At 45.9% G+C, this 72,089-nt stretch overlaps 1 long non-coding RNA gene across 1 annotated transcript; it reads left to right on the top strand.

The window, feature by feature from the left end:
- The first annotated feature begins 39,461 nt into the window (after nucleotides 1-39,461).
- LOC127319564 (uncharacterized) lies at nucleotides 39,462-71,610 on the top strand. The gene is made up of 3 exons (XR_011744871.1): nucleotides 39,462-39,535; nucleotides 69,525-69,636; nucleotides 71,364-71,610. It is a non-coding gene; the product is annotated as an uncharacterized lncRNA (long non-coding RNA).
- The last annotated feature ends 479 nt before the right edge of the window (nucleotides 71,611-72,089 follow it).

Genomic DNA, 72,089 nt, shown 5'->3' with positions numbered 1-72,089 from the left:
AACTCAACCATGTTTTTGTAAGGCAAGAATTCCACTATCCTCTTGACGGGGATGTTTAGTCCATTCAAGAATCTTGCCATAGTTTGCTCTTCTCGCTCATCCACATTTGCACTCATCATGGTCATGTGCATCTCCTTGTAATATTCCTCAACGGACTTGTAGCTTTGCTTGAGTTGAGTGAGCTTGTTGAAGAGGTCACGCTTGTGGTGAGTTGGTACAAAGCGGGTGTGCATGACTTCTTTCATCTCTTCCCATGTGTCAATGGGTGCTAAGTCTTCCTTCTCACGCTTCTTGTTTACCTCTTCCCACCAAACATTTGCATATCCTTCAAACTCAAGTGATGCCATGGCAACTTTCTTTGCTTCGGAGAAGTTGTGGATGCGGAATATCTTATCAACCTTGAGGACCCAAGACAAGTATGCGTCGGGATCTTCCTCTCCTTGGAACTTGGGCATGGTGAATTTGAGCTTCCCAAAGATTTCTTCTTCATTGCGGTCATTGCGTCGAGGAGGTGGTCTTGCTTCACCATGATCTTGACGTTGTTGAGGTTGAGGTTGTGGACCTTGAGCATCTTCATTGTTGTTTCTTTGTTGTTGAGGAGGAGGTGGTCTTCCATGACCTTCATCTTGATCATCATTGTTGTGGCGTTGATGAGGCCTCACACTTTCTTCACTTGATGCTTGTTGATGATTTGAGTCTTCTTCCATCTCAACATCTCGTGCTTGATGAGGTGGTCTTCTACCATGAGGGCGATCATCATGATGACGACGGTTGTCTTGACCTTGACGCCGTGGTGCCCTATCACGAGGAGGTTGATCAACATTGATGATGCGGCGGTCTTGGTTCACTTCTTGTTCGGCATTATGGTGGTGCCTTTGAGCATTGGCCACTTGAGATGGGCGAGGTTGCCCTTGATGATGACGTGCCTCTTGCTCTTGGCGAAGCCTTTCTTGCTCACGTGCATGAAGGAGATCTTGATCATGACGAAGACGTTGTTGTTCCTCTTGGAATTGAGCATGGAGATGTTCTTGGTGAAGACGTTCTTCTTCAAGGCGTAGACGTTCTTGGACAAGTCGAAGTCGTGCTTGCTCCGCTTCTTGAGCTTGGTGTTGAAGCACTTGAGCATCCACATTATGGTGGCGTGGGTCTTGATTGGAATCATGATGCGACGATGTAGGAGCTCGTGACCTTGAGCTATGAGAGCGCGAAGACCTTGAATGGTGTCTTCTATCTTCTTGACGGTTGAGTGTGTGGAGGATGTTGTCCAACGCCGTCTTCATTTCTCTTGTTTCTTGACCTTGCATGGCGAGTGTTGCCTTCAACTCATTGCCTTGAGTTTCAATCTTCTCATTGAGTTCTTGAACTTGATTGTTGAGGTCAATCCTTTGCACTTGAGCTCTTTCTTCATAGCGGACGTTGGTATCCTTGAGCATGGCTTCAAATTGATTGAGCTTGGCGTGGACGGCTTGAGTAGCTATCCAATGTTGGTGCCTCGTCATCGGTAGTTGGTTCCCTTCTCCACTAGACATGGTTACAACTAAAACAAGAACTATGTGGTGGGTGGTTAGGAAAGACTACCAAAAGTGTCAAAACTTGCAAAACAAAATCGAAAAGGTGTTTCAAGTCGAGGAATAACCGATATGTATGCACACACACAAAACAAAACTCTATATGGTGTTAGGTATGGATGTGGAAAGCCAAATGGAAGAACCAAACGAAAAGTCTATTGTCAAAAGTGGGTAAGATCCAAAAGTCACAAGTCAAAGGCGGTGATCACAAAAGGCATACACAAGGTGGAACACACGCGTGGGACAAAATGGGGTTAGCGCGACGGAAAATGAGCACGAACAAAATTGGTCCTAACGAAGACTACTAGCTCGGTGTCACGCTAACGCAAGAGAGACCGTGGCTTGGTTGCAAAATTGAGAAGCAACAAGATTTGCGCAAGACGCCTCTCTTCTCTTTTCTCTCTTTTGCTTATAAGCTTTGGACTCTTTTGTGTATAGGTGTCACTCACACTCTTTTTCTTTTTCTTTTTCTCCTTTTTTTTGTATGCTTAGAAGCTTTCTTTTCTCACTATCTATGTAAGTATGTCACACTTCTTTTGCCTATCTTTTCACACGAGCTTGCTTCGTAGCTTTGCTCAACACACGCACACCCTCACGGTCGGGACGCTTGCGCAATGCTTCACAACACTAGAAAGCCACTCTCGATAGGAAAGGTACGCAAAGGAAGCTAAGGCTACAAGTTAGGGGGCAAGTTATACCACTTGATGACGGTGGCCGACGATGTTGAACTTGCTATGGTGGAAGGTGTCAAATGAACCGCTTGGATCCTCGGGGTGCCGTCGTCGTAGTTGATGTTGCGGAAGCTTAGTGGTAGCTGAAATGGCACACACAACGAAGTCCAAACACAAGGGGTTAGTGCCAAAACGAAAACGAAGAATCTTTGTCAAAATTTCGCCAGGCGGAACTTCCGGTCCTGAGGGGCGGAACTTCCGGTCCCGGGCGGAACTTCCGGTCCTGAGGGGCGGAACTTCCGGTCCCGGGCGGAACTTCCGGTCCAGCGGGGCGGAACTTCCGGTCGCAATCAGATCTGCGGGCTGTTCTTCGATTTGGGCGGAAATCCGGGCCGAAAATCTTCGAATTCGTGGAAAATTTGGCACTAAGAGCGGTGGGAAGGTGGGGGAATTGCAGATCAACACCAAAGACAAGTTTCTATTGGACCAAAACCACCAAAAACTCAACAAATCGCGAGATCCAACCAAGGCCAATTTGGGGCTATTTTTTTGGGAAAATTTTTTGGAAATTTTTTTGGGCGAAATTGGTGGGATTGGTGGGTGTGGGGGTCAAATCTGTGGCAACCAAGGAGCTCTTGATACCATATGATAAGGGCTAAGCCCAGGGATGTGCCCGATCTTCACGGATTTGAAGGGATACGTGGGGGTAGGTGGATGAACGCGATGAACACGTGGGGGAAACGCGGGGATACACACACACACAGATACAATTCGAGTTTTCCCTCGTTGGCTCGAAACACCAACTCGATAGAGATTGCAGGAAAAGACCTTCCGGTAGAAGTCCCGCAAAGAGATCGACTAATCGAAGCTCGGGAGATTTAGAAGGGTGAAAAGACCGGAAGGTTTGATGGAAGTGCAAGCAAAAGACCAAATAGGTAGAAGTGCAAGCAAAAGATCAAACAAACGGTAGAAGTCACCAAAGAGATCTTCACGAGTCGATAGGAGCCCGGGTGGCGATACAAGATCATAGATCTAGGTAGGGTTCCCACAAGGGTGAGCTAAGCTCAGGTTTTCTTTCAAATCAAGTCTAATCTCAGATCTAAGCCAACTAGGCTATTTATAGGTGGGGGCGAAGAGTTAAGTTACATGCTGGAAAGTGCTGTTGTGCTGAAGTTCGTGGTGGCGGAAGTTCCGGCCATCTTGGGCGGAAGTTCCGGTCAGGGGCGGAAGTTCCGGTCCTGGGGGCCGGAAGTTCCGGCCAAGTTCCGGCCAAGTTCCGAAAGTCGTCCATTTCCTTGCAGTAACATCCAGGGGCCTTTTCGTGGACTTACGGAGCTTGGGCGGAACTTGGGCGGAAGTTCCGACCGGGCGGAAGTTTCGGTCCCTCGGGGCGGAAGTTCCGGTCCGATGCTTTTTCCTGCGCGCTGGAGGGCATCTTGGGGGCATCTTGGAGGAATCTGGCCGGAAGTTCCGGTCCTGGGGGGCGGAAGTTCCGGCCTGTGCGCTGTAGCTCCGTCTTCATCGTTTCCAGCTCTCTCTCCAACGTCTTGGTCTCCATGGCTTGTGTCTTGGTCGATGTACCTGATTGAACATAGGGTATTTGCTTGAAGTAGCAAGCCATCCAAGGGGGTGTCAAAGTCATAGGTGGAGAGGAGCGAATTCACCTCTTGGCGTAGTGCTTGGGCTCGAGCTCGTGTCATTGGACCACGAGGAGGGCTTGTCGGTCTTGATGTAGTGTCGACCTTGGGTGGGGCTGCATCATCCACGATACGGAAAACCTTCCAGAGACGCCGCCGCCGCGAATCCCATCTTGGGGGATTCAGGAGATCGCCTCCGGCACCCTGCCGGAGAGGGGATTCATCTCCCGGAGGACTCTTCATCGCCATGATCGCCTCCGGAGTGATGAGTGAGTAGTTCACCCCTGGACCATGGGTCCATAGCAGTAGCTAGATGGTCGTCTTCTCCTTGTTGTGCTTCATTGTTGGATCTTGTGAGCTGCCTAACATGATCAAGATCATCTATATGTAATTCTATATGTTGTGTTTGTCGGGATCCGATGGATAGAGAATACTATGATTATGGTGATTATCAATCTATTGTTTATGTGTTGTTTATGATCTTGCATGCTCTCCGTTACTAGTAGAGGCTCTGGCCAAGTTTTTACTCTTAACTCCAAGAGGGAGTATTTATGCTCGATAGTGGGTTCATGCCTTCATTGACACCTGGGACAGTGACAGAAAGTTCTAAGGTTGTGATGTGCTGTTGCCACTAGGGATAAAACATTGATTCTATGTCTAAGGATGTAGTTGTCGATTACATTACGCACCATACTTAATGCAATTGTCTGTTGCTTAGCAACTTAATACTGAATGGGGTTCGGATGATAACCTGAAGGTGGACTTTTTAGGCATAGATGCAGTTGGATGGCGGTCTATGTACTTTGTCGTAATGCCCAATTAAATCTCACTATATTTATCATATCATGTATATGCATTGTTATGCCTTTCTCTATTTGTCAATTGCCCGACTGTAATTTGTTCACCCAACATGCTTTTATCTTATGGGAGAGACACCTCTAGTGAACTGTGGACCCCGGTCCTATTCTTTACATAGCATACAATCTACTGCAATTGTGTTTTACTATTTTCTTTGCAAACATCTTCCACTCGATACGCTTAATCCTTTGTTACAGCAAGCCGGTGAGATTGACAACCTCACTGTTTCGTTGGGACAAAGTACTTGGGTTGTGTTGTGCAGGTTCCACGTTGGCGCCGGAATCCCTGTTGTTGCGCCGCATCACATTTCGCCACCATCAACCTTCAACGTGCTTCTTGGCTCCTACTGGTTCGATTAAACCTTGGTTTCTTTCTGAGGGAAAACTTGCTACTGTGCGCATCATACCTTCCTCTTGGGGTTCCCAACGAACGTGTGAGTTACACGCCATCAAGCTCTTTTTCTGGCGCTGTTGCCGGGGAGATCAAGACACGCTGCAAGGGGAGTCTCCACTTCTCAATCTCTTTACTTTGTTTTTGTCTTGCTTTATTTTATTTACTACTTTGTTTGCTGCACCTAAACAAAATACAAAAAAAAATTAGTTGCTAGTTTTACTTTATTTACTGTCTTGCTCTCCATATCAAAAACACAAAAAAATTAGTTACTTGCATTTACTTTATCTAGTTTGTTTTATTTACTGTTGCTAAAATGAATACTCCTGAAAATACTAAGTTGTGTGATTTCACAAATGCAAATAATAATGATTTCCTATGCACACCTATTGCTCCACCTGCTACTACAGCAGAATTCTTTGAAATTAAACCTGCTTTACTAAATCTTGTCATGAGAGACCAATTTTCTGGTGTTAGTTCTGTTGATGCTGCTGTCCATCTTAATAATTTTGTTGAACTTTGTGAAATGCAAAAGTATAAGGATGTAGATGGTGATATTATTAAATTGAAAGTGTTTCCTTTCTCATTAAGAGGAAGAGCTAAAGATTGGTTGCTATCTTTGCCTAAGAATAGTATTGATTCATGGACTAAATGCAAGGATGCTTTTATTGGTAGATATTATCCTCCCGCTAAAATTATATCTTTGAGAAGTAGCATAATGAATTTTAAGCAATTAGATACTGAACATGTTGCTCAAGCATGGGAGAGAATGAAAACTTTGGTAAAGAATTGCCCAACCCATGGACTGACTACTTGGATGATCATCCAAACCTTCTATGCAGGACTAAATTTTTCTTCGCGGAATTTATTGGATTCAGCTGCTGGAGGTACCTTTATGTCCATCACTTTGGGGGCGGCTACAAAACTTCTTGATGATATGATGATAAATTACTCTGAATGGCACACGGAAAGAGCTCCACAAGGTAAGAAGGTAAACTCTGTTGAAGAAACCTCTTCCTTGAGTGATAAGATTGATGTGATTATGTCTATGCTTGTGAATGGTAGATCTAATGTTGATCCAAATAATGTTCCTTTAGCTTTATTGGTTGCTCAAGAAGAAAATGTTGATGTGAATTTCATTAAAAATAATAATTTCAACAACAATGCTTATAGGAACAACTCTGGTAATAACTATAGGCCATATCCTTCTGCTAATGATAATGGTTATGGTAATTCTTATGGGAATTCTTACAACAATAATAGGAGTGTACCCTCTGGTCTTGAAGCCATGCTTAAAGAATTTATTAGTACACAAACTGCTTTTAACAAATCTGTTGAGGAAAAGCTTGATAAAATTAATATTATTGCTTCTAGAGTTGATAGACTACTTCTCGATGTTAATCTTTTAAAATTGAAAGTTATGCCTAATAATGATATTGATAATAAGATTACTACTACAGCAAATGCCATCCAAGTTAGAATTAATGAGAATATAAGATTAATGGCTGAATTGCGTGCTAGGTGGGATAGAGAAGAAAATGAAAAACTAGCTAAAGAGAATAATGTAGCTAAAGTTTGGACTATTACCACCACTAGTAATGCTAATTCTTCACATGTTGCTGCACCTCCTACTATCAATGGTAAAATAATTGGTGTTGGCAATGTTTCTACTCCTAGTGCAAAGCGTACAAAACTGCCTGAAATTGCTAAAACTGCTGAAACTGCTTGTGATAAAACTGCTGAAATTTTTTCCAACCTTGGAAACAATGATCCCATTGCTGTAGCTCATAATGATTTAGATTTTGATGATTGCCACATCTCTGAAGTTATAAAGTTCTTACAAAAACTTGCTAAAAGTCCTAATGCTAGTGCTATAAATTTAGCCTTTACAAAACATATTACAAATGCTCTCATAAAAGCTAGAGAAGAGAAACTAAAACTTGAAACTTCTATACCTAGAAAGTTAGAAGATGGTTGGGAGCCCATCATTAAAATGAAATTCAATGACTTTGAATGTAATGCTTTATGTGATCTTGGTGCAAGTATTTCTGTTATGCCTAAAAAGATTTATGATATGCTTGACTTGCCACCATTGAAGAATTGTTATTTGGATGTTAATCTTGCCGATAATGTTAAAAAGAAACCTTTGGGGAGGATTGATAATGTGCGCATTACGGTTAACAATAACCTTGTCCCCGTTGATTTTGTTGTCTTGGATATCGAATGCAATACATCTTGTCCTATTGTATTGGGAAGACCTTTTCTTCGAACCGTTGGTGCTGTTATTGATATGAGGGAAGGTAATATTAAATGTCAATTTCCTCTCAAGAAAGGTATGGAACACTTCCCTAGAAAGAGAATGAAGTTGCCTTTTGATTCTATTATTAGAACAAGTTATGATGTTGATGCTTCTACTCTCGATAATACTTGATTTGCACTTTCTGCGCCTAGCTGAAAGGCGTTAAAGAAAAGCGCTTATGGGAGACAACCCATGTTTTTACTACAGCAATTTTTTGTTTTGTTGAGTCTTGGAAGTTGTTTACTACTGTAGCAACCTCTCCTTATCATGTTTTTGTGCCAAGTAAAGTTTCTATGTTAAAGTTGATGTTATATTTGGGATCGCTGTGCAGAAACAGCATTGCTGTCTGTCACGAATCTGGGCACAGTTCTCTGTAGAAAATTCGAAAAAATCTGCCAATTTACGAGCGTGATCCTCAGATATGTACGCAACTTTCATTAGTTTTGAGTTTTTCCATTTGAGCAAGTCTGGTGCCAGCTTTAAATTCGTCTTTACGGACTGTTCTGTTTTTGACAGATTCTGCCTTTTATTTCGCATTGCCTCTTTTGCTATGTTGGATTTATTTCTTTGATCCATTAATGTCTAGTAGCTTTATGCAATGTCCAGAAGTGAAAATAATGTTTGTGTCACCTCTGAATGTGTGAATTATTAATTGTGCACTAACCCTCTAATGAGTTTGCTTGAAGTTTGGTGTGAAGGAAGTTTTCAAGAGTCAAGAGAGGAGTATGATATACTATGATCAAGAGGAGTGAAAGCTCTAAGCTTGGGGATGCCCCCGTGGTTCACCCCTGCATATTTTAAGAAGACTCAAGCGTCTAATCTTGGGGATGCCCAAGGCATCCCCTTCTTCATCGACAACATCATCAGGTTCCTCCCCTGAAACTATATTTTTATTCAATCACATCTTGTGTTCTTTACTTGGAGCGTCGGTTTGTTTTTGTTTTTGTTTGAATAAAATGGATCCTAGCATTCACTTTGTGGGAGAGAGAAACGCTCCGCTGTTGCATATGGACACATGTGTCCTTAGGCTTTACTCATAATGTTCAAGGCGAAGTTTCTTCTTCGTTAAATTGTTATATGGTTGGAATTGGAAAATGCTACATGTAGTAATTCTAAAATGTCTTGGATAATGTGATACTTTGCAATTTTTGTGCTCATGTTTAAGCTCTTGCATCATATGCTTTGCACCCATTAATGAAGAAATACATAGAGCTTGCTAAAATTTGATTTGCATATTTGGTCTCTCTAAGGTCTAGATAATATCTAGTATTGAGTTTTGAACAACAAGGAAGACGGTGTAGAGTCTTATAATGTTTACAATATGTCTTTTATGTGAGTTTTGCTGCACCGGTTCATCTTTGAGTTTGCTTCAAATAACCTTGCTAGCCTAAACCTTGTATCGAGAGGGAATACTTCTCATGCATCCAAAATCCTTGAGCCAACTACTATGCCATTTGTGTCCACCATACCTACCTACTACATGGTATTTCTCCGCCATTCCAAAGTAAATTGCTTGAGTGCTACCTTTAAACTTCCATCATTTACCTTTGCAATATATAGCTCATGGGACAAAATAGCCTTAAAAACTATCGTAGTAATGAATATGTACTTATGCACTTTATATTTTATTAAGTTGCTTGTTGTGCGATAACCATGCTTCTGGGGAACGCCATCAACTATTGTTGAATATCATGTGAGTTGCTATGCATGTCCGTCTTGTCTGAAGGATCTATCATTTTAGTGGTTGGAGCATGCAAAATTGTTAGAGAAGAACATTGGGCCGCTAACTAAAGCCATGAATCATGGTTGAAGTTTCAGTTTTGGACATATATCCTCAATCTCATATGAGAATAATAATCATTGCTACATGCTTATGCATTTAAGAGGAGTCCATTATCTGTTGTCCATGTTGTCCCGGTATGGATGTCTAAGTTGAGAATAATCAAAAGCGAGAAATCCAAAATGCGAGCTTTCTCCTTAGACCTTTGTACAGGCGGCATGGAGGTACCCCTTTGTGACACTTGGTTGAAACATGGCATGCAAAGACCCGGTAGTCCAAGCTAAGTAGGACGAGGTGCGGGCACTATTAGTACACTATGCATGAGGCTTGCAACTTGTAAGATATAATTTACATAACTCATATGCTTTATTACTACCGTTGACAAAATTGTTTCATGTTTTCAAAATAAAAGCTCTAGCACAAATACAGCAATCGATGCTTTCCTCTTTGAAGGACCATTCTTTTACTTTTATTGTTGAGTCAGTTTACCTATCTCCCTCCACCTTAAGAAGCAAACACTTGTGTGAACTGTGCATTGATTCCTACATACTTGCATATTGCACTTGTTATATTACTTTATGTTGACAATATCCATGAGATATACATGTTATAAGTTGAAAGCAACCGCTGAAACTTAATCTTCCTTTGTGTTGCTTCAACACCTTTACTTTGATTTATTGCTTTATGAGTTAACTCTTATGCAAGACTTATTGATGCTTGTCTTGAAGTACTATTCATGAAAAGTCTTTGCTTTATGATTCAGTTGTTTACTCATGTCATTACCTTTGCTTTGATCGCTGCATTCATTACATATGTTTACAAATAGTATGATCAAGATTATGATGGCATGTCACTTCAGAAATTATCTTTGTTATCGTTTTACCTGCTCGGGACGAGCAGAACTAAGCTTGGGGATGCTGATACGTCTCCAACGTATCGATAATTTCTTATGTTCCATGCTACTTTATTGATGATACCTACATGTTTTATGCACATTATATGTCATATTTACGCATTTTCTGGAACTAACCTATTAACAAGATGCCGAAGAGCCGATTCTTTGTTTTCTGCTGTTTTTGGTTTCAGAAATCCTAGTAAGGAAATATTCTCGGAATTGGACGAAATCTTCGCCCAGGGTCCTATTTTTGCACGAAGCTTCCAGAAGACCGAAGAGATAACGAAGTGGGGCCACGAGGCGGCCAGACCACAGGGCGGCGCGGCCCAGGCCCTGGCCGCGCCACCCTGTCCCCTGGGCCCCTCGTGTGGCCCCCCGTGTTGCCCTTTCGCCTACTTAAAGCCTCCGTCGCGAAAACCCCAGTACCGAGAGCCACGATACGGAAAACCTTCCAGAGACGCCGCCGCTGCGAATCCCATCTCGGGGGATTCAGGAGATCGCCTCCGGCACCCTGCCGGAGAGGGGATTCATCTCCCGGAGGACTCTTCATCGCCATGATCGCCTCCGGAGTGATGAGTGAGTAGTTCACTCCTGGACCATGGGTCCATAGCAGTAGCTAGATGGTCGTCTTCTCCTTGTTGTGCTTCATTGTTGGATCTTGTGAGTTGCCTAACATGATCAAGATCATCTATATGTAATTCTATATGTTGTGTTTGTCGGGATCCGATGGATAGAGAATACTATGATTATGGTGATTATCAATCTATTGTTTATGTGTTGTTTATGATCTTGCATGCTCTCCGTTACTAGTAGAGGCTCTGGCCAAGTTTTTACTCTTAACTCCAAGAGGGAGTATTTATGCTCGATAGTGGGTTCATGCCTTCATTGACACAGGGACAAGGATGAGAAAGTTCTAAGGTTGTGATGTGCTGTTGCCACTAGGGATAAAACATTGATTCTATGTCTAAGGATGTAGTTGTCGATTACATTACACACCATACTTAATGCAATTGTCTGTTGCTTAGCAACTTAATACTGAATGGGGTTCGGATGATAACCTGAAGGTGGACTTTTTAGGCATAGATGCAGTTGGATGGCGGTCTATGTACTTTGTCGTAATGCCCAATTAAATCTCACTATATTTATCATATCATGTATATGCATTGTTATGCCTTTCTCTATTTGTCAATTGCCCGACTGTAATTTGTTCACCCAACATGCTTTTATCTTATGGGAGAGACACCTCTAGTGAACTGTGGACCCCGGTCCTATTCTTTACATAGCATACAATCTACTGCAATTGTGTTTTACTATTTTCTTTGCAAACATCTTCCACTCGATACGCTTAATCCTTTGTTACAGCAAGCCGGTGAGATTGACAACCTCACTGTTTCGTTGGGACAAAGTACTTGGGTTGTGTTGTGCAGGTTCCACGTTGGCGCCGGAATCCCTGTTGTTGCGCCGCATCACATTTCGCCACCATCAACCTTCAACGTGCTTCTTGGCTCCTACTGGTTCGATTAAACCTTGGTTTCTTTCTGAGGGAAAACTTGCTACTGTGCGCATCATACCTTCCTCTTGGGGTTCCCAACGAACGTGTGAGTTACACGCCATCATGATGCCATCGTGGAGGTCCTCGATCTTCATATGTAGCTCCATTGGCCAAGTAGGGGTATGTGGGAGCATCGGCGGTATGCATGGTGGGGTCGATGTCGTCCTCGTGGTGGTGCTCCACCATGTCGTCCATGCTTGTTGAGCCAGTGTCGATGTAGAGCTCGTCGATGTCGTCCATGTTGGCGATGCTCTCGGAGCCATAGTCGGTGTAGAGCTCCTCGATGTCGGTCATGTTGGCGATGCTCGCGGAGCCATAGTCGGTGTAGAGCTCCACATGTTCCTCCACATCCGCGGTGCTTGAAGAGGTATCCTCCTCGAAGTGCTCCGTGTACTCCTCCGTATCTTCTTCGTCGCTATACATGTTAGCAAGACGGTATATATATGGTGTATGTTAGTGGAAGAACACTACCTCGCAATCTTACCGTGGTATGACAAGATTGGGGTGATCCAACAAACCGAGAGTTAGAACAATTGTATCGGGCACTCACACAAAGACACAGGCAAAAGCTAGCAAATATGGTGTTAGGTGAGTATGGTGGAAAACCAAAAGATGAAATCCGAAATCAAGTTTGTTGTTAAGGGTGGGTGAAATCCAAAAACTCAAATGTCAAAGCGATGATAACTATAAACACGGAAAAGATGTGGAACTCACACACGGGATAAGCGGGGTTAGTGCGACCAAGGAATGAGCGGAGAAGTGTATGAAGCCCGAAAGCAAGGGTGGCTCGGTGTCACACTAACACAAGGAGAGGCAAAGCTTTGGTTGCAAACGATGAGACAACAAGGTTCACACGCGGCCTCTCTTCTCTTTTCTCTCTTTTGCTTAAAAGCTTTTCTCTTTTGTGTTTGGTGGCACTTACACTCTTTGTGTATTTGTATGTATGATGGCACTCGCACACTTTTGCTCTATGGTGCACTTGCACTCTTTTTGTGTTTTGGCGGCTTTTTTCTCTCACTATGTTAGCGTTAGCTCGCTTTTGCTATCTTGCCACACGAGTTTTGCTTAGAAGCTTGACTCCACACTACACACACACCTCACAATCGGGGCCACGTACAATGTCTCGCAACACTCGATAAGCAATGCTCGATAGGATAGATCGCAAAAGAAGAGGGGTTACAAGGTAATGCAAGTTATACCTAAGATGTTAGGCGGTGATGAACGCAAAACTTGCGATGATGGCGGTGGTGTCAAGAGTACGTTTGCAAGTCCGGGGTGCCGAGGATGTCGTCGCTTGCTTCGGAGCTGCGGGTTAGTTTCACAAACAAGGCACTCAAACCGGAACAAGCAAACACAAGTTAGCGGAAGAAATGGGTCAAAATAGCTTGGCGGCGGTGGCGGTGGTATGCCGGTGGTGGGTGGTGTCGATGCTCTTGCGGATGCGGTGGTGGCGGTGGGGCCGCGGTGGTGTTTACCCGTGGGATGGAGGGTGGCGGTGCTGTGGCGGTGGTCGGCGGTGGTGGTGGCTGTGTGGCGGTGCCCGGTCTGGCCGGGCCACGGGCCGGCTGCCCCGGTCTGGTGGCCGGTCGGCCGGATGCTGGGCCGGCCGGTCCGGTCCGTGGTCCGGTCAACCGGGTGCTCAACCGGACAGCTCGTTTTCTCTCTCCTGTTCTTGAGCAAAACCAAGCCAAATCGACCAAATCGAAGGAAAACGATGGAATTGGGGGCTAGAAAGTGGGGGAAATAGTAGATCAAGCACCTCAACACCAAATCCATGGACCAAAACCACTCAAAACGCAACCAAATCGCAGATCCATCCAAAGGCAAGTTAGGGCTATTTTTTTGGGGATTTTTGGGGAAAATTTTTAGAGATGAAATTGGATGGGTGGGGGGTCAAATTCGCGGAAACCAAAGGCTGCTGATACCATATGATGAGGTCTAAGACCCCGTGTGTGGCTCGATCTCGCGAATGACCCAAGAATCAAAGGGGGAAAGAGAGGGAGAGGCGGAAGAACACGAAGAACGCGAAGAACACAACGCACACCAACCCGATACAATCGATACTTACCCTCGTGGCTCGATGGACCACGCCAATAGAATCACCACGGGAGAGACTCGAGGTAGAATCCCGGAGTGAGAGATCGGTGTTGGGGACGGAGACCGGTGAGGGAGAGAGAGTGGAGCACACTAGAATCTCACTCACATAGATCCAATCATCCAACATGGGGTGCCTTGATACAAAGGGGATGAAACCCTAGGGAGACAAAGCTCAAAGTCATGTTTAAGCCTAAATCTTGTCTAACCAGCTATGGGGGCGAGCTGGGGTCTTATATAGGCATACAAGGCGACATGGGTCGAAAAGGTACAAGTTGGTGGGTCAAACCCGACGAATCCGGTCACAGGGCCGGTTGGACCGGGTCTGGGACCGGGCCATCCGGTTCCAAACCGGATTCTGGGCCGGACGTAACCGGGCGGGGCTTCGGGAGCCCCGGGATTGCTTCCGGATGGCACCGGTCGACGTTCCGGTCGAAAACCGGCCGGCTGGTCAGGAGCCCGGTTGACCGGGCCTGTGACCGGGCGGTACGGTCAGGAGCCCGGTCGACCGGGTCTGTGACCGGCCAGCCTTCCTCCTCCCGCCTCTTCTTCCTCTTCCTTTCTTCTTCCTTCATTCTTCTTCTTCTCTCTTCCTTGCACCATGGGAGTTCCTTCTCTCCGGTTCCTCGATGACTCTTGTACCTAATGACATGTAACACACCGACATGAGGTAGCATTCCATCCAAGGTATTGACGAGGTCGAGTGTCGAGAGGAAGGAGTTCACCTTGACATATATGGCGGGGGTTGGTGTTGTTGGTCCACTTGGGGGACTCCTTGACCATGGTGTAGCGTCGATGATAGGCGGGGTTGCTCTTGACGGTCTTGAGGCGGAGGGGTCCCAAAGCCACCCCGCATCAACATGTTTACAAGCTAAGTCCACATCCAACTCTTATGGTCTTTATACACCGTTGCCTATTCCTTATGCTCCTTGGTCCGATATAAGCATGGACTTTGTGCTAGGATTACCTCGAACTAAATATGGTCATGATTCAATCTTTGTGGTAGTTGATAGATTCTCAAAAATGGCTCATTTTATACCATGCTCCCAAACGGATGATGCTTCACATATTGCCTCCTTGTTTTTTAGGGAAATTGTGAGACTCCACGGCGTACCAAGAAGCATTGTCTCCGACCGAGATGTCAAGTTCATGAGTTATCTTTGGAAGACACTCATGGCCAAGTTCAACGTCAAGCTTTTGTTCTCATCATCCTCGCACCCCCAAACCGATGGGCAAACCGAAGTGGTGAACCGAAGCCTCTCCACACTACTACGAGTCCTTGTCAAGAAGAATTTGAAAGCATGGGAAGATTGCATCCCACATGCGGAGTTTGCCTACAACCGCGCCAAGCACTCTACAACAATGAGAAGCCCCTTCATGGTCGTCTACGGCTTTGAACCACCTACGGCGAGACCTCCTCCCTCTTCCGCTACATGAGCAAGTGAACATGGACATCGACAAGCGAGCACAATACATGAAGAAACTCCATGAAGACACAAGGGCAACGATCGAGCAACAAGTTCTCCGTCAAGCCACAAGACTAAACTTGAAGAAAAAGGCACGAATCTTCAATGAAGGCGACCTAGTGTGGATACACCTTCGCAAGGACCGCTTCCCTCAAGAAAGAAACTCCAAGCTCAAGCCCCGAGGTGATGGTCCCTTCAAGGTCCTCAAGCGCATCAACGACAACGCCTACGTCGTCGACATACCAACATCCAAGTACTTGGTGAGCAACACATTCAATGTGTCTGACCTCTCACCATATCATGGAGATGAGGAGAACATCGAGTCGAGGATGACTCTTTCCCAAGGGGGGGGAGATGATGTAGCCCCGCTCACCGACGACGCTACACCAAGACCAACAAGTCCCCCAAGTGGACCGATGACACGGGCTCGAGTCAAAGCGCTACATGATAAGGTGAACTCATTCCTCACTACCCTTGATCTCGATACCCCATTGGATGGGCTGCTACCTCAGGCCGATATGCTTTGTGTTATCAGGTATGAACCTCGAGAGAAGGACAGCACAGCAGACCCGAAGATGGACAAGGAAGAAGGAGAAGAAGAGTCCCAGCTGAAGGACGCCCCTCAGGGCCCCGGCACTGCCGGCCTCAAGCCCCCGGCACTGCCGGCCTGCTCACCCCGGCACTACCGGCCTCCAGACCCCGGCACTGCCGTGCCCTCCAGCTGAAGACTCGACGAGAACCAAGACCGACACTGCCGGCCTCGAACCAGCGGCACTGCCGGCCCCACCGGCACTGCCGGCCCATCCTCACCGGCACTGCCGGCTCCACCCCTGTTGACTTCATCTCAACCGTCGATTTTGTATCCATGGACCAGGATAATTTATGTAATTCCGACTTTACCCCTGTACGAATCTAGGCCTATAAATACCTCACCCCTTCCTCCAGATTAGGGTTAGAGATGAACTAAGAAGAAACTTGAGCTTTGCTCTTACCCATGTGGGAAACCCTAGATCTATGATCTTGTATCCACCCGGGCTCCTTATCGACGCGTGATGATCTCTTTGGTGACTTCTACCGTTTGTTGATCTTTTGCTTGTACTTCTACCTTTTGGTCTTTTGCTTGCACTTCTATCAACCTTCCGGTCTTTTCACCCTTCTAGATCTCGCGTGTTTCGATTTGTCGATCTCTTTGCGGGACTTCTACCGGAAGGTCTTTTCTCGCAACCTCTATCGAGTAGGTGTATCGGGCCTACGAGGAGAAACCGGTTTGTGTGCGTGTGTGAGTTGTATCCCCACGAATTCTTCCCCGTGTTCGTCGTGTTCATCGTGTTCATCCACCTCCCCCACGAAATCCACCCAAATCCGTGAAGATCGGGCACATCCCCGGGCTTAGCCCTCATCATCACGCTTGTGGTGGGTGGGCACAAAGCGTTTGTGCATGACTTCTTGCATCTCTTCCCATGTGTCAATGGGTTCTAAGTCTTCCTTGTCACGCTTCTTGTTCACTTCTTCCCACCAAACATTTGCATATCCTTCAAACTCAAGTGATGCCATGGCAACTTTCTTTGCTTCGGAGAAGTTGTGGATGCGGAAGATCTTGTCAACCTTGAGGACCCAAGACAAGTATGCATCGGGGTCTTCCTCTCCTTGGAACTTGGGCATGGTGAATTTTAGCTTCCCAAAGATTTCTTCCTCATTGCGGTCATTGCGTCTAGGAGGTGGTCTTTCTTCACCATGAGATTGACGTTGTTGAGGTTGAGGTTGTGGGCCTTGAGCCTCTCCATTGTTGTTGCTATGTTGTTGATGAGGAGGTGGTCTTCCATGACCGTGATCTTGAACATCATTGTTGTGGCGGTGTCGAGGCATCACGCTTTCTTCACTTGATGCTTGGTGATGACTTGACTCTTCATGTCGCGCCCTTGGAGGTGGTCTTCTACCATGCGGTCGATCATCATGATGCCGTCGATTATCTTGACCTTGAGGGCGTTGAGGTTGAGCAACATTGATGATTCGGCGTTCTTGGTGCGCTTGCCTTTGTTCCTCCTCATTAAAGCGTTGTCTTCTAGCTTGAGCTTCTTGTACTTGTCGGTGTCGCTCTTGCTCTTCAAGTGCTTGTTGTTCATTGCGGAGACGCTCTTGTTCCCTTGCTTGAACTAGCTCTTGATCATGACGAAGGCGTTCTTGCTCTTGTTGGAATTGAGCATGGAGATTCTCTTGTTGTAGGCGCTCTTCTTCAAGGCGTTGACGTTCTTGGACAAGTCGAAGTCGAGCTTGCTCCGCTTCTAGAGCTTGTTGGTGAAGCACTTGGACATCCACATTATGGTGGCGTGGGTCTTCATTAGAATCATGGCGAGACGGTGTAGGAGCTCTTGACCTTGAGCTATGAGAGCGTGAAGACCTTGAGTGGTGTCTTCTTTCTTCTTGGCGGTTGAGTGTGTGGAGGATATTGTCCAACGCCGTCTTCATTTCTCTTGTCTCTTGACCTTGTATGGCGAGTGTTGCCTTCAACTCATTGCCTTGAGTTTCAATCTTCTCATTGAGTTCTTGAACTTGATTGTTGAGGTCAATCATATGCACTTGAACTCTTTCTTCATAGCGGACGTTGGTATCCTTGAGCATGGCTTCAAATTGATTGAGCTTGGCGTGGACGGCTTGAGTAGCTATCCAATGTTGGTGCCGCGTCATCGGTAGTTGATTCCCTTCTCCACTAGACATGGTTACAACTAAAACAAGAACTATGTGGTGGGTGGTTAGGAAAGACTACCAAGAATGTCAAAACTTGCAAACCAAAATCGAAAAGGTGTATCAAGGTGAGGAACAACCGGTTACACACACAAAAACAAAACTCTATATGGTGTTAGGTATGGATGTGGAAAGCCAAATGGAAGAACCAAACGAAAAGTCTATTGTCAAAAGTGGGTAAGATCCAAAAGTCACAAGTCAAAAGCGGTGATCACAAAAGGCATACACAAGGTGGAACACACACGTGGGACAAAATGGGGTTAGCGCGACGGAAAATGAGCACGAACAAAAATGGTCCTAACGAAGACTACTAGCTCGGTGTCACGCTAACGCAAGAGAGACCGTGGCTTGGTTGCAAAATTGAGAAGCAACAAGATTTGCGCAAGACGCCTCTCTTCTCTTTTCTCTCTTTTGCTTATAAGCTTTGGACTCTTTTGTGTATAGGTGTCACTCACACTCTTTTTCTTTTTGTATTTTTCTTTCTTTTTCTCACTATGCAAGGATACTACTATCTATGTAAGTATGTCACACTTCTTTTGCTTATCTTTTCACACGAGCTTGCTTCGTAGCTTTGCTCAACACACGCACACCCTCACGGTCGGGACGCTTGCGCAATGCTTCGCAACACTAGAAAGCCACTCTCGATAGGAAAGGTACGCAAAGGAAGCTAGGGCTACAAGTTAGGGGGCAAGTTATACCACTTGATGACGGTGGCCGACGACCTTGAACTTGCTATGGTGGAGGTGTCAATTGAACCGCTTGGATCTTCGGGGTGTCGTCGTCGTTGTTGATGTTGCGGAAGCTTGTGGTAGCTGAAATGGCACTCAAAACCGAAGACCAAACACAAATGGGAAGTGCCAAAACGAAAACGAAGAAAGTGTGAAAAATTTCGGGGCCAGCGGCAGTGCCGGCGTTTGGGCGGCGGCAGTGCCGGCCTGACCGGCAGTGCCGGCGATTTTGGAGCGGCAGTGCCGGCCTCAGCTGCTGTTCGTCGATTTGGCGGAAAACTGACCCGAAAATCTTCGATTTCGTGGGAAAATTGGCACAAACTGGTGGGAAAATTTGGGGGAATAGTAGATCAACACCAAAGACAAGTTTCTATTGGAACAAAACCACAAATAACTCAACAAATCGAGAGATCGATCCAAGGCCAATTTGGGGCTATTTTTTGGGAAAAAATTTTGGAAAATTTTTGGGCGAAAATGGTGATGTGGGGGTCAAATCCGTGGCAACCAAAGAGCTGCTGATACCATATGATGAGGGCTAAGCCCGGGGATGTGCCCGATCTTCACGGATTTGGGTGGATTTCGTGGGGGAGGTGGATGAACACGATGAACACGACGAACACGGGGAAGAATTCGTGGGGATACAACTCACACACGCACACAAACCGGTTTCTCCTCGTAGGCCCGATACACCTACTCGATAGAGGTTGCGAGAAAAGACCTTCCGGTAGAAGTCCCGCAAAGAGATCGACAAATCGAAACACGCGAGATCTAGAAGGGTGAAAAGACCGGAAGGTTGATAGAAGTGCAAGCAAAAGACCAAAAGATAGAAGTGCAAGCAAAAGATCAACAAACGGTAGAAGTCACCAAAGAGATCATCACGCGTCGATAAGGAGCCCGGGTGGATACAAGATCATAGATCTAGGGTTTCCCACATGGGTAAGAGCAAAGCTCAAGTTTCTTCTTAGTTCATCTCTAACCCTAATCTGGAGGAAGGGGTGTTCTATTGGAACAAAACCACAAATAACTCAACAAATCGAGAGATCGATCCAAGGCCAATTTGGGGCTATTTTTTGGGAAAAATTTTTGGAAATTTTTTTGGCGAAAATGGTGATGTGGGGGTCAAATCCGTGGCAACCAAAGAGCTGCTGATACCATATGAAGCTATTTATAGACCCAGATTCGTACAGGGGTAAAGTCGGAATTACATAAATTATCCTGGTCCATGGATACGAAATCGACGGTTGAGATGAAGTCAACAGGGGTGGGGCCGGCAGTGCCGGTGGGGCCGGCAGTGCCGCTGGTTCGAGGCCGGCAGTGCCGGTCTTGGTTCTCGTCGAGTCTTCAGCTGGAGGGCACGACAGTGCCGGGGTCTAGAGGCCGGTAGTGCCGGGGTGAGCAGGCCGGCAGTGCCGGGGGCTTGAGGCCGGCAGTGCCGGGGCCCTAAGGGGCGTCCTTCAGCTGGGACTCTTCTTCTCCTTCTTCCTTGTCCATCTTCGGGTCTCTTTGTCTTGTCCTTCTCTCGAGGTTCATACCTGATAACACAAAGCATATCGGCCTGAGGTAGCAGCCCATCCAATGGGGTATCGAGATCAAGGGTAGTGAGGAGTGAGTTCACCTTATCATCTAGCGCTTTGACTCGAGCCCGTGTCATCGGTCCACTTGGGGGACTTGTTGGTCTTGGTGTAGCGTCGTCGGTGAGCGGGGCTACATCAAAGTGGAACTGGTTCTAGTATGTCTACAGCGCGCAACCGTGATATGCTTTGTCATACATGTGGTGGCAAGGGTCACTTCAAGAAGGATTGTCCTAACCGCAAAGTTATGATCATTAATGAGGACAATGAATATGAAACTGGAGACGATGCTGATCCGGATGCTCCGGAAGATGATGATTATGACAATGATAGTTTTGATGCTTATCCTTCAGAAGCTCAAACTATAGTTGTTTCACAGCGAGTTCTCAATGTGCAGCCTAGTGCATCTACGCAGCGCTGCAATTTGTTCCAAACAAAGGCACTTGTTGGTCCTGATAAAGCTTGCAAGGTTATTATTGATGGCGGAAGTTGTCGCAATTTAGCAAGCAAAGAGTTATGTGCCAAGCTGAAACTGAAGTATCTACCGCACCCGCATCCATATTATATTCAGTGGTTGAGCAATAATGGTGAGATGAAGGTGAGCCACATGGTGCGAGTTGATTTTGAGATTGGACCGTATAAGGATTCCATTGACTTTGATGTGGTTCCTATGACGGTGTGCCATCTCTTGTTGGGCTGGCCATGGCTCTATGATCGTTCTGTGCAACACAATGGCCGCGCCAATACATATCACTTGGAGTTCAAGGGCAAGAAAATTAACTTACAGCCTATGTCACCACAGCAGATTGTCAATGAGTCTCGTCAGAAGATTGAAGTCAATTTGGAGGATGCATCCATAGATAGGCGAGAGAATTGTAATACCGTGAGTGATATAACGAAAAGTGAGCGAGTGCATTCCTTAGTATCATTAGCCACCAAAGAAGACATGAGAGAATTTAGTGAGGATCCTACAGCCATGCCTCTTGTGCTTTTGTACAGGGGTATGGTTTTGGTTTCTAACGACATGATCCCTCTTCCTCTTGGTGTTTCTAATGTTTTGCAGGAATTTGGCGACGTGTTTCCGGAGGAGGTACCCGCAGGACTACCACCATTGCGAGGTATTGAGCATCAAATTGACTTGATTCCCGGAGCTTCGCTGCCCAATAGGGCGCCATATCGCACTAATCCCGAAGAGACGAAGGAGATACAGAAGCAAGTACAAGCGCTACTCGACAAAGGTTATATCCGCATAAGCCTTAGTCCTTGTGCTGTTCCTGTTATTCTAGTTCCTAAGAAAGATGGTACTTGGCGTATGTGCGTAGATTGTAGAGCTATAAACAACATTACTATTCGATATCGTCATCCTATTCCCCGTTTAGAGGATATGCTAGATGAATTGAGTGGTGCTGCTGTGTTCTCTAAAATTGATTTGCGTAGTGGTTATCATCAAATTAGGATGAAAGAAGGGGATGAGTGGAAAACAGCCTTTAAAACAAAATTTGGTTTATATGAGTGGTTAGTAATGCCTTTTGGTTTGACTAATGCACCTAGCACTTTCATGAGACTGATGAACCATGTTTTGCGTGAATTTATTGGCAAATTTGTGGTTGTGTACTTGATGCGGGGTGGCCTTCGGACACCTCCTCACCAAGACCAACAAGTCCCCCAAGTGGACCAATGACAAGGGCTCGAGCTAAAGCGATACATGACAAGGTGAACTCGCTCCTCACTACCCTCGACCTCGGTACCCAATTGGATGGAATGCTACCTCATGCCGAAATGCTATGTGTCATTAGGTACAAGGCACATCAAGACCCCGGAGAGGAGGACAAGCCAAGGTCAAGGGAAGGAGAGAAGCAGCTGGACATAGAGATGATCATGAAGCCGAAGCCGACGTTGCCCGAAGAGCTCCAAGGAAGAGATGGACGCTGGCCGGTCCAGGACCCGGTCAGACCGGACCCACGACCGGACGCCCCGGCCACAGGCCCGGTCAACCGGGCGCAAACCGGGCCAGCTCCCTCGTACCGGACGACGACCGAGCCCAAGACCAGATTCTTCGCAGATTCCCGGTTGGCGACCGGTCGACCGGACCCATGACCGGGCAGCCCGGTCACAGGCCCGGTCAGACCGGACCCCTGGCCGGACAGCCCGGTCACAGGCCCGGTCTGACCGGACGCAAACCGGATCCGACGGGAATACCCCACCAAACTGCCTTAACTTATCCATTCGCATACCTGTTCGCCCTTGCTGGCTGGGTGTACCTATATAAGTAGCTGGAACCCCTCCTTTATTTCTTAGACTTGTTTAGAACTCAAACCTACCTTTGAGCTTAGTCTCCCTTGGGTATCATCCCTCTGTAATCAAGGCACTCTTGTTGTTGATTTGTGAATTGCTAAGTGAGATTCTAGTGCAAAGCACTCTCTCTCCCTTATCAATCCCCTTCTCTCCAACACCAATCTCTCTCCGGGAATTCTGCCGCGTGCCTCTTCCTTGGAGATTCTATTGGCGTGATCTACCGAGTCACGGGGGTAAGTATCGGGTGTATCGGGTTGGTGTGCGTGCGTGAGTACCGGTGTTCTTCGTGTTCCTCGTGTTCCTCATGTTCTCCCTCCTTTTCCCCTTGGTCCTTGGGTCGAATCGCGAGATCGGGCCACATCCGGGATCTCAGATCTCATCATATGGTATCAGCAGCTTTTGGTTTCCGCGAATTTGACCCCCCACCCATCCGATTTCGTTTCTAGAAAATTTTCCAAAAAATAGCCCCAAATTGCCTTTGGACGGATCTGTGATTTGGTTGTGTTTTGAGTGGTTTTGCTCCGTGGATCTGATGTTGTTGTGCTTGATCTACTATTTCCCCAACTTTGAGCCTCCGATTCCATCGTTTCCCTTCGTTTTGGTCGATTTGGTTTTGGTTTGGGGAAGAAGAGGAGAGAGAAAGCTTCAAATCGAGAAACCCGGTTTCGAACCCGGTCAACCGGGCCACAGACCGGACGAGCCAGCATAGAACCCGGTCCGACCGGGCGGCAACCGGACAGGCCGGTCCAGGATCCGGTCCAACCGGGCCCCACACCGGGCGCATCTTCGCGCCCTCCTTCGACCTCGACATCCGGCGATCTCCACCACCACCACCACCACCACCACCACCATTGCAGGTATAACTTGCAGTACCCCTTGTAGCCCTCTTCTTTTTGCGATCTATCCCGCGAGCGAAGCTTTTCGAGTGTTGCGAAACATCGCACGAGGTCCCGACTGTGAGGGTGTGCGTTGTGTGAGTAAAGCTCATAAGTGGAGCTCGTGAGTGGCCAGCAAAAGAGTAAGAGCATAGTGTGCTAGTGAAAAAAAAAGCAAAGTGCAAAGTGCCACCGATACAAAAAGAGTGAAAAGCTTTTAAGCAAGCAAGAGAGATAGAGAAGAGAGACCTCGTGCGAATCTTGGTGTTTCTCCTCTATGCAACCTAGCTTCGATCTCTTCTTGCGTTAGTGTGACATTGAGCACCCTTTCTTAGGGGTTTTTCATTTTTCCGCTCGTTCCTTGGTTGCACTAACCCCGCTCATCTCGTGTGTGAGTTCCACATTTTTCCGTGTTTGTAGTGATCTCCACTTTGACACTTGATTTTTGGACCTTACCCACTCTTAACAACATACTCGATTTTGGATTTCGTCTTTTGGCTTTCCACCATCCACACCTAACACCATATTTGCTAGCTTTTGCGTGTGCCTTTGTGTGTGTCCCGATACACTTGATCTTACTTTGGTTTTGGTTGATTGCCTCAATACTATCTTACCAAGGTAAGAGTGCGAGGTAGTCTCCTTCCACTAACATCCACAACATAGTTCTTGTCTTGTGATCATGGATAGGCACGGAGACCAAGCAAAGGAGGATGAGGTCCTACACCCCTCCGAAAGGTTGGCCACCCAACACAACCTATGGGTGCAACGCCAAGAGTTCAAGGACCAACTCAACTTGTTCGAGACACGCATCGACGAACAATATGAAGAAGTGGCTCACAACTTCGGCCAAGTGAACCAAGATATGAATCTTCTTCGTGAAGCTACGGACAACTTGCATGACCAAGTGACGGCCAATGATGCAAACATGGAGCGGCGCATGGATAGCCTCGAGCGCGCCATCAACAACTTGGGACGCCGACATCGACATCGCTCTACTTCCTCATCGTCATCGACCTCGTCACACGGTGACTACTCCCATGATCGCCATTCCTCCTCAAGCTCCGACTCAAGGCATGGAGATCATCATCGACCTCGGCGCCCGCATGCTCGTCAAGATGACTCTCGCTCAAACTCAAGGCGCGGAGAGTTCCATCGCCATGCTCATCCTCATGAACGTCCGCAACAAGAACAAGCTCTTCACCAAGATCGTCAACAAGCGGCTCGCCATGCCCACCATGGGCATGACGACCAGCCCTAAGACAACGTCCTCCACAACATGGACCCGGCACCTCATCGTCAAGCCCATGTGGATGCTCAAGACCAAGGTCATCAAGATCCACCAACGCGTGATCTCCGGAATCATCCTCGCCATGACCAAAGGGGCCGAGGACAACCACGACATGATCAAGATGAGAGGGCCATCATTGGGCAACGCCAACAACCTCGTCAAGATCCGGAACAACATCCTCAACATGAGCCAAGTGAAGCTAGTGTTCAACTCCACCGTCAACCCAATGCTATGGTTGGCCGTGGAAGACCTCCTCTACCACCCCAAGCCGCAAGAGATGAAGATTTCCGTCCTCGCCGAAGGAACATGAAAGATGAAGAGAATATGTATGGAAAGCTCAAGTTCAACATGCCCAAGTTCAAGGGTGAAGACGATGCCGAGGCCTACCTCTCATGGGCACTCAAGGTTGACAAGATCTTCCGCATCCACAACTACTCCGGTGCCAAGAAAGTAGCCATTTCCTCCCTTGAGTTTGAAGAGTATGCCAACACGTGGTGGGAACAAGTTGTTACTCAAAGGGAAGAAAAGGGTGAACCTCCAATTGACACATGGGAAGATATGAAGGAGGAGATGCAAGCTCGCTTTGTCCCTACACACTACAAGACCGATCTCTTCAACAAGCTACAAAAGTTGAAGCAAGGCACCAAGACCGTTGAGGAATTCTTCAAGGAGATGGAGCTAACTATGATGCGAGCAAACATCCAAGAGTCCGAGAACCAAACCATTGCTAGGTTCTTCAATGGCCTCAACTACCCCATCAAGAGGATTGTGGAGTTCCAACAATACTCCAACATGGTTGAGTTGGTTCACCAAGCTTCCAAGGCCGAGCGTCAAGTCAATGAGGACATCAAGTACTCGAAGTCCAAGCAATACTTCGCCTCCAAACTTGCTACAACAACTCCCACAACAAGCGTCAAGCCAACCACATCCTCTACACCTTCCAAGCAACCTACTATCCAAAGTCGCATGAAGCAAACGGTGTCCTCCACCGCCTCCTCCAAAGCCTCTACGGGATCCTCCAATGTCACTTGTTTCAAGTGTGGCACTCAAGGCCACAAGTCATTCGAGTGTAAGAACACCAAGGTTATGATCACTATGGAGAATGGTGACATAGAGACGCTAAGTGAGGGCGAATATGAAGCCCTAGTACAAGCCGCCGTTGCTAATGAGGAAGAGTATGATGAAGAAAGTGGAGAAGACCCTCTCTTATGCACACACGACCCAAGCCCTTCACTTGTGGTTACTCGAGTGCTCACAACTCAACCACAAGCTATGGAAGACCAAAGATGCAACATCTTCCAAACTCGTGCCGGCATTGGTGGCAAGTCAATCAAGGTCATCATCGATGGTGGGAGTTGCCACAACTTGGCAAGCACCGAGTTATGTGAGAAGCTCAACCTCCCACTTCGCAAACATCCTCATCCATACCATGTCCAATGGTTGAGTGACAAGGGTAATGTCAAGATTCAACAAACCGTCACCGTCAACTTCAAGATAGGACCCTATGAAGACACCGTCGAGTGTGACGTGGTGCCTATGACCGTGTGCCACATGTTGCTTGGCCGCCCATGGCAATTTGACAAGAAGGCCATACATGATGGTTACTCCAATGCATACACCTTCAAGGTCAAGGACAAGAAGTTCGAGCTTCGCCAAATGACTCCTAGCCAAATCATCGCCGACAATGCGGAGGCTTTAGCGAGGGCACAACACCACACCCACCATAGTGAGTTGAGAGGAGAGGGAGCTACCCACCAAAAAGAGAGTGAGCGCCACCACCCACATATGAGTGAGAGAACGAGTGTCCTCTTAGCCACAAAAAGCGAGTGGAGAGAAGTGAAAGACAACCCATCCACCACCATACACTACGTGCTCATTTGCAAGGGCCTCTCGTCGGAGACTAACGACTTAACCAACATTCCTTCGTCTTTGTTGTCTCTTTTGAAGGAGTTCCAAGACGTCTTCCCCGACGAGCTACCTCATGGACTACCACCGCTTCGGGGCATCGAGCATCGCATCGACATCATACCCGGCGCTCCCCTACCAAACTGCGCCGCTTACCGCACCAACCCCGAAGATACCAAGGAGATACAACGCCAAATACAAGACCTCCTCGCTAAAGGGTACGTCCGAGAAAGCCTTAGCCCTTGTGCCCTTCCCGTCATTCTTGTGCCTAAACCGGATGAGACGCAACGGATGTGTATGGATTGTCGACCTATCAATGCCATTACCGTCCGTTACCGCCATCCCATTCCGCGTTTAGACGACATGCTTGACGAATTGAGTGGTGCCACCATTTTCTCTAAGACTGATTTGCGTAGTGGCTACCACCAAATTCGCATGGCAATTGGTGATGAATGGAAGACGGCATTCAAGACCAAGCTTGGTCTATATGAATGGCTCGTCATGCCATTTGGTCTTTCAAATGCTCCTTCGACTTTCATGCGTCTTATGAATCACATTTTGCGACCTCTCATTGGCAAGAGCGTGGTTGTTTACTTTGATGACATTCTCATCTATAGCAAAAATCTCGAGGACCATGTTCAACATGTGAGAGAAGTCTTATGCATATTGCGCCACGAGAAGCTCTTTGCCAACCTCCCAAAATGCCATTTCGCTCAAAACAAATTGGTTTTTCTTGGTTTTGTGGTTTCCGCCAACGAGATTGAAGTTGATTCTTCCAAGATTGAGGCCATCCACAATTGGCCCACTCTGTAACGCCCCACTTTTGCAACCTTGTTTATTTGTCCATAATGCAAAAATTAGGGGGAACGAAAACTTTTTCTATAGACTAATTAAGATGAATTGCCTTGATCTGTTTGTTATGATGAATTGCTTTGATCTGCTGGTAGATGAATTGTCCTGAATTGCTTGTTGAGTTTTGTCTTGAGCTACCTCATAGAACAACACCCTTAGTGGTTAAACAAGCAACTCACCAAATAAAACACATGTGTGACTTAGGAAGAATTGTTTTCCTTCTTACTACATCAAACCTCTCTCCTGATGGCAACATGAGTGTGCCTACTTAAAAGTTCCAGACTCTGGCAATTGATCTCTAAGCCCCCACCACTGTTATTGCTGACCTCAATGCATGGATCTCATCTTTGCAATACCCTCTTCAACCTCCACGTCCTGCATGTCTCAGTCAATCCTTGCTACTCATATATTCAACTTGATCTGGTATCCTATCCCATATTTCAGCACCAGATCACTTCTTCCTCTTTTACCTCTTGTTTTTGTTTTCATCCAAGTTAAATCTTCACAAAACCAAGAGTGGGAATGATGGGTACATTTTGTAGCCACCATCCACCCTTGAGAACACTCCTCCCTAAATTAGCTTTCTTTCTCAAAAACTCTATTGTTTTCCTTCTTAAGTTTTGATCACAAAACTGCTTCTACCTTTATTAAACCCTTTTCAAGATATAGCTTCAAAGAAAATAAAGAACTGGAATGGGTTTTGTTTTTCATCCCATTCCTACCAAGTACTGATTTCTAAAACATTACTCTCTATTTTGCTTTCCTTTTTACAAAAAGGATTGTTATGCTATTATGCCATTTCTTGTTTATTTTAAGTTTGAGAAAACTCTACTTTACTTGAGAAAGTAAGTAGAACATTTTGAACTCCTATGTTCCAACTAGTCCCCTCTCAATATTTTCCAATTCCATTCCACTTGAGTTCATTACCAATTGTCCCTAGACAATTGAGGATTTCAAATACTTTTCAAATGAATCCTTTTTCAAATGGAAATTCTTGCACATCTTATGCACAACTCTGATCTACCACATAGTATCCCCTCATCCTCCAATTCTTGATCAAATGAATGATCATTTGATTCTTTCAAATGGACTCCCTTCAACTAAACCCTAGACTCAGGGAGTAATTCAAATCACTCCCAATTTATCTCTTATTTGAAGAACAAGTTATATTTCATCATACTCATCTCAATCCTCTATTCTTTTCCATCAACACCTTGACCTCATGAATTGGTGATTTCTGCCACCATATTCATCCTTGTGAGAACATGGTTAATTCACTCAACATGTCTCTTAGTCTTGCTCTATAATTGTCTAAACCACCATCACCATCCCATCTACCTTGACATGCACATGCATTGTTGCATGTGGTCATCACTCTCTCTTTTTCATCTTGTGTTGAGTTGTTCAAGTCTAAAATCTTGTGGAAGCCATCTCCAAGATGGCATACACATAAAACCTTGTACATCACCATCACCATCATCTTCTTGGCACAAATCCATCATGCAACAAATACCATCATGGTATATTTCACCATCACAATCTTCCTCCATCTCTAAATCTCTCACATTGTTCATTTTTGTTGGCAAGGATGGAGCCGGCCAAATTGTGTTTGCATTCAAATTTCGGCCAGCCATGCCTCTCCATATTTCCTTCCTCTACAAGCCTTGCCTCCCAACTACTCCAATCAATAAATGGGCAGCCACCTTCCTTGGCCAATCAAAAAAGGAGGCAGCCACCCCTCTCCCTCTATAAAAACCCCCTAGCCGGCCACCTCCTCCACCTTTGGCTCTCATTTTCTTCTCTCCACTCCCTCACACTCTCCTCCTCTCCTCCACCACGAAATGCTGCTCCTCCTAAGCTCCATGGCCGGCCATGGCCATGAAGAGCTCACCAAGATGAAGCTCCCTCCTCCCTCAAGCTTCCCCTCACCATGAGAGCATCCCTCTCACTCTCTTCTCCCCTAACCATAGATGAATCCAGCTCTCTTCCTCTTTTCCCCTCTCACAAGATTGGATCTTGATGCAGGTGCATGTTGAGCTATGCATGGAGAAGCTTGAGCAATCCTCAGATCTGAAGTTCTTGAGCAAAGTTCGTCCAAATTCTTGCAGTAATTTCTGTAATCTTGCTGTTTCAGATTCTGGTACGAACTTGTAAAATCCACCAAATCTCGTGTGCAGATCCAAATCGAGTGATTCAAAGTTCCACAGTTAGATATTGAAAATATCTACAACTTGGTGTTGGTCTCATCCTCAAATTCGTCACAGATTATCCCTGGTAAATAAAGTTCTGGAAACTTACATATTCACTGTTTGTTAGATTGGGTCCGTTTTACAAAACCTTTTTGAGCAAACTCAACGGTGGGTGAAAGCTCTGTTCAGTACCTTCATTTTGGCGTTGGTTTCACTTCGATTGACCTCCTGAAACTGAAATGGTTCACAGATCAAAATCTGGTCAGATCTGACTTTGTCGAATTAAACCAGGAGCTTGGGAACGAATTTGTGAGTGAAACAAATTGGGTAAGAACCAGATTTTCAATACCTTTCAGATGCAACTGACCTCATATTTTTATGAATTATGTACGATTTGTGGTGAATTAAACTTGTTCTGTGTGTTCTGCAGACATGGCTGTTAGCTTTTAAATCACCAAAAATCCATATTTTAACCTAATTTAGTGATTCCAACTTTGTAGAACTGCTGCATGTTTTCTTAATCATCTCCAACAAGTTTCAAACATTTATCTGTTATGAAAATCCTGTTGTCAAGAAAATGGTAAAGACATGCAGTAACCTTGTTAATCAATTTGTGAGAGTTTCAGAAACAATTTGACCCCAAATCCAATTGTGTATGCACCTCTGTTTAAATATCTTTCAAATGCCAGTGGTCTCATATTTTTAGGATTTTTCTACAATTTATGGCTTACAGATCTTGTTTTCTGTACAGTCAGATTCAAAGAAATTCCTAAATTTGTAGGATTAATATTTTCGAGTGAATCCAATTGGGTTAGTCTTGTATTAGTACTGGCCATCTAGGAAAAATAATGTTAGTCTCTGTTCATGCATATTTGTTACTGTTAGTAATGTGTATGTGTGACATGGGTTGTTGAAGCAAAACTTTTTGATTTATTTGAAAACTCTAACCACCCCTTTGGATTAAAATTGCTCAACCAATGTTTTATGATTGCAAAACAAAACCTTTGCAACTTAACCTTAGTTCTATTGTTTGGCTTAAGTTTTAAAATGGTGGGGCATATCATTTGCTTCCTATTCTTGTGTAGTGTTTTGTAAGCTTTATAAGATAGGGAGAATGATTGCCCGCTCTTCCAAAAATGTTTCAAATTATAATGTAAATGTTTTTGATGCCAAACTAATGCATTTGTCATCTTTCTAATGTTATCCACCATGGGATACTTGGTTGTGCCATGGTGATACCGAGAGAGGCAATTGCTAAGTTGTGATACTCTCATACCTTTACTAGGTAAATAAAATGGGTTCTCTTTTAATTGCTTTGTAGTATCTAGAAGTCCTTAATATGTTAGCCCTTAGTAAAGTGGTTAGCTATTGATTGTTGTTTGTTGAATGTTGTTTTGCTGGTACCATGTGATTGATTGTGTTCCTTTTATATTTTCCGGCGATAGATGCGAACGATTCCGGAGAAGGAGAAGAAGAAGTGGAATCGGACAAGGATTTTATTTATATTGTTGGTATTCTTATATTGATGGAGTTGAAGAAGTCCAGGGACAAATAAGCCAAGGCAAGCCATCTCTTGATCTCTGAATGTTGAATCACATATTGTGGTTACTTTGTTGTTATTATTGTCTCTCGATCTATCTTGTGTTGTTTCTACTTGTGTTGATGGAGCATGCTCACCGTGAGCATGTTGAAATTCTCTTTGACACCTCGCCTACCATCCCCTTAGGGAAATGGTGGTCATCTTCATGATCTCGGTGTACCCTCTAAATGTGATGGGTATGCCCACTTACCTTGAGTGTGTCGACCTCTCGACACCCTTTTTGCACCCCTTAGTGGTATGATGATTAGTATCATGCCCTTGTTATATCTTCTACTTTGATTGATGCTCTGCATACTTACTCTCGAGTATGTGGAACCCCTTGTTTATGTTATGCATACTTACTCTCGATTATGTTGAACCCCTTGTTGATGTTACGCATACTTACTCTCAAGTATGTTGAACCCCTTGTTGTTGTTATGCATGCTTACCCGAAGCATGTATGCCCCTTGACCACCTATTTTATCATCTTCTTCATGGTATGATGATTAACATCATGACCCTTGTCGAACAATCCTACCTATGTTGTTCCCATGCATGCTTATCCTAAGCATGTATGATCCCCTTGACACCTCCATTACCATCTCCTTAATGGTATGATGGCTAGCATCATGCCATTGTTGTATCTTAGCTCCTACATAAAACTATAGGTTGGGAACCCCTCAAGGTTTACCTTGTTGTAAAAGTTTTGAGAAAACCTTGGGTGAGTCGACCTTACCCGAGTGTATGGTTTATGGAAGGAAAGGATCTTGACAATGATGGTTGGAAAGAGGAAAGTGTGTGTGACTTGGGTTTTTGAGAAAAACGACACACGTTTCTTTGTATTCGCCCGGAACAACTAAATCACGCAACCACATTACCCCAACGTGGGCACGGGGCTTAGCCCTAGTTTGTTGAAGCTGGCATGAGACCCCTTCACAACTCTCTAGGAGGGTCACGATGACCTCTGACGCCGGGTTGCGCTCTGAAGGAGGCAATACACTGTATTTGTCTATAGCCGGACGATTACTGAGGGTCTTCTGTCGTGGCGCCAGAGATACGCTCAAAAAGGAGGTATGCTGCCGGGGTGCCGGGAAGGGATAAGCCCGCAGGGAAGGACTCATGTCAGTGGAGATAAGCGAAAGGTTATGTCTGAGTTTCTGTCATGGCATAGTTGATATGCAGGGATGATGCCCACATGATAGACTCACGGATCTTGTGGAGAAAGTGTGCAAACTCTGCAGAGTAAAATCTATTCGAATAGCCGCGTCCGCGGTCATGGACGGTTGGGATGGCTGTTACAGAGCTGTGTCGAGTTTTGTCTTAGAAATGCTTTACAAAGAAAGTGATAAAGTGTTGGATGTACCGGAAGGGTACGGGAAAGCTGGTGTTGACCATATGGGGATGGTCGAGGAAAAGAAACAAAATTGGGTTGCCCCTTCCTAGTGTTTCATGTAGAGGAGCTCTTCTTCAATAAAGATATAGAGATGTCGTAGTCTATCTTTTGAAGTATCTTCTTTAACAAAGATATAGAGATGTCATAGGACCACCCTAGTGTCCCCATCACCTGAGATGCCGGGATGCTATATCCACAAGAGAAACTACTTCTCTTCATCATGCTATATCCACAAGAGAAACTACTTCTCTTCTTCATGCTATATCCACAAGAGAAACTATTTCTCTTCTTCATGCTATTTCCACAAGAGAAATTAGCTCTTCCCTCTTGCCCCCTTAGATTAGCACTTGTTATCTTGCACTCTTGCAAATTACCTTCTTGATGGTTTGCGAGTACAATTCCATTGTACTCACGGCTTTGTCCCTGGCTATTTATTTGGCCAGACTTGGAGGAACACGACGGATGAAGAAGGAGTTGGTGACGTCTATGCGAGCTAGGAACGTCTTCCCAGTCAGTTGCCTGTAGGGTTAAGGCAGATGACTTGGGCTCTGCGCTGCCGAAGTGATTCCGCTACTCTGATGATTAGATTAGGCCCTTGGAGGCTATTATGTAAAGATTGGTCATGTGACCTTGATGTAATTTTCTTATTCCGTTTTGTAAAGGATGATGTAATTTGATATCAGTTCGGTTATGTGTTCACGGCACACTGATCATGGGAACGTGAACTGTATACATAACAGGGTATTTCGGACAGCTAGTCCGGGGTCCCCCACAGAGCTGGTATCAGAGCTATCCTGACTGTAGGAGACCTTAGTTAGCATGGACGTTAGTTAGGAAACAAGTACTTGGGCAAAACTATTTACCAAACAAATTCTTTCTTTAGTCGGAAGCATAGCTTCTACTCCTCTTGTTTCTTCAAAACTTCTAAATTTCTTATCTCTCCGCTTTATAGAAGTGTTTCAAAATTCTTACTTTATTGTCTCATCCACTTCAAACCTACATATTGGACGATGACCCCAACTCAGACCGGAGACTCGAACTCAAAGATACATCAATCCCTCAGGAAGACTCATGAATCTCCAACGACAGCTATTGAAGATTGGAGGCCGACTTAGTGTGCACATAAAAGAATAATAAGATCATGTCTTTGGTTGTCACCAAAGTGTGTCAAGGAGCTGACCTTGTTCCTCCGTGGACTTGCACTTTTGCAGTCGCCAGGGATCGAGTCCTCAGTTTCTTGACTAGTAATTTTTAGGCCAGCCATGAGAAGATATCGACTTCGGTAGTACCTCAACAGCTACCCCTTCGAAGACCTCACGCCCTCGGGATGTTGAGCAAGAAGACTACACAGTTTTATCCTCTACCTCAACATTGACGACTCAACACCAGGCCGCATCACCACCCTCTGCTTCGAGAAATCCTTGTTGAAGACGATGTCAACAAGCTGAAGACGCCAACATATGTGACCAGCCCCGAACCAATAGGATGGATAGGACAAACTCAATCGCTTTGATTGAGCTACCCCTGCGTATTAGGCATCCCTAGATGCTTAGAGTGCCTTGTCTGGTGTGATGATTGCTTGTAGTTCCCTAGTGTGCTGCCTTGAGTGTTTGCATCTGTTTGTTGTGTGCATGTATGTCTTGCTATTTAGACGTTTCCGCCCTTTTAAATTGTTTGAAATTTGTAAAACAGAAATTAAAGATGGAAATTCTGCCAGTATACTGTTTTGCTAATAAAAATAGTTTGGTAGCTCGGATTGATGTGACTCCAATTGCACTAGAACCATTATGAAATTATCTTTCAGATGCCGCTGACCTTGTATTTTTAGGATTTTTGTGGGATTTTTAATAAATAAAACTTGATCACTATTTCTGGTTAGTATTTTGAGTCTCAAAAATTGAAAAATAAATATTTTTGGATGATTCCAATTGTGTTGATCTTGTTTTGTTTCTGTGCATCTAGGAAAAATACCAGTAGCCTCTGTTAGTGGTATTTTGCCTCTGGTTATGATTGTATGGGTGTCGCATGCAATGATAGGATTAAAGTTTGCCTCGCCGAAGTATTGCTAACTGCTAGTTAGTTGGGTAGTTAACGAATGGCTCTCACTTTAACCTCGTTAGCAGTTGATTTTTCAACCATGAGAAAAACTAACTCAGACCCCTATCTACGCCCACTACTTTGAAGATCAGCCGAAGCATCTCTACTACGCCAACAAAGCAGAAGCCAATACCTTCAAGATCAACTGAAGCATCTCCACTTCGTCAAGAAAGCAGAAGTCTCTACCTTCAAGAGTGACTGCACCTCTGCAAGAAGACATACTAACTTTGTCTAACCTTGGAGTATAATCGCGCTAACCTCGACGATATCTTTTTGAAACTACCCTCTAACCCACCATCTAACAAGCTAAGCGAACAATAGTGTCAAAGCCAAGCTACGTCACATGGTTCATCTGTTCCTCATCAAGTGAAGATTCCTGAAGATACCTCAAGACTCAAGATTAGGTGTAGTTACCCGCTCCCTTCTTAACTGGTATAAGTCAGCACTGACCATCAAGCTGAAGATTGTCTTCGACGACCTTTGTTGCTGCTTCATAGGGACACCACCCAGGCATTTCGTCGACTTACTGACTTACCACGTGTTATAAGGTTTAGTAAACACCGTGAGTGCCTTTTTAAGCCGTGGCCTACATTTCTCTCCTGAAGACTCTTCAACTGAATGCGGAAGATCGATGACTTCTTCAGAAGCCCCAGACAGGACTACAAGGCAGAAGCTCAGAGTTTTTCTGAAAATCCTGACAAAAAAATCTTAAGGGTGGAAGACTTCGTCTTCCACTAAAATTTAGAGCTGACCCTAACATTTTCAACGTTTCAAAAAAAAAATATACCGTTGGAAACTTGGGATGCACTAACTCCCCTTGAAGCTGTGGACTGCACCTCACTTTCTGAAGATGCTTCAACCCAAGACGAGAGAAAGATGACTTCTTCGAAAGCGCCCGACAAGACCGTGGCAGAAGCTTCAAGCTTTTCAGGAAACCCGCTGAACAATCTTAAGGGTGGAAGACTTTGTCTTCCACTAAATTTAAGCTAACTCTAAAAAGTTTTCAAACCTGCTAAAAGCACCGTTGGAGTGCACTAACCCTCCCACAATCTTGAACCCCCGCTAGGATCATGAAGAAGCTACAGACCTAACACTTGCATGGAGTATTCAACCTCCTCACGAAGCTTGCCCTCGGCCAGAAGTTACCAGGTCTCTCAGAAGCTGAAGTTGCAACTCTATCAACAACGGCACATCTACAGAAGAATTGAGTCTGACTTTGGTTAAACTTTATAACCCCTCTAGTTCTACACTCAGTAATCTCGGGACGAGATTATTTTAAGGGTGGAAGAGTCTGTAACGCCCCACTTTTGCAACCTTGTTTATTTGTCCATAATGCAAAAATTAGGGGGAACGAAAACTTTTTCTATAGACTAATTAAGATGAATTGCCTTGATCTGTTTGTTATGATGAATTGCTTTGATCTGCTGGTAGATGAATTGTCCTGAATTGCTTGTTGAGTTTTGTCTTGAGCTACCTCATAGAACAACACCCTTAGTGGTTAAACAAGCAACTCACCAAATAAAACACATGTGTGACTTAGGAAGAATTGTTTTCCTTCTTACTACATCAAACCTCTCTCCTGATGGCGACATGAGTGTGCCTACTTAAAAGTTCCAGACTCTGGCAATTGATCTCTAAGCCCCCACCACTGTTATTGCTGACCTCAATGCATGGATCTCATCTTTGCAATACCCTCTTCAACCTCCACGTCCTGCATGTCTCAGTCAATCCTTGCTACTCATATATTCAACTTGATCTGGTATCCTATCCCATATTTCAGCACCAGATCACTTCTTCCTCTTTTACCTCTTGTTTTTGTTTTCATCCAAGTTAAATCTTCACAAAACCAAGAGTGGGAATGATGGGTACATTTTGTAGCCACCATCTACCCTTGAGAACACTCCTCCCTAAATTAGCTTTCTTTCTCAAAAACTCTATTGTTTTCCTTCTTAAGTTTTGATCACAAAACTGCTTCTACCTTTATTAAACCCTTTTCAAGATATAGCTTCAAAGAAAATAAAGAACTGGAATGGGTTTTGTTTTTCATCCCATTCCTACCAAGTACTGATTTCTAAAACATTACTCTCTATTTTGCTTTCCTTTTTACAAAAAGGATTGTTATGGTATTTATGCCATTTCTTGTTTATTTTAAGTTTGAGAAAACTCTACTTTACTTGAGAAAGTAAGTAGAACATTTTGAACTCCTATGTTCCAACTAGTCCCCTCTCAATATTTTCCAATTCCATTCCACTTGAGTTCATTACCAATTGTCCCTAGACAATTGAGGATTTCAAATACTTTTCAAATGAATCCTTTTTCAAATGGAAATTCTTGCACATCTTATGCACAACTCTGATCTACCACATAGTATCCCCTCATCCTCCAATTCTTGATCAAATGAATGATCATTTGATTCTTTCAAATGGACTCCCTTCAACTAAACCCTAGACTCAGGGAGTAATTCAAATCACTCCCAATTTATCTCTTATTTGAAGAACAAGTTATATTTCATCATACTCATCTCAATCCTCTATTCTTTTCCATCAACACCTTGACCTCATGAATTGGTGATTTCTGCCACCATATTCATCCTTGTGAGAACATGGTTAATTCACTCAACATGTCTCTTAGTCTTCCTCTATAATTGTCTAAACCACCATCACCATCCCATCTACCTTGACATGCACATGCATTGTTGCATGTGGTCATCACTCTCTCTTTTTCATCTTGTGTTGAGTTGTTCAAGTCTAAAATCTTGTGGAAGCCATCTCCAAGATGGCATACACATAAAACCTTGTACATCACCATCACCATCATCTTCTTGGCACAAATCCATCATGCAACAAATACCATCATGGTATATTTCACCATCACAATCTTCCTCCATCTCTAAATCTCTCACATTGTTCATTTTTGTTGGCAAGGATGGAGCCGGCCAAATTGTGTTTGCATTCAAATTTCGGCCAGCCATGCCTCTCCATCTTTCCTTCCTCTACAAGCCTTGCCTCCCAACTACTCCAATCAATAAATGGGCAGCCACCTTCCTTGGCCAATCAAAAAAGGAGGCAGCCACCCCTCTCCCTCTATAAAAACCCCCTAGCCGGCCACCTCCTCCACCTTTGGCTCTCATTTTCTTCTCTCCACTCCCTCACACTCTCCTCCTCTCCTCCACCACGAAATGCTGCTCCTCCTAAGCTCCATGGCCGGCCATGGCCATGAAGAGCTCACCAAGATGAAGCTCCCTCCTCCCTCAAGCTTCCCCTCACCATGAGAGCATCCCTCTCACTCTCTTCTCCCCTAACCATAGATGAATCCAGCTCTCTTCCTCTTTTCCCCTCTCACAAGATTGGATCTTGATGCAGGTGCATGTTGAGCTATGCATGGAGAAGCTTGAGCAATCCTCAGATCTGAAGTTCTTGAGCAAAGTTCGTCCAAATTCTTGCAGTAATTTCTGCAATCTTGCTGTTTCAGATTCTGGTACGAACTTGTAAAATCCACCAAATCTCGTGTGCAGATCCAAATCGAGTGATTCAAAGTTCCACAGGTAGATATTGAAAATATCTACAACTTGGCGTTGGTCTCATCCTCAAATTCGTTACATATTATCCCTGGTAAATAAAGTTCTGGAAACATACAGATTCACTGTTTGTTAGATTGGGTCCGTTTTACAAAACCTTTTTGAGAAAACTCAACCGTGGGTGAAAGCTCTGTTCAGTACCTTCATTTTGGCGTTGGTTTCACTTCGATTGACCTCATGAAACTGAAATGGTTCACAGATCAAGATCTGGTCAGATCTGACTTTGTCGAATTAAACCAGGAGCTTGGGAACGAATTTTTGAGTGAAACAAATTGGGTAAGAACCAGCTTTTCAATACCTTTCATATGCAACTGACCTCATATTTTTATGAATTATGTACGATTTGTGGTGAATTAAACTTGTTCTGTGTGTTCTGCAGACATGGCTGTTAATTTTTAATTCACCAAAAATCCATATTTTAACCTAATTTAGTGATTCCAACTTTGTAGGACTGCTGGATGTTTTCTTAATCATCTCCAACAAGTTTCAAACATTTATCTGTTATGAAAATCCTGTTGTCAAGAAAATGGTAAAGACATGCAGTAACCTTGTTAATCAATTTGTGAGAGTTTCAGAAACAATTTGACCCCAAATCCAATTGTGTATGCACCTCTGTTTAAATATCTTTCAAATGCCTGTGGTCTCATATTTTTAGGATTTTTCTACAATTTATGGCTTACAGATCTTGTTTTCTGTACAGTCAGATTCAAAGAAATTCCTAAATTTGTAGGATTAATATTTTCGAGTGAATCCAATTGGGTTAGTCTTGTATTAGTACTGGACATCTAGGAAAAATAATGTTAGTCTCTGTTCATGCATATTTGTTACTGTTAGTAATGTGTATGTGTGACATGGGTTGTTGAAGCAAAACTTTTTGATTTATTTGAAAACTCTAACCACCCCTTTGGATTAAAATTGCTCAACCATTGTTTTATGATTGCAAAACAAAACCTTTGCAACTTAACCTTAGTTCTATTGTTTGGCTTAAATTTTCAAATGGTGGGGCATATCATTTGCTTCCTATTCTTGTGTAGTGTTTTGTAAGCTTTATAAGATAGGGAGAATGATTGCCCGCTCTTCCAAAAATGTTTCAAATTATAATGTAAATGTTTTTGATGCCAAACTAATGCATTTGTCATCTTTCTAATGTTATCCACCATGGGATACTTGGTTGTGCCATGGTGATACCGAGAGAGGCAATTGCTAAGTTGTGATACTCTCATACCTTTACTAGGTAAATAAAATGGGTTCTCTTTTAATTGCTTTGTAGTATCTAGAAGTCCTTAATATGTTAGCCCTTAGTAAAGTGGTTAGCTATTGATTGTTGTTTGTTGAATGTTGTTTTGCTGGTACCATGTGATTGATTGTGTTCCTTTTATATTTTCCGGCGATAGATGCGAACGATTCCGGAGAAGGAGAAGAAGAAGTGGAATCGGACAAGGATTTTATTTATATTGTTGGTATTCTTATATTGATGGAGTTGAAGAAGTCCAGGGACAAATAAGCCAAGGCAAGCCATCTCTTGATCTCTGAATGTTGAATCACATATTGTGGTTACTTTGTTGTTATTATTGTCTCTCGATCTATCTTGTGTTGTTTCTACTTGTGTTGATGGAGCATGCTCACCGTGAGCATGTTGAAATTCTCTTTGACACCTCGCCTACCATCCCCTTAGGGAAATGGTGGTCATCTTCATGATCTCGGTGTACCCTCTAAATGTGATGGGTATGCCCACTTACCTTGAGTGTGTCGACCTCTCGACACCCTTTTTGCACCCCTTAGTGGTATGATGATTAGTATCATGCCCTTGTTATATCTTCTACTTTGATTGATGCTCTGCATACTTACTCTCGAGTATGTGGAACCCCTTGTTTATGTTATGCATACTTACTCTCGAGTATGTGGAACCCCTTGTTGATGTTACGCATACTTACTCTCAAGTATGTTGAACCCCTTGTTGTTGTTATGCATGCTTACCCGAAGCATGTATGCCCCTTGACCACCTATTTTATCATCTTCTTCATGGTATGATGATTAACATCATGACCCTTGTCGAACAATCCTAACTATGTTGTTCCCATGCATGCTTATCCTAAGCATGTATGATCCCCTTGACACCTCCATTACCATCTCCTTAATGGTATGATGGCTAGCATCATGCCATTGTTGTATCTTAGCTCCTACATAAAACTATAGGTTGGGAACCCCTCAAGGTTTACCTTGTTGTAAAAGTTTTGAGAAAACCTTGGGTGAGTCGACCTTACCCGAGTGTATGGTTTATGGAAGGAAAGGATCTTGACAATGATGGTTGGAAAGAGGAAAGTGTGTGTGACTTGGGTTTTTGAGAAAAACGACACACGTTTCTTTGTATTCGCTCGGAACAACTAAATCGCGCAACCACATTACCCCAACGTGGGCACGGGGCTTAGCCCTAGTTTGTTGAAGCTGGCATGAGACCCCTTCACAACTCTCTAGGAGGGTCACGATGACCTCTGACGCCGGGTTGCGCTCTGAAGGAGGCAATACACTGTAGTTGTCTATAGCCGGACGATTACTGAGGGTCTTCTGTCGTGGCGCCGGAGATACGCTCAAAAAGGAGGTATGCTGCCGGGGTGCCGGGAAGGGATAAGCCCGCAGGGAAGGACTCATGTCAGTGGAGATAAGCGAAAGGTTATGTCTGAGTTTCTGTCATGGCATAGTTGATATGCAGGGATGATGCCCACATGATAGACTCACGGATCTTGTGGAGAAAGTGTGCAAACTCTGCAGAGTAAAATCTATTCGAATAGCCGCGTCCGCGGTCATGGACGATTGGGATGGCCGTTACAGAGCTGTGTCGAGTTTTGTCTTAGAAATGCTTTACAAAGAAAGTGATAAAGTGTTGGATGTACCGGAAGGGTACGGGAAAGCTGGTGTTGACCATATGGGGATGGTCGAGGAAAAGAAACAAAATTGGGTTGCCCCTTCCTAGTGTTTCATGTAGAGGAGCTCTTCTTCAATAAAGATATAGAGATGTCGTAGTCTATCTTTTGAAGTATCTTCTTTAACAAAGATATAGAGATGTCATAGGACCACCCTAGTGTCCCCATCACCTGAGATGCCGGGATGCTATATCCACAAGAGAAACTACTTCTCTTCATCATGCTATATCCACAAGAGAAACTACTTCTCTTCTTCATGCTATATCCACAAGAGAAACTATTTCTCTTCTTCATGCTATTTCCACAAGAGAAATTAGCTCTTCCCTCTTGCCCCCTTAGATTAGCACTTGTTATCTTGCACTCTTGCAAATTACCTTCTTGATGGTTTGCGAGTACAATTCCATTGTACTCACGGCTTTGTCCCTGGCTATTTACTTGGCCAGACTTGGAGGAACACGACGGATGAAGAAGGAGTTGGTGACATCTATGCGAGCTAGGAACGTCTTCCCAGTCAGTTGCCTGTAGGGTTAAGGCAGATGACTTGGGCTCTGCGCTGCCGAAGTGATTCCGCTACTCTGATGATTAGATTAGGCCCTTGGAGGCTATTATGTAAAGATTGGTCATGTGACCTTGATGTAATTTTCTTATTCCGTTTTGTAAAGGATGATGTAATTTGATATCAGTTCGGTTATGTGTTCACGGCACACTGATCATGGGAACGTGAACTGTATACATAACAGGGTATTTCGGACAGCTAGTCCGGGGTCCCCCACACACTCCCACAAATGTTGGTCAAGTTCGGAGTTTTCATGGACTTGCCGGTTTCTACCGCCGCTTTGTGAAAGATTTTAGCACCATCGCTTGCCCTTTAAATGAGCTTACTAAAAAGAATGTTCCGTTTGTTTGGGGTAAAGCACAACAACAAGCTTTTGATGAATTGAAAAAGAGACTCACCGAGGCACCATTACTTGTTCTTCCCGATTTCGCTCAAACATTTGAGATAGAATGTGATGCGAGTGGCCTTGGGATTGGCGGTGTCCTCATGCAAAATGGAAAACCCGTGGCATACTATAGCGAGAAGTTGGATGGCGCACGCCTCAACTATCCTATATATGACAAGGAGCTTTATGCTTTGGTTCGTGTTCTTGAAGTTTGGCAACATTACCTTTGGCCAAAAGAGTTTGTTATCCATTCGGATCATGAGTCCTTGAAGTATTTGAAAAGTCAACACAATTTGAACAAGAGACATGCTAAGTGGGTTGAGTTCATAGAGTCCTTCCCTTATGTTATCAAATACAAAAAGGGCAAGGAAAATGTGGTTGCGGATGCACTTTCCCGCAAGAATACTCTTCTACTCACCCGCTTGGAGTTTCACATTTTGGGTCTTGAGGAGATCAAAGAACTTTACCCTTCCGACGTTTTCTTTGGACCAATCTTTGCCAAGTGTTCCGTTGACCGCGGATTTGATGATTTCTATTTGCATGATGGCTACTTGTTTAAAGCTAACAAGATTTGCATTCCCGAGTCTTCCCTTCGTAAGTTGCTTTTGCAAGAGTCACATGGAGGTGGTCTCATGGGTCACTTTGGACGAGAGAAGACATATGCCATGCTCTCAACCCACTACTATTGGCCAAGAATGTACCGCGACGTGGAACGCCTTTGCCGACGATGTACAACATGCTTACAAGCTAAGTCTACTTCCAATCCCTATGGTCTATACATGCCTTTACCCATTCCATATGCACCTTGGTCGGACATAAGCATGGACTTTGTACTTGGCTTACCACGCACAAAACATGGTCATGACTCAATATTTGTGGTAGTGGATAGGTTCTCTAAAATGGCTCATTTCATACCATGTCATAAGAGCGATGATGCTTCACACATTGCTTCATTGTTTTTCAGGGAAGTGGTTCGCCTACATGGAATACCGGCAAACATTGTGTCGGATCGAGACGTCAAGTTTATGAGTTACCTATGGAAGTCGCTCATGGCGAAGTTTGGAGTGAAGCTCTTGTTCTCATCGTCCTCGCACCCTCAAACCGATGGACAAACCGAAGTGGTCAATCGAAGCCTCTCCACACTTCTCCGCACACTTGTGAAGACAAATTTGAAGTCATGGGAAGATTGCCTACCCCATGCGGAGTTCGCCTACAATCGAGCCAAGCACTCCACAACTTCACGGAGTCCCTTCATGATCGTCTATGGATTCGAACCTCCAACGGCACTCGACATCCTCCCACTACCTCTTCATGAAAGGACGAACATGGACTTCGACGAGCGCACCACCACCATGAAGAAACTACATGAAGAGACAAGAGCAACCATACAAGAGAATGTACTTCGCCAAGCTAACCGCCTCAACGCCAAGAAAAAGGAACGCGTGTTTGAAGAAGGAGACCTCGTTTGGATCCACCTAAGGAAAGAAAGGTTCCCGCAAGAACGCAACTCAAAACTCAAGCCAAGAGGAGATGGGCCTTTCAAGGTCCTCAAGCGCATCAACAACAACGCCTACGTCATCGACATGCCAACATCCAAGTACTTGGTGAGCAACACTTTCAACATCTCGGATCTCTCACCCTATCATGGAGATGAGGAGGAACAAGAGTCGAGGACGACTCTCTCCCAAGGGGGGGGAGATGATGCGGGGTGGCCTTCGGACACCTCCTCACCAAGACCAACAAGTCCCCCAAGTGGACCAATGACAAGGGCTCGAGCTAAAGCGATACATGACAAGGTGAACTCGCTCCTCACTACCCTCGACCTCGGTACCCCATTGGATGGAATGCTACCTCATGCCGAAATGCTATGTGTCATTAGGTACAAGGCACATCAAGACCCCGGAGAGGAGGACAAGCCAAGGTCAAGGGAAGGAGAGAAGCAGCTGGACATAGAGATGATCATGAAGCCGAAGCCGACGTTGCCCGAAGAGCTCCAAGGAAGAGATGGACGCTGGCCGGTCCAGGACCCGGTCAGACCGGACCCACGACCGGACGCCCCGGCCACAGGCCCGGTCAACCGGGCGCAAACCGGGCCAGCTCCCTCATACCGGACGACGACCGGGCCCAAGACCGGATTCTTCGCAGATTCCCGGTTGGCGACCGGTCGACCGACCCATGACCGGGCAGCCCGGTCACAGGCCCGGTCTGACCGGACGCAAACCGGATCCGACGGGAATACCCCACCAAACTGCCTTAACTTATCCATTCGCGTACCTGTTCGCCCTTGCTGGTTGGGTGTACCTATATAAGTAGCTGGAACCCCTCCTTTATTTCTTAGACTTGTTTAGAACTCAAACCTACCTTTGAGCTTAGTCTCCCTTGGGTATCATCCCTCTGTAATCAAGGCACTCTTGTTGTTGATTTGTGAATTGCTAAGTGAGATTCTAGTGCAAAGCACTCTCTCTCCCTTATCAATCCCCTTCTCTCCAACACCAATCTCTCTCCAGGAATTCTGCCGCGTGCCTCTTCCTTGGAGATTCTATTGGCGTGATCTACCGAGTCACGGGGGTAAGTATCGGGTGTATCGGGTTGGTGTGCGTGCGTGAGTACCGGTGTTCTTCGTGTTCCTCGTGTTCCTCACGTTCTCCCTCCTTTTCCCCTTGGTCCTTGGTCGCGAGATCGGGCCACATCCGGGATCTCAGATCTCATCAGTACTTTGATGACATATTAATCTACAGCCGCAATGAATCTGATCATACTATACATATTCGACATGTTTTGCAAGTGTTGCGTGATAATCAACTCTATGGTAATCTTGAGAAGTGCACATTTTGCAAAGATAAGGTCATATTTCTGGGTTATGTTGTCTCTAAGCATGGAGTAGAAGTAGATGAGTCTAAAATTGAAGCTATTGAAAATTGGCCTACTCCCATGAATGTGAGTCAAGTTAGAAGTTTTCATGGTCTAGCTGGGTTTTATAGAAGATTTGTGCCCAACTTTAGTACTATTGCTGCACCTTTGAATGATTTAACTAAAAATGGTGTTGTCTTTGAGTGGGGCGCAGCCCAAGATCATGCATTTGATGAACTGAAACGATTGTTAACTTCTGCACCGTTGCTTGCACTTCCTGATTTCAATAAGCAATTTGAGATTGAATGTGATGCTAGTGGTATTGGAATTGGTGGCGTGTTGATGCAAGAGGGTCGCCCAATTGCATATTTTTCTGAGAAACTTTGCTAAGTTGAACTATCCTATCTATGATAAAGAATTGTATGCTTTAATTAGAGTTCTTGAAGTCTGGCAACATTATTTGTGGCCAAAAGAATTTATCATACATTCTGATCATGAAGCTTTGAAATACCTGAAAGCCCAATCTACTTTGCATACGCGTCTAGCTAAGTGGGTTGAGTTCATTGAATCTTTTCCATACATTATTAAGCATAAGAAGGGAAAAGATAATATTGTTGCTGATGCTCTATCTAGGAAGAATATGTTATTAACTCAACTTGATGTTAAAATTCCTGGTTTAGAGATACTATGTGATTTGTATGCCACTGATCATGATTTTGCTGAACCATATCGCTTATGTGCTCTTGGTAAAGCATGGGACAAATATCACATACATGATGGGTTCTTGTTTAGAGCTAACAAACTATGTGTTCCAGAATCGTCTGTACGTTTGCTCTTGTTGCAGGAATCACATGCTGGAGGTTTGATGGGTCACTTTGGGCGTGAGAAGACGCTACTCATGCTAGCTGACCACTTTTATTGCCCAAAGATGAGGCGGGACGTGGACAGGTATGTGAAGAGATGTATTACTTGCAACAAGTCCAAGTCCAAGCTGAAGCCTCACGGTTTGTATACTCCTTTACCGGCACCTACTACACCATGGGAGGATATTAGTATGGATTTTGTGTTGGGTTTGCCGCGTACTAAAAGAGGCCATGATTCTATATTTGTGGTAGTGGATAGATTCTCTAAGATGTCACACTTTATTGCCTGCCACAAGAGCGACGATGCGTCGCATATTGCTAACCTGTTTTTCAGGGAGATTGTACGTCTACATGGAGTTCCGAAGACTATTGTTTCTGATCGTGACGTGAAGTTTATGAGCTACTTCTGGAAGACGCTTTGGAGAAAGCTGGGGACAAAGCTGCTGTTCAGCACTACTTGTCATCCCCAAACTGATGGTCAAACTGAAGTGGTGAATAGAACATTGTCACAACTGTTGAGATCCATGATCAAGAAGAACCTGAAGGAGTGGGAAGAATGTTTTCCGCATGTGGAGTTTGCTTACAACAGGGCGGTACACTCTACCACGGAGCTGTGTCCTTTTTAGGTGGTGTATGGTTTCAAACCCATTACTCCACTTGACTTGTTGCCTTTGCCCATACATGAGAGAGTTAATATGGAGGCATCCAAGAGGGCAGATTTTGTGAAGAAAATTCATGAGAAGACTAAAGAGTTGATCGAGAAGAAAGACAAGAGCAATGCTGCAAGGAAGAACAAGAAGCGCAAGGAGATGTTGTTTAAGCCTGGTGATTTGGTCTGGGTACATTTTCGCAAGGATAGGTTCCCACATCTGAGGAAGTCTACGTTGAAGCCTCGTGGTGCTGGTCCTTACAAAGTGATTGCCAAGATCAATGATAATGCATACTCAATAGATCTTCCAGAAGATGAGTTTGGTGTCAGTAATTCTTTCAATGTCGCTGATTTGACACCATATGACGGAGAAGACCTTGGAGCGTCGGGGTCGACGCCTTTTGAAGGGGGGGGGAGATGATGAGGACATCCCTACCTCACTACTACCTCCGTCATTGCAAGATGAAGATGAAGCTATGAAGCTCAAGTCCAATGAAGTTAGGATTGGACCAATGACACGAGCTCGTGCGAAGCTACTTAAACAACAGGTGAACTTGTTCCTAAACGATACTTTGATCAATGAGAATTTTATACTACCTAAGTCGTATTACTTATGTATGATCAGGTATGAGGAGGAACCAAGCATCGCACGAGGAGGAGAGGAGCAGCTGGACAAGAAGTTGGACGTGAAGCTGGACATGGAGCTGGACGTGAAGACATCCCATGGACGCGCGAGGGAGGAGCGGGAGGAATGCGCGAGAGGAGGAGTTCTTCAGGCCGGTCCCAGGCCCGGTCAGACCGGCCGTGGCGCCGGACCGCCCGGTCGCAAACCGGATTCTACGCCGGTGCCATCCGGGCCAATCCCGGGGCCTTAGACGCTTCGTCCGGATCAGCCCGGTGCCAGATCCGGTTGCCGACCGGACCGCCCGGTCCCAGACCAGGTCGACCGGATTTCCCACCGGCCGTGTCCGAGTCTGTTTCGACCAGATCTGTTCTGGGTCGGTTATTTCCGTACTTTTTCGACCTGAGGTCGTCTTGGACACCTATATAAGTCCATAGGACGCCCCCAAAGTTGCTTGAGACCACGTTTAAGATAAACCCTAGTTCATAGTTGTTTGCTAAGCAAAACTATTGTTCCCCAACTCTCCAATTCGTTGCGATCTGGAGTTTTATGCTACTGAAACTTTGTGTGATCTGCTGTTCCATTGGGGATTAGAAGATTGCAATTTACCGCTTCGTGGTCGGCGGCTACGTGCGCAAGTGTGTGGAGTTGCGAATATCTTGCAGGGTTGAGATCTGTTGCATTGGCTACAGGAATCAATCGAGAGACTTCGTAGGCGTCATACAAGTTATCTACACCATATCATCGATACCATCCGCTGCATACATTCATTGTGTTCATCACCACCGTCGCTTACTGAGAAGATCGGGCCACCACTTATCAACCTTGGTCTTGAGCATCAACATGGGCTTGACGATGAGGTGCCGGTTCCATGTTGTGGAGGACGTTGTCGTGGGGTTGGTCGTCATGCCCATGGTGGGCATGGCGAGCCGCTTGATGACGATCTTGGTGAAGAGCTTGTTCTTGTTGAGGACGTTCATGAGGACGAGCATGGCGATGGAACTCTCCGCGCCTTGAGTTTGAGCGAGAGTCATCTTTACGAACATGCGGGCGACGAGGTCGATGATGATCTCCATGCCTTGAGTTGGAGCTTGAGGAGGAATGGCGATCATGGGAGTAGTCACCGTGTGACGAGGTTGATGACGATGAGGAAGTAGAGCGATGGCGATGTCGACGTCCCAAGTTGTTGATGGCGCGCTCGAGGCTATCCATGCGCCGCTCCATGTTTGCATCATTGGCCGTCACTTGGTCATGCAAGTTGTCCGTAGCTTCACGAAGAAGATTCATATCTTGGTTCACTTGGCCGAAGTTGTGAGCCACTTCTTCATATTGCTCGTCGATGCGTGTCTCGAACAAGTTGAGTTGGTCCTTGAACTCTTGGCGTTGCACCCATAGGTTGTGTTGGGTGGCCAACCTTTCGGAGGGGTGTAGGACCTCATCCTCCTTTGCTTGGTCTCCGTGCATATCCATGATAACAAGACAAGAACTATGTTGTGGATGTTAGTGGAAGGAGACTACCTCGCACTCTTACCTTGGTAAGATAGTATTGAGGCAATCAACCAAGACCAAAGTAAGACCAAGTGTATCGGGACACACACAAAGGCACACGCAAAAGCTAGCAAATATGGTGTTAGGTGTGGATGGTGGAAAGCCAAAAGACGAAATCCAAAATCGAGTATGTTGTTAAGAGTGGGTAAGGTCCAAAAATCAAGTGTCAAAGTGGAGATCACTATAAACACGGAAAAATGTGGAACTCACACACGAGATGAACGGGGTTAGTGCAACCAAGGAACGAGCGGAAAAATGAAAAACCCCGAAGCAAGGGTGCTCAATGTCACACTAACGCAAGAAGAGATCGAAGCTAGGTTGCATAGAGGAGAAACACCAATATTCGCACGAGGTCTCTCTTCTCTATCTCTCTTGCTTTCTTAAAAGCTTTTCACTCTTTTTGTATCGGTGGCACTTTGCACTTTGCTTTTTTTTCACTAGCACACTATGCTCTTACTCTTTTGCTTGCCACTCCCGAGCTCCACTTATGAGCTTTACTCACACAACGCACACCCTCACGGTCGGGACCTCGTGCGATGTTTCGCAACACTCGAAAAGCTTCGCTCGTGGGATAGATCGCAAAAAGAAGAGGGCTACAAGGGTTACTGCAAGTTATACCTGCGATGGTGGAGATGATGGTGGTGGTGGTGGTCGGCGGTGGTGTTAGTCGATGTCGAAGACGGGAGCCCGGTCGGTGGTCCGGTCTGACCGGAGCTGGCGCCGGCATGTCCGGTCTGGGGGCCGGTCGGACCGGTCTCTGGGCCGGCAGTCCGGTTGGTGGCCAGTTGACCGAGTGCTGCGCCGGACGGTCCGGTCTGGGGGCCGGTTGACCGGTTTCGAAACCGGGTTTCACGTTTCTCTCTCTTGTTCTTCCCCAAACCAAAACCAAAAGATCAAATCGACGGGAAAACGATGGAATTGGAGGCTAAAAGTTGGGGGAATAGTAGATCAAGCACAAAGACACCAAATCCACGGATCAAAACCACTCAAAACTCAACCAAATCACAGATCGGTCCAAAGGCACTTTGAGGCTATTTTTTGGAAAATTTTCTAGAAACGAAATCGGGTGGGTGGAGGGTCAAAATCGCGGTAACCAAAGGCTGCTGATACCATATGATGAGATCTGAGATCTAGGATGTGGCCCGATCTCGTGATTCGACCCAAGAACCAAGAGGAAGAGGTGGGAGAGCGCGAGGAACACGAGAAACACGAAGAACACGGGACTCACGCACGCACACCAACCCGATACACCCGATACTTACACCCGTGACTCGGTAGATCACGCCAATAGAATCTCCAAGGAAGAGGCACGCGGCAGAATTCCCGGAGAGAGATTGGTGTTGGAGAGAAGGGGATTGGTAAGGGAGAGAGAGTGCCTTGCACTAGAATCTCACTTAGCAATTCACAAATCAACAACAAGAGTGCCTTGATTACAGAGGGATGCTTATCCAAGATGGATGCTAACCCTAGGGAGACTAAGCTCAAAGTTGGTTTAAGCTCATAATTATGTCTAAGCCATAAGGGAGGGGTCCTGGGTCCTTATATAGGCATACATGGCCAGCAAGGCGAAAAGGTAAATAACTTAGGCGGTTTGGTGGGGCCTTTCCGACGAATCCGGTTGCCGGCCGGTCCGACCGGGCCTGGCGCCGGGCGTCCGGTCATGCGGCCGGTCAGACCGAGCCTGGCGCCGGGGCGTCCGGTCGTGGGGCCGGTCGATCGGTCGCCAACCGGAAACCTCGCAGATTTCCGTCCGGTTGGTCTCCGGTACGAGCTTGTGGGAGATCCGGTTGGCGACCGGTTGACCGGGCCTGGGACCGGGTGGTCCGGTCTGGGGTCCGGTCGAACCGGGTTCTGGACCGGCCGGCGTCTTCCCTTCCTTCGAGTGCTTCGAGTGACGTCGGGTCCAGCTTCGTATCCATCTTCATGTCCCGCTGTTCCTCTCCTTCCCTTGTCCCTGGTTCGTCCTCTCCTCCGGGGTCTTGATGCTCCTTGTACCTAATGACACAAAACACATCGGCATGAGGTAGCATTCCATCCAAAGGCGTACCGAGATCAAGGGTGGCGAGGAGCGAGTTCACCTTATCATGTAGAGTTTTAACTCGAGCCCTTGTCATTGGTCCACTTGGGGGACTTGTTGGCCTTGATGTAGTGTCGTTGGCGAGCGGGGCTACATCAGATATGTTTGTTACTCTTAGGAATGATGGACCTAGCATGGATGAGGAGGACAAGCATTGGAGCATGATCACACATGGAGGAGATGGCAGCAAGCACTTGAGGATTGAAGATGACGCCACAAGTGGAGATTTCAGAACTTTGAAGCCACCATAAGAAGAGATGAAGACATGGACGAAATATAGAATTCTCCACTTCATAATTTCGTCCATAGCATAATATGGTGCTGCGTCACCTTTAGTTTTGGGCCAGGCCCATGTCATTTTCGCAGGAATTAAGTCAGCCATTTTTTAGAGTCCGTATTGAAGGGGGAAAGGCCTTCTAGGGTTTGGTTCGGCCACCATACGTATGGCTGGTCGAAACCCCACCTTTTCCTCCTTTAAATACCTCCATAGCCGTCACGTTTAGACTCGGATTTTGATTAGACAAAAAGTTAGCCATTGCTGCAACTCTCGTGTACTTCTTTTGAGGCCAACGCCCAGAACAAGACCGACTATTCGGAATCCCACCTTTTCAATAAAGCTTTCATCTATATCCGCAATAATTCTGATTGCATTATTAGTTCTTACTTGTTCTCGATTTCAGGTAGGAATTAAGACCCTCGCTGGTCAGGCTGATCGTGCATCCGCAAGGTCAGTAACTTCCGGAGATTGTCCTAGCGATTGCATTGGCGCACGAGCTTTGCACGTGTAGTCGGATCATCAAGCACGAACTCCACCAACAAATCGACATTATCCACGTCTCATCGAAAGATCGGCCACCTTTGCCCTATCATTGGAGTTTCTTTCTTGAGGGAAGCGGTCCTTGCGAAGGTGTATCCACACTAGGTCGCCTTCATTGAAGATCCGTGCTTTTTTCTTCAAGTTTAGTCTTGTGGCTTGACGGAGAACTTGTTGCTCGATCGTTGCCCTTGTGTCTTCATGGAGTTTCTTCATGTATTGTGCTCGCTTGTCGATGTCCATGTTCACTTGCTCATGTAGCGGAAGAGGAAGGAGGTCAATCGCCGTAGGTGGTTCAAACCCGTAGACGACCATGAATGGGCTTCTCGATGTTGTAGAGTGCTTGGCGCGGTTGTAGGCAAACTCCGCATGTGGGATGCAATCTTCCCATGCTTTCAAATTCTTATTGACAAGGACTCGTAGTAGCGTGGAGAGGCTTCGGTTCACCACTTCGGTTTGCCCATCGGTTTGGGGGTGCAAGGATGATGAGAACAAAAGCTTGACGTTGAACTTGGCCATTAGTGTCTTCCAAAGATATGATGTAGCCCCGCTCACCATCGACACTACATCAAGGCCAACAAGTCCCCCAAGTGGACCAATGACAAGGGCTCGAGTTAAAGCTCTACACGACAAGGTGAACTCGCTCCTCACTTCCCTCGACCTAGATACCCCATTGGATGGAATGCTACCTCATGCCGAAACCCTTTGTGTCATTAGGTACGTGGAGCATCAAGACCACGGAGAGGACGGTACGTCATGGTCAAGGGAAGGAGAGGAGCAGCTGATCGAGAAGATGTACACGGAGCTGGACCCGAAGTCGCCCCAAGAACGCAAGGAAGAGACGATGAGCGGCCAGTCCAGAATCCGGTATGACCGGCCTCCTGACCGGGCCACCCGGCCCAGAATCCGGTCGACCGGCTGCCTGACCGGGCCACCCGGTCCCCAACCGGGCCACCAACCGGTGCCATCCGGACGCCTTCCCGGGGCTCCAGAACCTCGCCCGGTTACTGCCCGGTCCAGGATCCGGTCACCGACCGGACTACCCGGTCCCAGGTCCCGTCCAACCGGCCTCCTGACCGGCCTGCACGACTAAAGATGCCTTTTCGGCCCGAAACGTTTTCCTTTGTGCCTTTTCGGCCCGTGTCGCCTTGTACCGCTATATAAGCACCTTGGACACCCCTTTTTCCCCTTAGACTTGTTTAGAACTCAAACCTAACTTTGAGCTTAGTCTCCCTTGGGTATCATCCCTCTGTAATCAAGGCAACCCTTGTGGATGTATGGATTTGGTAGTGAGAGATTCTAGTGTTTACACTCTCTCTCCCACTCCTTGATTCGTCCTCCCCACCGGTCTCTCCTCTCGGAATTCTACCTCGAGTCTCTTCCGGGCGGATTCTATTGGCACGGTCCATCGAGCCGTGAGGGTAAGCATCGATTGTATCGGGTTGGTGTGCGTGGTTCTTCGTGTGTTCTTCGCGTTCTTCGTGTTCTTCCGCCTCTCCCCCTCTTTCCCCTTGATTCCTTGGGTCATTCGCGAGATCGGGCCACAATCGGGGTCTTAGACCACATCATATGGTATCAGCAGCCTTTGGTTTCCGCGGATTTGACCCTCCACCCACCCAATTTCGTTTCTAGAAAATTTTCCAAAAAATAGCCCTAAATTGCCTTTGGACGGATCTGTGATTTGGTTGAGTTTTGAGTGGTTTTGCTCCGTGGATCTGGTGTTGTTGTGCTTGATCTACTATTTCCCCAACTTTTAGCCTCCAATTCCATCGTTTCCCTTCGTTTTGGTCGATTTGGTTTTGGTTTGGGGAAGAACAGGAGAGAGAAAGCTCCAAATCGTGCGATCCGGTTTCGAACCCGGTCAACCGCCCCCCAGACCGGACCGTCCGGCGCAGAACCCGGCCAACCGGCCGCAAACCGGACAACCGGCCCAGAGACTGTCCGACTGCCCCAGACCGGACACGCCGGCGCCAACTCCGGTCCAACCGGACCACCGACCGGGCTCCTCGTCTTCGACATCGACTAACACCACCGCCGACCACCACCACCACCATCATCTCCACCATCGCAGGTATAACTTGCAGTAACCCTTGTAGCCCTCTTCTTTTTGCGACCTATCCCACGAGCGAAGCTTTTCGAGTGTTGCGAAACATCGCACGAGGTCCCGACCGTGAGGCTGTGCGTTGTGTGAGTAAAGCTCATAAGTGGAGCTCGTGAGTGGCCAGCAAAAGAGTAAGAGCATAGTGTGCTAGTAAAAAAAAAAAGAGAGAAAAGCAAAGTGCAAAGTGCCACCGATACAAAAAGAGTGAAAAGCTTTTAAGCAAGCAAGAGAGATAGAGAAGAGAGACCTCGTGCGAATCTTGGTGTTTCTACTCTATGCAACCTAGCTTCGACCTCTTCTTGCGTTAGTGTGACATAGAGCACCCTTGCTTTGGGTTTTTTTTTTCATTTTTCCGCTCGTTCCTTGGTTGCACTAACCCCGTTCATCTCGTGTGTGAGTTCCACATTTTTCCGTGTTTATAGTGATCTCCACTTTGACACTTGATTTTTGGACCTTACCCACTCTTAACAACATACTCGATTTTGGATTTCGTCTTTTGGCTTTCCACCATCCATTCCTAACACCATATTTGCTAGCTTTTGCGTGTGCCTTTGTGTGTGTCCCGATACAATTGGTCTTACTTTCGGCTTGGTTGATTGCCTCAATACTATCTTACCACGGTAAGAGTGAGAGGTAGTCTCCTTTCACTAACACCCACAACATAGTTCTTGTCTTGTGATCATGGATAGGCACGGAGACCAAGCAAAGGAGGATGAGGTCCTACACCCCTCCGAGAGGTTGGCCACCCAACACAACCTATGGGTGCAACGCCAAGAGTTCAAGGACCAACTCAACTTGTTCGAGACACGCATCGATGAACAATATGAAGAAGTGGCTCACAACTTCGGCCAAGTGAACCAAGATATGATTCTTCTTCGCGAAGCTACGGACAACTTGCATGATCAAGTGACGGCCAATGATGCAAACATGGAGCGGCGCATGGATAGCCTCGAGCGCGCCATCAACAACTTGGGACGCCGACATCGACATCGCTCTACTTCCTCATCGTCATCGACCTCCTCACATGATGACTACTCCCATGATCACCATTCGTCCTCAAGCTCCGACTCAAGGCATGGAGATCACCATCGCTCTCGTTGACCGCACGCTCGTCATGATGATTCTCGCTCAAACTCAAGGCGCGGAGAGTTCCATCGCCATGCTCGTCCTCATGAGCGTCCTCAACAAGACCAAGCTCTTCACCAAGATCGTCATCAAGCGGCTTGCCATGCCCACCATGGGCATGACGACCAACCCCAAGACAACGTCCTCCACAACATGGACCCGGCACCTCATCGTCAAGCCCATGTGGATGCTCAAGACCAAGGTCATCAAGATCCACCAAGGCGTGACCTCCGGAACCATCCTCGCCCTGACCAACGGGGCCGAGGACAACCTCAACATGATCAAGATGAGAGGGCCAACATTGGACAACGTCAACAACCTCGTCAAGATCCGCAACAACCTCATCAACGTGAGCCAAGTGAAGCTAGTGTTCATGATGCAGCCCGACCTACGGTCTTCGCTTCATCATGTGCGTGAACGTCAAGAACCACACTCAAGGCCGAGGTCACGGAAGCATGGATGAGAAGAAGGAAGAAGAGCGTCCAAGGTCGCCAGGAAGAGAAGGCGCCTGCCACAAGTCAATTCGGGCCAAGGCCCATGTACCCCCTTGTTTCCCTAAACTACCCCTCCTTAGTGGCTCCCTATATATAGGCTCCCACCTCCCCCTTCATTAGGGAAGAGTTGAACTTGAGAGAACCTAGGCTCATGCCTCCACCATCCCTTTGGGATTAGGGAAACCCCCTCCTTAGATTTACCCAAATCTATTGTACAAGGCACTCCTTATATGATTAGTCTCTCACACTTGTGATTCTACCACCGGTCTCTCACTCGTGTGATTCCACCGATCGTATACCGATCTTCCTCTCGGGGATTCTACCGCGTGTCTCTCCCTTGAGAGATTCTATCGGGATAGTGGTTCGGGCTATCGGGAGTAAACCGGAATTGTATCGGGTTGGTGTGTGTTTGCGTGTGTTCATCGTGTTCATCGCCGTGTTCTTCGTGTTCATCCCTCACCCCCTCTTGTTCTTGGTCAATTCGTGAGATCGGGCAACACACGGGGCCTTAGGCCTCATCATATGGTACCAGAGCAAAGGTTGCCACGAATTTGACCCTCGAATCTCTCCAATTTCGCCCAAAAATTTTCCGAAGAAAAAAAATTTGCCCCAAAAAATAGCTCGAAATTTGATCTCCGGATTTGATGCGTTTTTTGTGGTTTTGACCCACAGATCTGATGTTATAGTGGTTGATCTACAATCCCTCCATTTTTCTCCACCCAATTCCATCAATTTCTGCTCGAATCGAGGATTTTCTGGCCGTTTTTCCGTGTTCGTGAAGAACAAAATCGAGGTGTTCTTGGTGAACCGGCACCGCCGGCCATTCCCTTGCGGCACTGCCGCCGTGCTTTCACCGCCGCCGGCCCGCCACTACCACGAGCAGCCGCCGCTCCCCTGGTCCCGCCTGGCCCCACCCGCTGCTCACATCGCCCACCACCGCCAAGCTCCACGCCCGAGCCGCCCCGCTGTCCCGCACTGCTGCCGCGCGAGGCTCGCTCCACGGCCCAAGCGCCCTTCGCGCCTCAGCCCTGGCCGCCGCTCTCCCGCCCTGGACCAGCCCCGCTGCGCCCACCTCCAGCAGCTCCCGCTCGCGCGCGCCTTGGCCCCCGGCCAGCCCGCCACCACCAGCTCACCATCTCGCCCCTCCACGCGTGCGCCACTGCCTGGCCCGTGGCCCCCACTCGCCCCGCCTCTGGTTCTGCCCTGCTACCGCTCGACGCGCAAGGGGCCCCGCAGCACATCACCACCGCCGGCCCATAGCCGCCGCTCGCCCGCCCCCGCTCAGGCCCGCGCCAGGCAAGCCACCACGCCGCCGCTCCAAACGCGCCCACAGCTCCCGCTCCGCCCCTCGCCCCACGCAAAATCCGGTCAACCGGACCCAAACCGGGCACCAACCGGGCGGCACACCGGAAAAAAAATACTCGGACCGGAGCGAGACCGGCCGCCAACCGGAAAATCCGGCCCCAGACCCGGTCAGACCGGCCGCCAACCGGATTTCGCGACTTTTGACCCAATTTTCGCTCAATTTTGACTCCACTTTTTGCCCCAAATTTTGACAACTTTCCGGAGCCCGTTTGATCCCAAACTTTTACAGCCATCTCACAACATCGTGACTCTAATTTTGACACCTTTTCCGAAATTTTTGGAGCCCAACTTTCGAACGCTCGTTTTGACCCAACTTTTCGGGCATTGACTTCATTTGCTCGGTTTTCGATTTGGAGTGCATCGGTTGTCTATTCCGCTTCCGCGCCTACATCAACACCGCGATGACACCGTTGGCACCCCGGATTCCGGCGCAACTTCGCCACCATCATCGACACCCCTTCGTCATCGCAAGTTCGTGTGCTTGACACGGCCTAACCTTTTCATCTAGGTATAACTTGCACCCCTCACCCTTGTAGCTCCGTTTCTTTCTTTGTGTACCTATCCTATTGAGAGTGGCTTTCCGAGTGTTGCGAAGCATTGCACAAGTGTCACGACCGTGAGAGGGTTTGTGTGTGTGCGTTGTGTTGAGCAAAGCTCCGAAGCAAGCTCGGTGAGAAAGATACACAAAAGAAGAAAAGTGTGACATATACATAGAGAAAATAAAGCTTCTAAGCATAGAAAAAAAAAGAAAAAAAAAGAAATAGAAAAAGAGTGTGTCCACCGATATCGAGAAGTGCAAAGTTTGTGAGCACTAAGAGAGATAAGAGAAGAGTGGCCCTTGTGCAAATCTTGTTGCTTCTATCTTGTGCAACCAAGCTACGGTCTCTCTTGTGTTGGCGTGACACCGAGCATATAGTCTTCGTTAGGACCATCTTTGTCACTAGCTCACTTCCTTGGTCGCGCTAACCCCATTGTTCTCCCTTGTGTGTGTTTCCGTGTTTCCTTGACATAGATCACCACTTTTGACATTTGACTTTGGATCTTACCCACATTTGACAATAGACTTTTCCGTTGATCTTTTTCGTTTGCTATCCACCCCTTACCCACCACATATAGAGTTCTTAGCCTTTTGCGTGTGCTTTGAGTGTGTGTGTGAGTAACCCCGATACAGTTTGACTTTGCTCTTGACTTGAACCATTTCCCCGATATTTTCTTGAAAGGTTTGATACTTGAGTAGCTTTCCTTCCACCACATACACATACACCTTACCTAGTGAGATATATACATGATGACCCCACAAGAGCAAGCCGAGATGAGAGCATACTTCGCCGAGCTAGATGCTCGAGAAGCCCAAATGACACCCAAAGATAAAGCCGAGTGCAACGCATACTTCAAACACCTTGAGAGCAAGAGTGACACACCCCATGAGTTGAGTGAGGACACTTTGATTTCTAACAACTTAACCTCTACTCCTCTTGTGTTGTCTTCCTCTTTGCTAGGTTGCTCGGACATCGACGACGCCATTGCCATGGAGATGAGGGACTCCACTATATGTGAGATGAGCGACTCCACTATATGTGAGATGAGTGAATCCACTATACATGAGCTTGAGTGCCTCCACCTTGAGGACATGAGTGATACACCGACTGAGATGAGAGTGGTAGTTGATAGGTCATGTGAGGCCATTTCGATTTCTCACAACTTACCCTCTACCTCTAGTGTGTTCTCTTATGTTTCCTTAGGTTCCATGGATGACGAGACGCCGATCATGGAGAAGATGTACATGGTGCATGGAGATGATGATATCACACCATGCTTGCTTGAAGATGAACATGGAGGCCACATCAAGCCTACCTCTTCCACAACACCTACCTCATATGAGTGGGACTACAAAGGTACATACATGGGTGTTGATGATGCCATGATCCCACTAGTGGACATGATGATTTGTGAGTGCTTGCATGAGTTGGATGATCCTATTGCTATGTCATATGCTTCTTTCACTTTCCCTTGTGATACTTGTGATGCCACCATTCTTGATCATGTGGAAGTAGTTGCTTGTGACACTTTGACCATGCCATGCTATGAGTGTTTTGATTTCTATCCTATTTCTTGCAATATGTCGAACAATTTCTCTTTCCCATGTATTGCTTGCAATGTTGATAATGATGCTTGTGTTGTGACAACCTTGCCGAACAATTGCTCTTTCCCTAGGTTTGTCGACAACAATGATGAAATTTTGAACATGTTTTGTGCTACATGCTTGCAATATTCTCCCATTAGTGCAACCAAAATGTTGAATAATTGCTCTTTCCAATGCTTGGTTTGCAATGATGTTAATATGCTTGTGAATGAGATTGCCCCCATAGCTCTCTCACCTTTTGGAGACTTTGAATATATCCATGTTGAGCATGTTCCTAAGTTTTCCCCGCATATTCACCATGTTTACTATAATATCTTGCTTCCCGCTAATGGTGATGTGCAAAAGAAATGGTGCATCATGATGGATGATGTGTTCATATACCATGCACACACGGTGTTCTTGTTGTCTAACATGTGTGTAGGACGCAAAATCCAATGTCAACCTCGATTGAGCACGAGTTGACAAAAAGAGCTCTTGAGAGCATGATACAAGTGAGCTCCCATGAGTGGTTTTGCCCGCACACTTCCACTACACAAGATCTCTCAATGAGAGCACACCGGCATCTTGCTAAGGTGACCTCCTTCTACTTGCGCTCTCTTTCTAAATCCATTGAACTTTGGCTACGCTTTGATTGCTCCTTTGCTTTTCTTGTGCTATTCATAGGGCTCTTGACAGGTGAAGGGACATTCAAGCGTTGGTGTCATCTACCTCCTCTACACATTCATGAAGACTCATCGTCGAGGACGACTCTTTTTCAAGTGGGGGGAGATGATGCAGCCCGACCTACGGTCTTCGCTTCATCATGTGCGTGAACGTCAAGAACCACACTCAAGGCCGAGGTCATGGAAGCATGGATGAGAAGAAGGAAGAAGAGCGTCCGAGGTCGCCAGGAAGAGAAGGCGCCTGCCACAAGTCAATTCGGGCCAAGGCCCATGTACCCCCTTGTTTCCCTAAACTACCCCTCCTTAGTGGCTCCCTATATATAGGCTCCCACCTCCCCCTTCATTAGGGAAGAGTTGAACTTGAGAGAACCTAGGCTCATGCCTCCACCATCCCTTTGGGATTAGGGAAACCCCCTCCTTAGATTTACCCAAATCTATTGTACAAGGCACTCCTTATATGATTAGTCTCTCACACTTGTGATTCTACCACCGGTCTCTCACTCGTGTGATTCCACCGATCGTATACCGATCTTCCTCTCGGGGATTCTACCGCGTGTCTCTCCCTTGAGAGATTCTATCGGGATAGTGGTTCGGGCTATCGGGAGTAAACCGGAATTGTATCGGGTTGGTGTGTGTTTGCGTGTGTTCATCGTGTTCATCGCCGTGTTCTTCGTGTTCATCCCTCACCCCCTCTTGTTCTTGGTCAATTCGTGAGATCGGGCAACACACGGGGCCTTAGGCCTCATCAGTTCACCTCAACCGCCAACCCAATGCTATGGTTGGTCGTGGAAGACCTCCTCTACCACCTCAAGTCGCAAGAGATGAAGGCATCCGTCCTCGCCGCCGAAACTTGGAAGATGAAGAGAACATGTATGGGAAACTCAAGTTCAACATGCCCAAGTTCAAGGGTGAAGACGACGCCGAGGCCTACCTCTCATGGGCACTCAAGGTTGACAAGATCTTCCGCATCCACAACTACTCCGGTGCCAAGAAAGTAGCCATGGCCTCCCTCGAGTTTGAAGATTATGCCAACACTTGGTGGGAACAAGTTGTCACTCTTAGGGAAGAAAAGGGTGATCCTCCAATTGATACTTGGGAAGACATGAAGGAGGAGATGGAAGCTCGCTTTGTCCCTAAACACTACAAGACCGATCTCTTCAACAAGCTACAAAAGTTGAAGCAAGGCACCAAGACCGTTGAGGAATTCTTCAAGGAAATGGAGTTAAACATGATGCGAGCAAACATCCAAGAGTCCGAGAACCAAACCATTGCTAGGTTCTTCAATGGCCTCAACTACCCCATCAAGAGAATTGTGGAGTTCCAACAATACTCCAACATGGTTGAGTTGGTTCACCAAGCTTCCAAGGCCGAGCGTCAAGTGAATGAGGACATCAAGTACTCGAAGTCGAAGCAATACTTCGCCTCCAAACTTGCTACATCAACTCCCACAACAAGTGTCAAGCCAACCGCATCCTCTACACCTTCCAAGCAACCTTCTATCCAAAGTCGCATGAAGCAAACGGTATCCTCCACCGCCTCCTCCAAGGCCTCTACGGGACCCTCCAATGTCACTTGCTTCAAGTGTGGTACTCAAGGCCACAAATCCTTTGAGTGCAAGAACACCAAGGTCATGATCACTATGGAGAATGGTGACATAGAGACGCTAAGTGAAGGCGAATATGAAGCCCTAGTACAAGCCGCCGTTGCTAATGAGGAAGACTATGATGAAGAAAGTGGTGAAGACCCTCTCTTATGCACACACGATCCTAGCCCTTCACTTGTGGTCACTCGAGTGCTCACCACTCAACCTCAAGCTATGGAAGACCAAAGATGCAACATCTTCCAAACTCGCGCCGGAATTGGTGGCAAGTCAATCAAGGTCATCATCGACGGTGGGAGTTGCCACAACTTGGCAAGCACCGAGTTATGTGAGAAGCTCAACTTCACGCTTCGCAAACATCCTCATCCATACCATGTCCAATGGTTGAGTGACAAGGGCAATGTCAAGATTCAATACACCGTCACCGTCAACTTCAAGATAGGACCCTATGAAGACACCGTCGAGTGTGACGTGGTGCCTATGACCGTGTGCCACATGTTGCTTGGCCGCCCATGGCAATTTGACAAGAAGGCCATACATGATGGTTACTCCAATGCATACACCTTCAAGGTCAAGGACAAGAAGTTCGAGCTTCGCCCAATGACTCCTAGCCAAATCATCGCCGACAATGCGAAGGCTTTAGCGAGGGCACAACACAACACCCACCATAGTGAGTTGAGAGGAGAGGGAGCTACCCACCAAAAAGAGAGTGAGCGCCACCACCCACATATGAGTGAGAGAAAGAGTGTCCTCGTAGCCACCAAAAGCGAGTGGAGAGAAGTGAAAGACAACCCATCCACCACCATACACTACGTGCTCATTTGCAAGGGCCTATCGTCGGAGACTAATGACTTAACCAACATTCCTTCGTCTTTGTTGTCTCTTTTGAAGGAGTTCCAAGACGTCTTCCCCGACGAACTACCTCATGGACTACCACCGCTTCGAGGCATCGAGCATCGCATCGACCTCATACCCGGCGCTCCCTTACCAAACCGCGCCGCCTACAGCACCAACCCCGAAGATACCAAGGAGATCCAACGCCAAATACAAGACCTCCTCGCTAAAGGGTACGTCCGAGAAAGCCTTAGCCCTTGTGCCGTTCCCGTCATTCTTGTGCCTAAACCGGATGAGACGCAACGGATGTGTATGGATTGTCGACCTATCAATGCCATTACCGTCCGTTATCGCCATCCCATTCCGCGTTTAGATGACATGCTTGATGAATTGAGTGGTGCCACCATTTTCTCTAAGATTGATTTGCGTAGTGGCTACCACCAAATTCGCATGGCAATTGGTGATGAATGGAAGACGGCATTCAAGACCAAGCTTGGTCTCTATGAATGGCTCGTCATGCCATTTGGTCTTTCCAATGCTCCTTCGACTTTCATGCGTCTTATGAATCACATTTTGCGACCTCTCATTGGCAAGAGCGTGGTTGTTTACTTTGATGATATCCTCATCTATAGCAAAAATCTCGAGGACCATGTTCAACATGTGAGAGAAGTCTTATGCATCTTGCGCCACGAGAAGCTCTTTGCCAACCTACCAAAATGCCATTTCGCTCAAAACAAATTGGTTTTTCTTGGTTTTGTGGTTTCCGCCAATGGGATTGAAGTTGATTCTTCCAAAGTTGAGGCCATCCACAATTGGCCCACTCCCACAAATGTTGGCCATGTTCGAAGCTTCCATGGACTTGCCGGATTTTACCGCCGCTTTGTGAAAGATTTCAGCACCATTGCTTGCCCTTTAAACGAGCTTACAAAAAAGAATGTTCCGTTTGTTTGGGGCAAAGCACAACAAAAAGCTTTTGATGAATTGAAAAAGAGACTCACCGAGGCACCACTACGTGCTCTTCCCGATTTTGCAAAAACATTTGAGATAGAATGCGACGCGAGTGGCCTTGGAATCGGTGGTGTTCTCATGCAAAATGGAAAACCCGTGGCATACTATAGCGAGAAGTTGGATGGCGCACGCCTCAACTATCCTATATATGACAAGGAGCTTTATGCTTTGGTTCGTGTTCTTGAAGTTTGGCAACATTACCTTTGGCCAAAAGAGTTTGTTATCCATTCGGATCATGAGTCCTTGAAGTATTTGAAAAGTCAACACAATTTGAACAAGAGACATGCTAAGTGGGTTGAGTTCATAGAGTCCTTCCCTTATGTTATCAAATACAAAAAGGGCAAGGAAAATGTGGTTGCGGATGCACTTTCCCGCAAGATTACTCTCCTACTCACCCGCTTGGAGTTTCACATTTTGGGTCTTGAGGAGATCAAAGAACTTTACCCTTCCGATTCTTTCTTTGGACCAATCTTTGAAAAGTGTTCCATTGACCGAGGTTTTGATGATTTCTACTTGCATGATGGCTACTTGTTTAAAGCTAACAAAGTTTGCATACCCGAGTCTTCTCTTCGTAAGTTGCTTTTGCAAGAGTCACATGGAGGTGGCCTCATGGGTCATTTTGGACGCGACAAGACTCTTTCGATGCTATCCACACACTATTATTGGCCACGCATGAAGCGAGACGTGGAGCGCCTTTGCAACCGTTGCACCACTTGTTTACAAGCTAAGTCAACATCCAATCACCATGGTCTTTACATGCCTTTACCCATTCCATATGCACCTTGGTCGGATATAAGCATGGACTTTGTGTTAGGCTTACCAAGAACAAAGCATGGGCATGATTCAATCTTTGTGGTAGTGGATAGGTTCTCAAAAATGGCACATTTTATACCATGTCATAAGAGCGATGATGCTTCACACATTGCTTCATTGTTTTTCAGGGAAGTGGTTCGCCTACATGGGATACCGGCAAGCATTGTGTCGGATCGAGACGTCAAGTTCATGAGTTATCTATGGAAGTCACTTATGGCAAAGTTTGGAGTCAAGCTCTTGTTCTCATCGTCCTCGCACCCTCAAACCGATGGACAAACCGAAGTAGTCAATCGAAGCCTCTCCACCCTCCTCCGCACACTTGTGAAGAAAAACTTGAAGTCATGGGAAGATTGCCTCCCCCACGCGGAGTTCGCCTACAATAGAGCCAAACACTCCACAACATTACGGAGTCCCTTCATGATCGTCTATGGATTCGAACCTCCAACGGCACTCGACATCCTCCCACTCCCTCTTCATCAAAGGACCAACATGGACTTCGACGAGCGCACCACCGCCATGAAGAAACTACATGAAGAAACAAGAGCAACCATACAAGACCATGTCCTTCGCCAAGCCACCCGCCTCAACGCCAAGAAGAAAGAACGAGTGTTTGAAGAAGGAGACCTCGTTTGGGTTCACCTAAGGAAAGAAAGGTTCCCTCAAGAACGCAACTCCAAGCTCAAGCCAAGAGGAGATGGGCCTTTCCAGGAACTCAAGCGCATCAACAACAACGCCTACGTCATCGACATACCAACATCCAAGTACTTGGTGAGCAACACTTTCAACATCTCGGACCTCTCCCCACATCATGGAGATGAGGACGAACAAGAGTCGAGGACGACTCTCTCCCAAGGGGGGGGGGGAGATGATGTAGCCCCGCTCACCATCGACACTACATCAAGGCCAACAAGTCCCCCAAGTGGACCAATGACAAGGGCTCGAGTTAAATCTCTACACGACAAGGTGAACTCGCTCCTCACTTCCCTCGACCTAGATACCCCATTGGATGGAATGCTGCCTCATGCCGAAACCCTTTGTGTCATTAGGTACGTCGAGCATCAAGACCACGGAGAGGACGGTACGTCATGGTCAAGGGAAGGAGAGGAGCAGCTGATCGAGAAGATGTACACGGAGCTGGACCCGAAGTCGCCCCAAGAACGCAAGGAAGAGACGATGAGCGGCCAGTCCAGAATCCGGTATGACCGGCCTCCTGACCGGGCCACCCGGTCCCCAACCGGGCCACCAACCGGTGCCATCCGGACGCCTTCCCGGGGCTCCAGAACCTCGCCAGCATCGCCCGGTCCAGGATCCGGTCACCGACCGGACGACCCGGTCCCAGGTCCGGTCCAACCGGCCTCCTGACCGGCCTGCACGACTAAAGATGCCTTTTCGGCCCGAAACGTTTTCCTTTGTGCCTTTTCGGCCCGTGTCGCCTTGTACCGCTATATAAGCACCTTGGACACCCCTTTTTCCCCTTAGACTTGTTTAGAACTCAAACCTAACTTTGAGCTTAGTCTCCCTTGGGTATCATCCCTCTGTAATCAAGGCAACCCTTGTGGATGTATGGATTTGGTAGTGAGAGATTCTAGTGTTTACACTCTCTCTCCCACTCCTTGATTCGTCCTCCCCACCGGTCTCTCCTCTTGGAATTCCACCTCGAGTCTCTTCCGGGCGGATTCTATTGGCACGGTCCATCGAGCCGTGAGGGTAAGCATCGATTGTATCGGGTTGGTGTGCGTGGTTCTTCGTGTGTTCTTCGCGTTCTTCGTGTTCTTCCGCCTCTCCCCCTCTTTCCCCCTTGATTCCTTGGGTCATTCGCGAGATCGGGCCACAATCGGGGTCTTAGACCACATCAAGATAGCTCATGAACTTGACATCTTGGTCGGAGACAATGCTTCTTGGTACACCGTGGAGTCTCACAATTTCCCTAAAAAACAAGGAGGCAATGTGTGAAGCATCATCCGTTCGGGAGCATGGTATAAAGTGAGCCATTTTTGAGAATCCATCAACTACCACAAAGATTGAATCATGACCATATTTAGTTCGAGGTAATCCTAGTACAAAGTCCATGCTTATATCAGACCAAGGAGCATAAGGAATAGGCAACGGTGTATAAAGACCATAAGAGTTGGAGGTGGACTTAGCTTGTAAACATGTCGTGCAACGGTTGCATAGGCGCTCTGTAACACCCCAACTTTTGAAACCTTGATTAGTTGTCCTTATTTCAAAAATCGGGGGGAACAAAAACTTTTTCTATAGACTAATTAAGATGAATTGTCTTGATCTGTCTGTTAAGATGAATTGCTTTGATCTGTTGGTAGACGTATTGTTTTGATTTGCTTGTTGAGTTTTGTCTTGAGCTACCTCATAGAACAACACCCCTAGTGGTTAAACAAGTAACTCACCAAATAAAACACATGTGTGGCTTAGGAAGAATTGTTTTCCTTCTTACTACATCAAACCCTTCTCCTGATGACAACATGAGTATGCCTACTTAAAAATTTCCGACTTTGGCAGTTGATATCTAAACAACCACAACTGTTATAGGTGGCCTCCATACATGGATCTTATCTATGCAACACCCTCTTCAACCTACACGTCCTGCATGTCTCAGTCAATCCTTGCAACCCATATATTCAACTTGATCTGATATCATATCCCAAGTTCCAGCACCAGATCACTTTTTCCTCTTTTACCTCTTGTTTTTATTCAAGCTTAATCTTCACAAAACCAAGAGTGGGAATGATGGATACATTTTGTAGCCACCATCTATCCTTGAGAACACTCCTCCCTAAAATAGTTCTCTTTCTCAAAAACCTATTGTTTTTCTTCTCAAGTTTTGATCACAAAACTACTTCTAGTTTTATTAAATCTTTTCAAAATATTTCTTCAAGGAAAACAAGGAACTGAAATGAGTTTTGTTTTTCATCCCATTCCTACCAAGTACTGATTTCTAAAACACTACTCTCTATTTTGCTTTCCTTTTTACAAAAAGGCTTGTTATGGTATTTATACCATTTCTTGTTTATTTTAAGATTGAGAAAACTCTACTTTACTTGAGAAAGTAAGTAGAACATTTTGAACTCCTATGTTCCAACTAGTTCTCTCTCAATATTTTCAAATTCCATTCCACTTGAGTTCATTACCAATTGTCCCCTAGACAATTGAGGTGTTTCAAATACTTTTCAAACAAGTTCTATTTCAAATAACAACTCTTGCACATCTTGTGTACATCTCTGATCTACCCATTATGTTCCTTCATCCTCCAATTCTGGATCAAATGGATGATCATTTGATACTTTCAAACCACTCCCAATTGACCTCTTATTTGTAGAACAACTTATAATTCATCATGACATCTCACTCCTCTACTCATTTCCATCCTCACCTTGACCTCATAAATTGATGATTTATGTCACCATATTCATCCTTGTGAGTATATGGATACTTCACTCACCATATCTTGTAGCCTTGCTCTACCATTGTCTAAACCACCATCACCACCATCTACTTTAGCACCCTTGTGCATTGTTATCTCTTTACCTAAAATTCTATATCTCTTTAGGCCACCATTTTTGCAAAATGTGAGACACTCAAACTTGGGTGTCATGCATGTGTGGCAATACTCTCTAAATGATCACATGTGCATGCCACAAAATTGGCCGGCCATGCCATGCATGACACACATGCATCATGCCTCTCCATCTCTCTCTCACACATAATTATTTCACCTTGGGAAGCCTCTCCTCCTTTGTCCCTTCCCAATGCCACAAATAAATTCAGCTTGGGTCAAATATCTCTTCCCCAAACCAGCCTCCCAACTAACCCAATCAATGAAGAGGCTACCTCCCAACCAACCTAATCAATGAGGAGGCAGCCCACCCCCTCTTCCTCTATATAAAGGGGCTTGGCAGCCCACCCCCTCCTCACTTGCTCTCACTTTTCCACTCCCAACTCTTTCCTCCACTCCCACACACTCTCCTCCTACCTCTCCCCACGAAATTGCTGCTCCTCCTAGCTTCATGGCCGGCTATGGCCATGAAAAGCTCTCCAAGATGAAGCTCTCCCCCTCCCTCAAGCTCCCCTTCTCCATGAGAGCATCCCTCTCCTTCTTCTCTCCAACCCTAGATGGTTTTCTCTCCTCTTCTTCTTTCTCCCTTGCTAAGTTTGGATCTTGATGCAGGTGCATGTTGGTCCAAGCATGGAGAAGTTTCACCTATCCTCAGATCTGAAGTCCTTGGCCAAAGTTCGTCCAAAACCTTGCAGTAATTTCTTTCATCTTGCTGTTTCAGATTCTGGTACGAACTTGTAAAATCCACCAAAACTCGTGTGCAGGGCCAAATCGAGTGATTCAAAGTTCCGCAGATAGATATAGAAAAGATCTACAACTTGGCGTTGGTCTCATCCTCAAATACGTTACCGATTATCCATGGTAAATAAAGTTCTGGAAACATGTAGATTCACTGTTTGTTAGATTTGTTCCGTTTTACAAAACCTTTTTGAGCAAACTCAACTGTGGGTGAAAGCCCTCTTCAGTACCTTCATTGTGGCGTTGGTTTCACATCGAATGACCCCCTAAAACTGAAATGGTTCACAGATCAAGATCTGGACAGATCTAGCTTTGTCGAATTAAACCAGGAGCTTGGGAACGAATTTTTGAATGAAACAAATTGGGTAAGAACCAGCTTTTCAATACCTTTCAGATGCAACTGACCTCATATTTTTATGATTTATGTACGATTTGTGGTGAATTAAACTTGTTCTGAGTGCTCTGCAGACATGGCTGTTAGCTTTTAAATCCCCAAAAATCCATTTTTGAACCTAATTGAGTGATTCCAATTCTGTAGGACTATTGATTGTTTTCTTAATCTTCTCAAACAAGTTTCAAACATTTATCTGTTCTGTAACTCCAGAGGTAAAGCAAATGGTATAGACATGATGTAATCTTGTCAATCCATTTGTGAGAGTTTCAGAAACAATTTGAACCCAAATCCAATTGTGTGTGCATCTATGGTTAAATATCTTTCAAATGCCAATGGTCTCATATTTTTAGGATTTTTCTACGATTTATGGCTTACAGATCTTGTTTTCCGTACAGTCAGATTCAAAGAAATTCCTAAAATTGTAGGTTTAATATTTTGGGGTGATTCCAATTGGGTTAGTCTTGTATTAGTACTGGCCATCTAGGAAAAATAGTATTAGTCTCTGTTCATGCATATTTGTTACTGTTAGTAATGTATATGTGTGACATGCATTGTTGAAGCAAAACTTTTCGGTTTATTTAGAACCCTTGACCAACTCTTTTTATTAGAAATGGGCAACCTTTGTTTTATGATTGCAAAACAAAACCTCTGCAATTTAACATTAGCTCTTTTGTTTTGCTTAAGTTCTCAAATGGTGGGGCATATCATTTGCCTCCTATTCTTGTGTAGTGTTGTGTGAGCTTTACAAAATAGAGAGAATGATTTCCCGCTTTTCCAAAAATGTTTCAAAATATAATGGGAATGTATTTGATGTCAAACTAATGCTCTTGTCCTCTTTATGATGTTATCTACCAGGGGATGTTTGGTTCATACCATGGTGATAACCGAGAGAGGCAATTGCTAAGTGGTGATACTCTCATACCTTTACTAGGTAAATAAAATGGGTTCTCTTTTAGTTGCTTTGTAGTATCTATAAGTCTTTAATATGTTAGCCGTATAAGAGTGGTTAGTCTTTGATTGATGCTTGTTGCTTGTTGTTTTGTTGGTGCAATATGTTTGATTGTGTTCCTTTTATATTTTCCGACGATAGATGCGAACAATTCCGGAGAAGAAGAAGAAGTGGTTCGGACAAGGATTTTATTTATATTGACGGGATTCTTATATTGATGAAGTTGAAGAAGTCCAGGGACAAATAAGCCAAGGCAAGCCATCTTTTGATCTCGGTTTTGGTGTCTAGTTGGATGTCATTTGTTGATGTCCAAAGCACCTTGAATTCTATGTGTGTTATTCTCTCTCTATATGTCATCTATGTGTGTTTCCAAGTGGGGTACTCCCTAGTGGTGATACTCCACCTTTGTCTTGTGATTATGGGATACATGGCATCATGGCCGTGCTACTCCCATTGGTTATCATGTATGCCCAACTTGAGCATGCATAATCTCAAGAAAATAACTTACATCACACCCACCCCCTTTGTAGTATAGAGGTGTCTATGTCATGATCTTGGTGTATTCTCCAATTGAGAGGAGTATGCCGTGTACCCTATTGGAGAGTATGTTGGATAGTAATACTCCACTATCTAAGTTGTATAGTTACCACCACAAATCTGAGAGTATATTCCTCCTTGTGTTGTCATAATACATGCTTACCATAAGCAAGTATGATTCACTCCACTACACCTTTATACCCCTCTATGGCGTGATGACTCTCATCTCGGCCGTAGTGCAATAGTAGTTCAGCTCATGAAACTTTAGGTTGGGAACCCCTCAAGGTTTTACCTTGTTGTAAAAGTTTTTGATAAAACCTTGGGCATGATGTTTTCCCCAAGTGAGAATTTATGAAAGGAAAGGTTTTGGTAAAAATGATGAGGATATGAAAAAGGTTGGGTTTTATGAAAACTTTGGCGCCTAAGTACTCACCCATGACAATTAACTAGCGCAACCACAATATCCAAAGTGGGCACGGGCTTAGTCCGTAGTTTGTTGAAGTTGACATGAGGTACCTTCACCACTCTCTAGGAGGGTCACGATGACCTCTGACACCGGGTTGCGCTCTGAAGGAGGCAATACACTGCATTAACTTGCAGCCGGACGATTACTGAGGGTCTTCTGTCATGGCGCCGGAGATACGCTCAAAAGGAGGTATGCTGCCGGGGTGCCGGGAAGGGGTAAGCCCGCAGGGAAGGACTCATGACAAGGGAGACAGGCGAAAGGCTATGACTGATTATCCGAGACTCGCATACTTTAGTATGACGAACCGGGGATGATCTCGGCGGATTTATCGGTTCTTGTGGGGAAAGTGCGCACACTCTGCAGAGTTAAATCTATTCGAATAGCCGCGTCCGCGGTCATGGACGGTTGGAATGGCTGTTGCTTAGCCTGATGAGTTTTGGTTTACAAAATGGTTTGGCAAATGAAAGGAAAGAACTTGTTTTTGAAGTACCGGAAGGGTACGGGAAAGGTTGTGTCGACCATATGGAGATGGTCGGGAAGGACAAATAAATTGGGTTGCTCCCTTCCTAGTGTTTCATGTAGAGGAACTTTTCTTTAACAAAGATATAGATATGTCATATGACTTCCCTAGCATCCCCATCAAATGAGATGGCGGTATGCTAACTCTTCTCTAACAAAGATATAGAGATGTCATAGGACTTCCCTAGCAATCCCTTCAAATGAGATGGTGGTATGCTAACTCTTCTTTAACAAAGATATAGAGATGTCATAGGACCACCATAGTGTACGCATCACTTGAGATGCCGGTATGCTATATCAACAAGAGAAACTATTTCTCTTTCACATGCTTTATCCACGAGAGAAACTATTCTTCCTCTCTTGTCTTCTTTAGTTAGAATTGTTATCACCTTCTTGATGGTTTGCGAGTACAATTCAAATGTACTCACGGCTTTGTCCCTGGCTATTTACTTGGCCAGACTTGGAGGAACACGATGGATGAAGAAGGAGTTGACGACGTCTATGCGAGCTAGGAACGTCTTCCCAGTCAGTTGCCTGTAGGGTTATGGCAGATGACTTGGGTACTACGCTGCTGAAGTGATGTTGCTACTCTGATGTTTAGTTAGGCCCTTCGAGGCTATTATGTAAGTATTGGTCATGTGACCATGTTGTAATTTTCTTATTCCGCTTTGTAATGGATGGTGTAATTTGATATCAGTTCGGTTATGTGTTCACGGCGCACTGATCATGGGATCGTGAACTATATACATAACAGGGATTTTGGACAGCTAGTCCGGGGTCCCCACACGCTCCACGTCGCGCTTCATTCTTGGCCAATGGTAATGGGTGGAGAGCATAGAGAGCGTCTTGTCACGCCCAAAGTGACCCATGAGATCACCACCATGCGATTCTTGTAAGAGCAAAAGGCGAAGCGAGGACATTGGAACACAAAGTTTGTTGCCCTTAAACAAGAATCCTTGGTGCAAATAGAAATCATCGATGCCCTTTTCAATGGAACACTTTGCAAAAATTGGGCCAAAGAAGGTATCGGAGGCATATTGTTCTTTGATTTCATCAAGACCCAACACATGGAAATCCAAACGAGTGAGTAAAAGGGTGAGTTTGCGGGAAAGGGCATCCGCAACGACATTGTCCTTGCCCTTCTTGTATTTGATTACATATGGAAAGGACTCAATGAACTCAAC

Source organism: Lolium perenne, chromosome 5 (assembly GCF_019359855.2).
Source record: "Lolium perenne isolate Kyuss_39 chromosome 5, Kyuss_2.0, whole genome shotgun sequence".
Classification (NCBI taxonomy): Eukaryota; Viridiplantae; Streptophyta; class Magnoliopsida; order Poales; family Poaceae; genus Lolium; species Lolium perenne.
Note: the sequence above shows the minus strand (reverse complement) of the source record. Positions and strands in the feature narration are given on the sequence as shown.